The sequence below is a fragment of the Ahaetulla prasina genome, chromosome 4 (assembly GCF_028640845.1).
Source record: "Ahaetulla prasina isolate Xishuangbanna chromosome 4, ASM2864084v1, whole genome shotgun sequence".
Classification (NCBI taxonomy): Eukaryota; Metazoa; Chordata; class Lepidosauria; order Squamata; family Colubridae; genus Ahaetulla; species Ahaetulla prasina.
Genome location: NC_080542.1, coordinates 90,201,524 through 90,273,612, shown reverse-complemented (window position 1 = coordinate 90,273,612; position 72,089 = coordinate 90,201,524).

Below are 72,089 nucleotides of genomic sequence, written 5' to 3'. Positions count from 1 at the left end.
CAAAAACAGATCATGCCAGACTAATCTCATTGCATTCTTTGACAAAGTAACAAAATTAGTGGACCAGTGGAATACTGTCAATATAATTTACTTGGGTTTCAGCAAAACATTTGATAAAGTGGAGCATAACCTACTACTAGATAAAGTAGAAAAATGTGGGTTAGACAGCATCACCGCCAGATGGATTCGTAACTGGCTCACCAACTGCACTCAACATGTAGTCCTCAATGGAACTGCATCTACATGGAGGGAAATATGCAGTGAAATACTCTTCTTTATCTTCATCAATGACTTGGATGAGAGGCTAGATGGGGAACTCATCAAATTTTCAGATGACACCAAGCTGGCAAGTGTTGGAGCCAACACTCCAAAAGATAGGCTCAAGATACAGAAGGATCTTGACAGACTTGAACATTGGTCACTATCTAACAAAATTAAATTTAATAGTGAAAAAAGTAAGCTTCTACATTTAGACAAGAAAAACAAAATGCACAGGTACAGTATATGTGGTACCTTGCTCAATAGTAGTAATTGTGAGAGGGATCTTGGAGTCCTAGTGGACAACCATTTAGATATGAGCCAGCATTTTGCAGCAGCTGCCAAAAAATCCAACACAGTTCTGGGCTGCATAAACAGAGAGATAAAATCAAGATCACGTGAAGTGTTAATACTACTTTATAATGCCTTGGTAAGACCACACTTGGAATACTGCATTCAGTTCTGGTCGCCACGATGTAAAAAAGATGTTGAGACAATAGAAAAGTGCAGAGAAGAGCAACAAAGATGATTGGGGACTAGAGGCTAAAATATATGGAGAACGGTTGCAGGAACTGGGTATGTCTAGTTTAATGAAAAGAAGGACTAGGGGAGACCTAATAGCAGTGTTCCATATCTCAGCGGCTGCCACAAAGAAGAGGGAGTCAAGCTATTTTCCAAAGCACCTAAGGATAGAACAAGAAGCAATGGATGGAAATTAATCAAGGAGAGAAATAACTACATCTCTACAGAAATAGAGCACAACAATGATGAAAATCATCTTGAATGCATTTGGGTCAATATAAAAGGGTGAAAACGATATTGCCATAGGTCTATACTATAAGCCACCCAACCAAACAGAGGAAGTAGATTAAATTTTTGCTAGTCAGCTAACTAAGGTATATAGAAAGCACATCACAATAGTAATGGGGGATTTTAACTACCCTGACATCAGCAGGAAGACAAACTCTGCACCAAGTGGAAAATCCAACAGGTTCCTAACAAACCAGTAGAAAACTTTGTTTTCCAAAAAGTAGAGAAGGGAATAAGGGGATCAGCCATATTGGACTTAGTTCTCACTAACAGAGATGAAATGATAGAAGGTATTGACGCTACAGGAACCTTGGGGGCAAGTGATCACGCAAAATTGGAATTCTACATTAAGCAAATACAAGTAGTAGAACAAAGTCAAACTAGAGTCTTGGACTTTAAGAGCTAATTTCAATAAACTTAGAGAGCTTGAGAAGGATTCAATGGATGAGAATCCTCAGGGAAAACAACTCAAGAAGCTTGGGAAATTTTGAAAAGTGAGAATATAAAAGCACAGTCTAGCACAATACCAATGAAGAAAAAAAAAAAAATAGATCTGAAAAGAAACCAGCATGGAGGCATAAAGAACTATCTGACAAATTGAAAAACAAAAGGACAAATATAAAAAGTGGAAAGGGGGCAAATAACTAAGGCAGAATATCAGCAAATAGCCCGAGCCTGTAAAGATGAAGTGAGGAAAGCTAAGGCTCACAATGAACAAAGGCTAGCGACAAAAGTAAAAAATAACAAAAAAAGCTTCTTCCAACATGTTAAAAACAAGAAAAAAGTCAAGGAAACAATTGGCCCATTGCTGGGAGAAAGTGGCAAGAAGATGACAAGCAACAGGGAGAAAGCAGATCTACTTAACTCATTTTTTGCATCTGTCTTTACACAAAGGAAAAACAATCCAACCTATCAAAAACAGCACTACAAAAAACAGATTAGAAACACAAGTTAAAATAGGGAAGAAAATGGTAAGTGAACACCTGTCTACCCTAGACGAGTTCAAATCACCAGGACCGGATGGATTACACCCCAAGGTTCTGAAGGAACTGGCAGACGTGATCTCAGAACCACTGAACTATATCTTTCAAAGATCCTGGAGCACAGGGGAGCTGCCAGAGGACTGGAAAAGAGCTGATGTAGTTCCCATCTTCAAAAAAGGAAAAAAAAAACAGATCCAGGAAACTACAGACCTATCAGTCTGACCTCAATACCGGGGAAGATTCTGGAAAAGATAATCAAGCAACGAATCACCGAACACCTAGAAGCAAACAAAGTAATAACCAAAAGCCAACATGGGTTTGTCAAAAACAGATCATGCCAGACTAATCTTATTGCATTCTTTGACAAAATGACAAAATTAGTAGACCAGAGGAATGCTGTCGATATAATTTACTTGGACTTCAGTAAAGCATTTGATAAAGTAGACCATAACCTACTACTAGATAAAGTAGAAAAATGTGGGTTAGACAGCACCACCACCAGATGGATTCGTAACTGGCTGACCAACTGCACTCAACATGTAGTCCTCAATGGAACTACATCCACATGGAGGGAAGTATGCAGTGGAGTACCCCAAGGCTCTGTTTTAGGCCCAGTACTCTTCAACATCTTCATCAATGACTTGGACGAGGGGATAGATGGGGAACTCATCAAATTTGCAGATGACACCAAGCTGGCAGGAATAGCCAACACTCCAGAAGATAGGCTCAAGTTACAGAAAGATCTTGACAGACTTGAACATTGGGCGCTATCTAACAAAATGAAATTCAACAGTGAAAAAAGTAAGGTTCTACATTTAGGCCAAAAAAACAAAATGCACAGGTACAGTATATGTGGTACCTTGCTCAATAGTAGTACCTGTGAGAGGGAACTTGGAGTCCTAGTGGATAACTATTTAGATATGAGCCAGCAGTGTGCAGCAGCTGTTAAAAAAGCCAACACAGTTCTGGGCTGCATAAACAGAGGGATAGAATCAAGATCACGTGAAGTCTTAGTACCACTTTATAAGGCCTTGGCAAGACCACACTTGGAATACTGCATCCAGCTTTGGTTGCCATGATGTAAAAAATAGGTTGAGATTCTAGAAAAAGTGCAGAGAAGAGCAACAAAGATGATTAGGGGACTACAGGCTAAAGTTATATGGAGAACGGTTGCAGGAATTGAGTATGCTGAGTGTAATGAAAAGAAGGACTAGGGGAGACATGATAGCAGTGTTCCATATCTCAGCAGCTGCCACAAAGAAGAGGGAGTCAAGCTATTTTCCAAAGCACCTAAGGATAGAACAAGAAGCAATGGATGGAAATTAATCAAGGAGAGAAATAACTAAGGGGAAATTTCCTGGCAGTTAGAACAATTAATGTGGAACAACTAGCCTTCAGAAGTTGTGAATGCACCAGCACTGGAAGTTTTTAAGAAGATGTTGGATAACCATTTGTCTGAAGTGGTGTAGGGTTTTCCGCCTAAGCAGGAGGCTGGATTCAAAGACTCCAAGGTCCCTTCCAACTCTGTTATTCTATTTATTTCTTTTTATTTCTATTATATATTATTCAATATACATTAGACCATTATAATTAATACAGGTAGTCCTCAACTTACAATGATTCATTTAATGACCATTTCAGTTACAACAGCACTGAAAAAATGACCTTTTCCCACACTTACGACTGTTGCAGTATCCCCATGGTCATGTGCTCAAAATTTGGATGTTTTGCAATTAGTTCATATTTATGATGGTTGCAGTGTCCCATTGGGACATTGTCTCAGATTCATGTAATCATCTTTAGCAACTTCTGTCAATTGGGAAACCAGATTCACTTAGCAATTTCATGGATGCCTCCAAAGCGGGCCAGTTACAGTGAAGATGCGGGGGACTCCAAACCAGGAGGGTAGGACAAGAAAAAAGGAGAGTCTAGGAACTTCAGAAAGGCTGGAGGAGCAATCAAATGAGTAGCTGGCTAACAATGGGAAGAAAGGAATGCAACTGCAGCCAAGAGGCCAGCCAGAAGCAGCTGGTGGAGAAGGGACACAGCTGTAACTGATGAGCGGGGATGAAGAGAAACTGCCTCTTCTTCGGATCTTAAGCATGCAGGACCAAGAGGAAAGAGGCGCAACAGAGATCAGTGAGACTATTCACAAGGAGGCAGTTTTATTCGTCCTAATGAGGTGCACCAGCTGACGTCTATTTATTCCTGCACATGGAGTAGAGCAATGCTAAGAACAACTCTTCCATTTTGGATCGTGTGTTTGTTCAGTCACTGTATCCTTTGCCTTGGAACTTCATCCTTGACTCTGTTTCTGGACTTAGGACTTTGCCATGTGGACCTTTTTCCTGACCTGGGAAAATTGGACGTAAAGTGTATTGGGTCTTGCTCTGGTACCTGTGTGGAGCATGCTGGGGAATATTATTCAGGGCTGCTGAAGTCTCAACAAAGGCTTCAAATCCTTGACGTGTGCATATGTGAGCGGGACAGGACAACCATGTTACTAATTTAACAACTGCAATGATTCACTTAACAACTATGGCATGAAAGGACATAAAATCAGGCAAAATTCACCTAACAACTATCTTGTTTAGCAACAAAAAATTTAGGCTCAGTTGTGATCATAAGTTGAGGACTACTTATAATAGCAATACTACTTGTAATATTTCTAACATAAAATCCTAACTGTAACAATAAGATTATTCAAAGCCAAAGTATTAAGACTTTTGCTGAATGGCACATAATATACTGCAATAGAAGCAATCTTGAGATTCATGCTGCAAATTTTCCAGTATCTCTAGCTTAGGTGTAATTCTATTATGGCTTATTTGCAGCTCTGCAAGGTATAATATTGATTCAAATATATATCAGTACATGTCAGCCATTCAATTATTTCTCAGAGACTGCCTAGACAAGTCACCTACCGTTTTCTTGGCAAAGCTTTTTGCAAATGGTTTATCATTGCTGCCTTCCTTAGGCTCTGAGAAAGTAATTTTCAGCATTACATGGGGAGCTTAGAAGAACATGCAGACATGGGGTTGATTAGTGTCATGATAGCCCTCCCTTTGCCTTTTTCAACCAATTTTTAACAGGCTAATTATTCTTGCAGCCTTAAAAAAATTATAATTTTTAATTTTTAATTCTAAAATTGTAATTTTTATATATACTGTTTTATATGTTAATGTTTTATTATACACTGCTCAGAATCCCTCTTTGAGAGAGATGGGCAGTTTAGATATGTGAAATATAAATAAATAAAACTAATGCCCATGGTTTCCCAGTTTCTAGCCCAATCATTACACCAAATTGACTCTCTCAAAGAGAGAATTTATGGCCCTGCTTGTATTGATAGACTCATTTCTTTATGGAAGAATTAAATCATGTCCAATGTGGGTCATTCATGCACATCACTAATCTATATCGTTGCTGCATCAATGAAAGCCTGAAGTAAGATCAAGCACAGAACATAAGGTTTTGAAGTACAAAGAACTAATATCTTCATCTCTGATTGATTATGTGCCATCAAGTTTGTCAACAATTAGCAACCACATAGGTAAGGTTATTCTCCATAACCATCTGCCCCTAATCTGGACTTTCTTTTTTCCAATGGTGATCTCATTACAATTGTAACTGAGTCCATCCACCTTGATGCTATTCTGTTGCCTTTCACTTTTCCCAGCATTACAGCCTCTTCACATAATGTGCTTGAAGTAGAATGATTTGTCCCTGCATATGTACTTTGATTTGTTTGATGATCCATTGTTTTCTTACCTGTCCATGGTATTCTTAAGAATATTCTCCAATGCCAGTATTCAAAACATCCATAGTATTCCTATCCTGTTTCTTCAGAGTCCAAATTTTCATTTCCATAGAGTGCCACTGGGAATACTGTGGCTTGAATGATTCTGATCTTTGTAGGTACAGACATATCACAGTATTTAAATCAATTTTCCAAGAATTTAAATATATTTTCGTATCATGTCTGTACAATCAGCTTATATGTCTATGTCACGTCATCTCTCAAATATTTTTACCAAATTCTTGAATCCTCACATAGAATACTTATAGCACATTAGTGTCTTTAGACATCTTGCCCTCAATGGTGTTTGATGGGGAGATTTAATAATATCATATATCAAGATCATTTAAGCATATAATCATATAATAAAATGGAATTGATTTTATGTATACTCTTGAATTGTCTGTAATATTATTCTCTTTTAACTTCTCTTCTAACCATAAAACATTGGATTTGATCTCAATAAGCAACTATATTTCTTAGTAAATGATCAATTATTATCTGAAGTTGTGAAAAAAGTAGCCAAATCTTGTGACATATCAATTGTGATTTTGAAGTTGCTGACCCAGATGTACTTATAGCAGCGGTCTTCAACCTTAAACACTCAAAGAGCCATTTGGACCTGTTTCCCACAGAAAAAAACTACTGGGAGCCACAAAACCTGACTGGGCATGGCCAACTCCACATCACTCACTCCCACCAAGTCACATGGTCCTCTAGCCACGCCTACCCAGCAGGTCATTAGGGCAGAGAACCAGTTGTTTAAAAAACACCACATTGGGAACCACAGAACCCTTCTCTCTCTCCCTCCCTCTCTCTCTCTCCCCCTCCCACTGTATCTTCCCCCTCTCCCCCCGCTCTTGCTGTATCTCTCTCTCTATACCCCTACCTCCCTCTTTCCCCTCTCTGTATCTCTCTCTCTCTATGTCTCTGTCCCCCTCTCCCCATCTCTCTATGTCTCTCCCTCCTCTCTCTGTATCTCTGTCTCTCTCTCACCCTCTCTCTCACCTCTCTCTCACCCTCTCTCTGTATCTCTCTGTCTCTCTCCCCACTCTCTCTGTATCTTCCCTCTCTGTATCTCTCCCCTCCCTCTCTCTTCCCTCTCTCTGTATCTCTCTGTCTCTCTCCGCTCCTCTCTCACTCTTTCTATATTTCCTCTTTCCCTATCTCTGTATCTTCCTTCTGCCCTTCTTGCTGTATCTCTATATCTCGCCCCTCTCTGTGTATCTCTTCCTCTCTTCCCTCTCTGTACACCTCTTTCTCTCTGTGTATCTCTCTATGTCTGACTCTCTCTATCTCTCTGTCTCTCTCCCCCCTCTCCCCCACTCTCTGTATCTTCCCCTCTCCCCCCTCTCTGTATCTCTCTCTCTCTCATCCCCTCTTTCTCCCTCCCTCTCTGTATTTCTCTCTGTGTCTCTCCCCCTTTCTGTATCTTCCCCTCTCCCCACTCTGTATCTCTTTGTCTCTCCCCTCTCCCTTCTCTGTCTCCCCTCTGTATCTCTCCCCTCTCCTTCTCTATCTTCCCCTCTGTCTATCTTTCTATGTCTCTCTCCCTCCTCTCTCTCTCCCCTCTCTCCCCTCTTTCTGTAGATCTCTCTCCTCTCTCCTCCTCTCTCTATCTTCCCTCTCTCTTGCTGTATCTCTCTCTATTTTCCCTCTGTGTATCTCTCTCCCCTCTGTACATCTCCTTCTCTGTATCTCAGTCCCCTCTCTTCCCCTCTCTCCCTCTCTCTGTATCTCTCTGTCTCTCTCTCCCTCTCTCACTCTTTCTATATTTCCTCTTTCCCTATCTCTGTATCTTCCTTCTGCCCTTCTTGCTGTATCTCTATATCTCGCCCCTCTCTGTGTATCTCTTCCTCTCTTCCTCTCTGTACACCTCTTTCTCTCTGTGTATCTCTCTATGTCTGACTCTCTATCTCTCTCTCTCTCCCCTCTCCCCACTCTCTGTATCTTCCCTCTCCCCCTCTCTGTATCTCTCTCTCTCATCCCTCTTTCTCCCTCCTCTCTGTATTTCTCTCTGTGTCTCTCCCCTTTCTGTATCTTCCCTCTCTCCCCACTCTGTATCTCTTTGTCTCTCCCCTCTCCCTTCTCTGTCTCCCCTCTCTGTATCTCTCCCTCCTCTCTCTATCTTCCCCTCTGTCTATCTTTCTATGTCTCTCTCCCTCCTCCCTATCTCCCCTCCCCCTCTTTCTGTAGATCTCTCTCCCTCTCTCCTCCTCTCTCTCTATCTTCCCCTCTCTCTTGCTGTATCTCTCTCTATTTTCCCCTCTGTGTTTCTCTCTCCCCCTCTGTACATCTCCTTCTCTGTATCTCAGTCCCCCTCTCTTTCCCCTCTCTCCCCCCTCTCTCTGTATCTCTCTATGTCTCTCTCTCTCCATCTCATCTAACCTCTCTTCTAACCATAAAACATTGGATTTGATCTCAATAAGCAACTGTATTTCTTAATAAATGATCAATTATTATCTGGTTATGAAAAAAATAGCCAAATTTGTATTTCTGTGTATGTGTGTCTATGTCTCTTTCTCCCCCTCTCTGTATTTCTCTCCCTATGTTTCTCTCTCCATCTCTCTATGTCTCTGTCCCCTCACTCCCCCCCCACTCTCTCTGTATCTCTCTATGTCTCTCTCTCCCCCATCTCCCCCTCTCTGTATTTCTCTCTGTGTATCTCTCCCTCTGTATTTTCTGCTCGCTCTCTGTTTCTCGCTATGTCTCTCTCTCCCCTTCTCTCTCTCCCCCTCTCTCTGTATCTTTTCCCCTCCCCCTCTCTATCTTCCCCCTTCTCTATATCTATGTCTCTTTGCCTCTCCCTTTCTATTTCCCCTTCTCTTCCCCTCTTTCTGTATCTCTCTCTCTGTGTCTCTCTCTGTCTTTCTTCCCCTCTGTGTGTCTCTCCTTTCTGTATCTTCCCTCTCTCCCCACTCTGTATCTCTTTGTCTCTCCTCTCCCTTCTCTGTCTCCCCTCTCTGTATCTCTCCCCTCTCCTTCTCTATCTTCCCCTCTGTCTATCTTTCTATGTCTCTCTCCTCCCTCCCTATCTCCCCTCTCTCCCCTCTTTCTGTAGATCTCTCTCCCTCTCTCTCTCTCTATCTTCCCTCTCTCTTGCTGTATCTCTCTATTTTCCCTCTGTGTATCTCTCTCTCTGTATATCTCTCTCCTCTCTCTGTATCTCAGTCCCCTCTCTTTCCCTCTCTCCCCTCTCTGTATCTCTCTCTGTCTCTCTCTCCATCTCATCTAACCTCTCTTCTAACCATAAAACATTGGATTTGATCTCAATAAGCAACTGTATTTCTTAATAAATGATCAATTATTATCTGATTATGAAAAAATAGCCAAATTTGTATTTCTGTGTATGTGTGTCTATGTCTCTTTCTCCCCTCTGTATTTCTCTCCTATGTTTCTCTCTCCATCTCTCTATGTCTCTGTCCCCTCACTCCCCCACTCTCTCTGTATCTCTATGTCTCTCTCTCCCCGTCTCCCTCTCTCTGTATCTCTCTGTGTATCTCTCTGTATTTTCTGCTCGCTCTCTGTTTCTCGCTATGTCTCTCTCTCCCTCTCTCTCCCCTCTCTCTGTATCTTTCCCTCCCCTCTATCTTCCCTCTCTGTATCTCTATGTCTCTTTGCCTCTCCCTTTCTATTTCCCCTTCTCTTCCCCTCTTTCTGTATCTCTCTCTGTGTCTCTCTCTCTGTCTTTCTTCCTCTCTGTGTGTCTCTCCCTCTCTCTCTGTATATCTCTCTCTCCCTATCTTCCCCTCTCTCTTCTCCTCTCTTTCTGTATCTCTCTCCTCTCTTTCCCCCTCTCTGTATCTCTCTTTCCCTATCTTCCCCTCTCTGCCCCCTCTCTCTATGTATCTCTCCCCCTGCCCCCCACTCTGTCTCTCTCTCTCTCTGTGTATTGTATTTCTCCCTCTCTCTCTGTGTGTGAGGGGAAGTAAAGGAGTAGCAAAGAGCCCCAAGGAGAACTTGCTGGGCATTCTGAGAGAGTGAGAAGTTCCTTTTCTTTCTTCTTGGCAACTTTTTGGAAATCTGGGCTGGATGAGGAAATCAGGGCTTGACCAAAGTGCAGCAAAGGCGCGCCAGGAGTGGGGTGGGGTGGCTGCTCACTTCAGGAGGGCCTTCCCACTCGTGGGCATGCTCCCAGCCCCCCCACTGCTGGCCAGGGGGTGCGAGAAGAGGAGGAGGAGGAGGAGGGAAGCCTCCGCCATGTCTTGCGCTTGTTCTTCAGCCAGCCTGGATTTCTAAAAAGTTGCCAAGAAGAAAGAAAAAGAAAATGAAGAGCCTCAAGGAGAGCTCACTAGGCTTTCTGAGAAAGTGAGAAGAGACACACAGAGAGAAAGGGAGAGAGAGAGAGAGAGAGAGAGATAAAGAGAGAAGGGGAGACCGGGTGAGTGTAAATGTCTTTGTTGAGGGCCCTCTGGCTTTCTCTGAGCCTGACCCCCAGGATGGGTGTGTGAGGATTGGCAGGGCCAGCCCCCTTTTCCTGCTACCCTGAGCTTCTTAAAGCCATGGCTGGGTGCTGCAGCCATCATCCCTTCCTCCCAGATCCCATTCCCACCCCGCCAGCCCTCGTGTTAGTGAGGGTGGTGTTGGTCAGGGCCAACTCTGGCTGAGGTACACCCAGCACCAACAAAAGCCAAAAGAAGCTCCAGCAAGAGTGAGGTGCCGAAGAATCAGCCCCGGCTCTTCTCCATCCCCCACCATCGCCCTTACCTTCTCAGGCCAGACAAGGAGTGACTGGGAGGGGAGGGTGTGGGGCGGAGCCAGCCAGTGATGGGACAGGGAGCCGCCTGTGGAGGACCCAAGAAAAGGGCCCAAAGATGCTCGTGCAAAGGGCCCAACTCATGCAGCTCCAGAGCCAACACCTAACTTAGAGTTTTAAAGTTACATGCTCTGTATTTTACCTTTGTTTTTTAGCTCATGAGTACACATAAGACTAACAATAACAAAAATCTAATATAATTGACGACTTTATAGAAAACATACTTCATGTGTTAAGTTTCACCACTTAAAAATTCTCATTCTGCCTAATAGCGAGGCCAGTGTCCGTGAACGTAATTGCATTAATTGCACAGAAGTTAAGATATTGGCAGAAAATCCTGTATGAACATTGCAGCTCTTCTTTTATATGCAATCAACTGATATAAATATTGCATATTATTTACAGTAATATTCTTTGCTTCATAGCATAAAGAGTTTTTGAAAGAGGAATGAAGTAATTCAGGGTGAACATTCTTTTATTGAAATATTCCTTTTCGCACTGCTATGGTTTTCCTTATGATTAAGCTGACTGCTTTTTCTTTCATGTCAGTAAATTTGTTTTCCTGATTTTACTGCTGCGGGGTAGTAGCCTAATGAGATGCAATAAGTACAACTAGTGTGACATGCAAAAAACAGTTTTTGCACATTGACTTTAAATCTGTTTCATGTTTTGAAAAATGGCCAATATTTGCAGATGAGAATTGGGCAAGTATCTAAACATTTAGAATTCATGTAGTTAACTATTTCAGACCTTGATGAAGGGATCGGCTGATATGTAACTTGAATATGAGATTTGCCGAGGTAGCAAGCCAAAAGGCCAAAATTGAAATAATTTGTCAAATTCACCTGCCATTTCCCTCACTAATTGTGTCAGTGAAACCAGAATCTGCTTTAATTTAACAAGCATTTGGTTAGTCAAACTTTTTTTAAAAGAAAAAGACGAAGCAATTCATGCTATCACGAAGCGGATGGTCTCATGGTGCTGGCCCATCTCTAGTCTCACAGAAGTGGTGGGATTCAACTGATGTAACAACTGGTTCGCTGAGCACACACTTCACTCACATGAGTGAGCACTCAATTGCGTGCTGCACATGCGCAATCAATTTCAAAACACCATTAAAAGTTACCTTCCACTAGCCCCAATGAGTGAAACAGCTGAGGCATGGCAATCCACTCTGCCACTCCAATCAGCTGGGTTTCAAATGAACAAATGAACAAAATATAGGTAGATATAGTGTAGGGGCGGGCAGGCAGGTGGGAACAGCTGACGATTGGAGCTCTCTCAGCTGATCGTTGGAGTAACCAACTCACCTGAACTGGACCAAATAGGTGAATCCCACCCCTGTCTCACGGGCTCCATTAGGTGAGTTGCAGGTGAGCCCCCTATCAGCAAAGTATCTACTTGCTCAAATCACATAAATAGGGGCAACTTCCTCACTCATATCCCCAGCCTCACCACCATCAGTATGCTCATTAGCCAATGGTTACAGCCTGAGTCTATGAGTGCTTCTAAATCCCCCTGGGCCTCTGTCTTGGGCATTACGATCCTCAATAGGATGAAGAAGTGGCAGACAGCACCACTTACCATAAGGTCTTCCTTCCTCTCATCGTTGCTCTCATAAGGAGACGGTTTCTGGTCCTCCTGGATCGGAGTTCCCTCTCCCTCACTGCTAGGGGAGGTGTCCCCTACAACCTGATGTGCCACACTTGACTTCCCCCTCTCCTTCTTCTGTGGCTTCTTTGGTTCGGCTGGGGTGGTCACCTGCCCTCCCTTGCCTGAGGTCCTGTATCTCCATCTCAAACTTCCGGGCTTGGGACTCATCTTCAAATCTGGTCCTAAGCTCATCCAGAAAGGGACTGATGTTTCCACGCTCTGATGCATTCTCATCATGGAGGCTCGTCACCCATTCTGCCACTTCCCCCTCCAGGTGTGCTGCCATGGCATTCCTAATGCCATGTCATCTGGATAAGCTGGTGCGTACTGACCCAGGCGGGCCCACACCTGGTTTGAGAAGGTGAAATTCTCTGGATCCCTGTCGAAGTTAGGCTTTATTGGAGGGGGATCCCGCCATGGAGGCGGGGTCCCCAATGCCCTGGGAAGTCACCAGGCCCAGGGTGAAGGGACCATGGCGGAAACCCAGGCAACCCAGGGTGTAATTGGTGTTGGGGTCTCATCTGCACAGGGGCTCACCACCCATTGTGGCCTTGTAGGGCTCTGAGAGACAGGACCCATCATGGTGGCTGCCCAAAGAGGTAGACAGATGGCCCTGGCACCTGCAATGGGGCTCAGGCTGTGGCAAGCAGAAGGTAACTGGATTGGCTGGATCCCAGCTCTAGTCAGAAGTGCCATCTGATGCACCAGCTCCACTCTGCATACCTCAGTGTGGGAGAACCTCTCTTGCAACTGCTCCACATGGGTTGCGAGCGGTCGTCAAATATCTCCACTTGGTGTGTTCATCCCACTCTGCATCCTCTTCACTCTTCATCTCAGCACCAGCATGGTCAAAGTTCTCAGGGAGGTCAGGGGGAACTTGGCTTCGGCCGCCTTCAGCTGCCAAATGTCCTCCTCTACCTGGTAGAGGTCCCTGGTCATCAAAGTTTCCTCCTCCTGCAGTGGTTGTCACTCTGTTCTCTTCACTCTGGCTTTTGGCCAGGCCAATTCCAGCTGGACTCCAAGATTGGCTGGCACTGTTTCTGCATCTCCTTCTCTGGCCCCATGCTGGGTTGGGAAGCAGGCTCTCTCCTTTGCTCCATCCCTACTATCTTCCCTGAATCTTCTCCATTCTCCCGAAGGTAATGGTGTAGATGGCCAGGGCTCAGAATCCAGGAGGAATTTGCAGCTAATTAAAGCTTAAGAAGAGAGAGATGGTTTAATGTCAAAGTTCTGAGTAATGAACCCAACCAATCCAGCAACTCTGAGACTTTCAGCTTTCTCAAAGAACTGTTTTATTGAGTACATCATTTCAGCACTTTTGAAATGCAAAACCAGTTCTGGTTATTTCCTGTGCTTTCAGTATAGTTAAAGAAGAGAGAGCTCCCTCTCTCCCTGTCACAGGTCACATTGTCCATTTAGGTGTTCTGACATCTCCTTGGTAACCTCTTCCAGGCTCCGGCCAGTACCTGTTGGGATGACCTTAGTTCCCATGAGATAGTAAGTTGTTGATGTCTGGTCTGACATTACAGAGCTCCTCCCCCACTCCCCCCAAAGTATGTCAAGCTGAGAAATGGAGACAATGACTATGACAGGCCTGATTTGTTTCAAAGTTCAAAGGCTATCATTATAGCTTGCCACTTTTAAGACACTTTTAGGTCAGTCTCGGTCTTGTCTGGTAAAACTTGTACCTCTTCCATGACATCTTTTAAACACATTCCCTCTATAGAGGCAGACACTCTTAAAGTTAACTTCTGAGTCTTGGTCCAATGTTAAAAGATTTTGTTCCATTTTGTATTAAGTCAAACATAGGTGTTCTTCTCCCTTAGCTTCCTTAGTTACTAAACTAATTCCCTCTAGTGCCCCAAAAGAGCTGGAATTTGGTCAGATGAAATATCCTTGCTGAACCTGTATTGTTATTTTTTGAAAGTTTTGACATTAATGAGAATAGATGTATTTCCCATGAAGAAATTTTTCAGTGGATGTTATTGCATCAAGAAGTAAATTGGCCTGATAATGAGAATAGAATATGAAAAACTGTGAGTAATATTCTGTATGTAAACCAGTTCTGATAATTTACTTGGATTTAAGTAAGGCATTTGATAAAGTAGACCATAACCTACTACCTGATAAGATATTATAACTGGCTGACCAACCACACTCAATGTGTAGTCCTTAATGGAACTGCATCTACATGGAGGGAAGTATGTAGGGAGTACCCCAAGGCTCTGTTTTAGGCCCAGTACTCTTCAACATCTTCATCAATTATTTGGATGAGGGGATTGATAAGGAACTCACCAAATCTGCAGATGACACCAAGTTGGCAAGAATAACCAACACTCCAGAATATCAAGGGTGAAATGCTACCAGCTCGGACCGGCTCGAGTGAGTAGGTAGCGGAGATTGGGGCTGGTTCACCGAACCGGGAGCAATGGCTGGCTGGCCATGCCCCCGAACCACTCCATGTCCCGCAGTCCTGCTATGCTTGCCTGCCTTCCACGCTGCCTTCCCAGCATCCTAGTGGCCAGCTTGCAAAGGCAGGCAAGCAGAAGCCCTGTGGAAGCAGGTAAGCATGGTAGGGCTATGGGGAAGGAGCTAGCAGCTTACTCCCTTCCCCGAAGCCCTGCCATGCTTGCTGCCTTCCACATGGGCTTCCAGTTGCCTGCCTTCGCAAGCTCGCCAGCCGCTCACCCTTCACCTTCGGTCCCGAGACCCCGGAGCTGCCGCCTGCCTCAACCAGGTTGGGGAATGCACACAATTTATTTCATTCATTCATCAGTGGCAGGTTGGGTGTGTGCTTGTGCAGCCGGCGCATAGAACAGGACAGCAATGGTGGTGGCACATTCAAGAAGGAGAGCAGCTCCGGTAACTTTCAGATGCTTGCCTTTCCTGGCAGCCAGCTGCTAGAGGAAGGTAAGTACATGCCGCATGGCAAAGGGAGAGCGGGCGCCGGCTCCAGGGCAAGGCTGGTGTTGGGGAATGGTGCATTCCCTGACCTGGTTGAGGCAGGTGGCGAGCAGGCAGTGGCTCCGGGGCCTCGGGGAATTGGCTGGTCCTGGGCCCTGGGCCCTGACCGAAGGCGAAGGGGAGTGGGTGGCGAGCAGGCAGTGAGTGGGCGACAGCTCTGGGGAAAGGCCAGAGTCAGGGAATGGTGTATTCCCCAACCTGGTTGAGGCAGACAGCGGCTCCGGGGCCTCGGGAAATGGTGCATCCCTGGGCCCTGGCTCCCGACCCAAGATGAAGGGCGAACAGGTGACGAGCGGGTGGTGAGCGGACAAAGGCTCCGGGGCAAGGCCACGTTCAAGAAGGGGAGTGGCTCTGGTAACTTTTGTTTGCAAGAAGCCTGCAGCCACTGCATCTTTCAGCACAAGAAGTGCCTCCAGGTGCACTGAAAAAAAGAGAGGCTGCAACTGCAGACATCTCACAAAAAGGGAAAAGGCAGAATAGAAATTTAAAAAAAAATCCTACTGGGTTCGGTGGGCGTGGCTTGGTGGAGGGGGTTGTGACTGAGTGGGCATGGTTGTGAGTGACATTGAGTTGGCCACACCCACTCAGTCACAGGACACACCCACCCACCAAGCCACACCCACAGAACCAGTAGGGAAAATTTTTAGATTTCACTCCTGCTTAAGATACAGAAGGATCTTGACAGACTTGAACATTGGGCGCTATCTAACAAAATGAAATTCAATGGTGAACAAAATAAGATTCTACATTTAGGCAAGAAAAACAAAATGCACAGGTACAATATATACGGTACCTCACTTAATAGTAATAACTGTGAGAGGGATCTCGGGATCCTGGTGGACAATCATTTAAATATGAGCCAGCAATGGGCTGCAGATGCCAAAAAAGTCAACAGAGTTCTAGGCTGTATTAACAGGGATACAATCAAGATCACGTGAAATTTTTATACCAGTTTATAATGTTTTGGTTTGGCCACACTTGGAATACTGCATCCAGGTTCGGTTGCCAAGATGTAAAAAAGATGCCAAGAAAAGCATAAAAAGATGATTAGGGGACTGGAGGTTAAAACATATAAAGAATGGTTGCTGGAATTGGATATGTTTGGTTTAATGAAAAGAAGGACTAGGGGAGACATGATAGCAGTGTTCCAATATCTCAGGGAATGCCATAAAGAAGAGGGAGTCAAACTATTCTCCAAAGCACTTGAGGGCAGGACAAGAAGAAATGGATGGAAACTAATCAAGGAGAGAAGCAACCTAGAACTAAGAAGAAATTTCCTGACAGAACAATTAATCGGGAATAACTTGCCTCCAGAAGTTGTGAATACTCCAACACTGGAATTTTTAAAGAGATTGGATAACCATTTGTCTGAAGTGGTATAGGGCAGAGGTGTCAAACTCAAGTCCCATGAGCCAGATCCGGCCTGCAATGTGGTTAGATCGGGTTTAGGACTTTTCACTTCCTACCCTTGGCCACGCCTGCTTCTCCACTAGGCTTTCGCCTCAGGGGATTCTCCTCTAGCTTTTCTCCTCAGCTGACACACCACCGTCCATTCGCCACGGCCAGTCAGCCACGACCCCTCAGTCCCACACACTTTGGCATGACCCATTCGCCGCCACACTGCTAGTCCTGGGCTTTTTGCCTCCTGGGACAGTTAGCCGCCAGCCAATCGGCTAGTTGCCAATGCTAGCAGCCAGAAGCCGGCTTCATCCAAAGGTGTTTTTGTTTCGGGTGGGTATCCTAGCCTTAGAAAGAGAGAGGGAAGGAGGAAGGGAAGGGAGAAAGAGAGAGAGAGAGAGAGAGAAGAGAGAAAAGAAAGAGAGAGAGAGAGAGAGAGGGTGGGTGGGTGGGAAGGGAGGGAGGGAGGGAGAGAGGGAGAGAAAAAGGAGTGGAAGGAAGGACCACAAACCCTGGCACTAGACACAGCTTCAGTGGATAGTTTGAAATAGCACAACAATCAAGGGTTGGAAGGGACCTCTGAGGTCATCCAGTCCAACCCCTTGCTCCATCAGGAGACCTTATATCAACTTAATATAATTAGATAATTAGACCTTATATCAACTTAATATAATTAGTCTCTAACACAGAGGAGAAATTCCCAGAAAAAGGAAGGAGTTTACTAGGCAAGGTTGCCATGCAGAGGAAGGCAGAGATAGTCCTCGACTTACGACAACAATTGAATCCAAAATTTTGGTTGCTAAGAAGAGCATTGTTAAAGTGAGTTTTGATGCATCTTACTCAATCCATCCTCCAAAAATGGATGTTGATCACTGTGGGCCAGATTCAGAATTTTAAAGCAAAGGCCTGCTGGATTACTTGTAAGGGAAGGGTAAAGGTACCCCTCGACTTACTGTATGTCCACCATTGAGCCTTGAATCTCCATTTCTAAGGAGATAGCTGTTCAGTGAGCTTTCTCCCATTTTACAGCCTTTCTTGCCACCGTTGTTAAATGAGTAGTTGCAGCTCATAAGTGAGTTACACAATCGCTAAGTGAATCCGGCTTCCCTGTGGACTTTGTTGGTCAGGTTGCAAAAGGGGATCACGTAACTCTGGGACACTGAGACCGCCATAAGTAAGAATCAGTTGCCAAGTATCCAAATTTGGGTCATCTGGCCATGGGGATGCTGCAACAGTCATTAAATGTGAAAAACAGTCATAAGTCTCTTTTTCCAGTGCCGTTTTAACTTGGTCGCTAAGTCAGTTATACGGTTATACGCTAAGTGAATCTGGCTGCCCCAAATCTACAGTATGTTGCTAAAAGAGACAGCTGTTCAGTGAGCTTTCTCCCACTTTATGACCCGACTTGCTACTGATGTTAAGTGGATCATTGTTTAAGTCAGTCAGACAATGTTTAAACGAAGCTGGCTTCCCCAGTGACTTTGCTTGCCAGATAATTGAAAAAAGGATATCACGTCATGTGACCCCAGGACACTGCAATCATCATAAATGCGAGTCAGTTACTACGCATTCAACTGTAAATCATGTGACCATTGGGATACTGCAATGATCATGATTGTGAAAAATGGATAACAGTGGCATTGCAACTTTGAATGGTCACTTTATGATACAGTCGTAAGTTGAGGACTACCTTACTGTTTTCTAATTTGATAGCAATCCTTGACTTATGACCGTCATGGCCAGCCATCACTAATGTCATATGTCTGTACCTAAGATGGCTGGCGGGGGGGGGGGAACAGCAGCCCAACTGCGAGATCATGTGGGGTGGGGAGAGAGCAGAATCTTAGGGACAGATATACGACATCAGTGACAGCTGTCCATGACAGTTGCAAATCAAGGATGGATTGAGTAAAATGTGTTGAAACTCACTTTAACAATGCTCTTGCTTATCAACAAAATTTTGGGCTCAATTGTTGTCGTAAGTTGAGGACTATCTCTGCCTTCCTCTGCATGGCAGCCTTGCTTAGTAAACTCCTTCCCTTTTCTGGGAATTTCTTCTCTGTGTTAGAGCACATCTAATTATATTAAGATGATATTAAGGTCTCCTGCTAGAACAGGGGGTTGGACTGGATGACTGGATTGCTGTGATATTTCAAAGCATCTACTGAAGCTGCGTCTAGTGCAGTTTGTAGTCCATCCTTCCTCTCCTTCCCCCCTCCCTCCCTCCCTCCCTCCCCTCTTTCTTTCTTTTCTTTCTTGTCTCCCTTCTCTCTCTCTCCCTCTCTCTCCTCTCTCTCCCTCTCCCCCCTCTCTCTCTCCCTTCCCTTTCTTCTCCCCACTCTGTTTCTAAAGCTAGGATACCCATTGTTGTGACTCCGGCCCCCAAGCCTGTCCTCATGTAGGAGGATGACTGAGAGTGATGGGGAGGAGCTGACCAGGCCTTCTTTTCCCGGACCCTCCTCCTCCCTGGCAACGCCTCAGGCTCCAGCTGCAGAGGATCAATCTTGGATTGACCCGAGGCAGTGACGAAAAGATAAGCATGCGCAGCAAAGGAAGAGGTGTGGCAGGCTCAGAACTTGCTGAGTCACTGAGCCACACCCCACAGGGGATAAAAGCGGGTGGAGTTGCCATCTGGCCCTTGTGATGGACAAAAAGCTACCAAGTGTGAACTGCAGATCAGTTGTTTGGGAGTTAAAAGGCCTGGACTGTGCAGAAGATTTTTCTGTGAGTTCTTGGCAACAGATTTTGGACACATGGGCTTCTGTCTCTGTAAGAGTTAAGAAACTCGGAACTTGGCAGGCCTTTGCATTGTCGCTGCCAAGTCTGTCATCCACTACAGAAAGTCAGGTCTGTTGTAAATATAAAGGACTGTGGGACACGAATTTCTGCGTCTTCTCTGTGAGGTGGGGAGAAGGGGACAGAACACCCATCCAAAACAAAAACTCCTTTGGATGAAGCTGGCTTCTGGCTGCCAGCCATTGGCAACTAGCTGATTGGCTGGTGGCTAACTGTCCCAGGAGGAGAAAAGCCCGGGACTAATGGTATGGTGTCAAATAAACATTTGGCCTTTTAGAATAAGTTTTTTAATTGTTATTTTACTTTGTATTTATGTGTTTTTATTTGCCTGTGAACCGCCCTGAGTCCTTCGGGAGATAGGGTGGTATACAAATACGATTAATAAATAAATAAATAATAAATAAATAAATGGGGCACACTGAAGTGTGTGAGACTGAGGGGCCACGGCTGATTGGCCATGGTGAATGAGGTGGGAGCATGTCAGCTGAGGAGAAAAGATAGATGAGAATCCCCTGAGACAAAAGCCTGGCAAAGAAGCAGGCATGGCCAAGGGTAGGAGGTGAAAAGTCACATTTCAGGTTAGATCTGGCCCATGGAGCGACCCTGGAAACAGTGAAGGACAGGCCTGCAGCACTGATCTACAACCCAGTGGCTCCCATCCAGGCCAGAAAGCAGTCAGCCTTATATCCACAGGACTGCCCTGGAACCAACGAAGGGCTGCCCTCACCCTATCCCCTGGGCATGCGGACAGGAAGCAGCAAGTGTGCATGGAGCCTGGCATCCCTGGGGACCATCTTCTCCTACAGGCTGACTGCATTCTGAGTTCTTCCCCTAAACCCAGGATGCCAGTCCCTGCATGCTTGCCGCCTCCTATGTCTTAAATCACATCTGGTGCTAAAGCATCTTTAGTTCTGATAAGTAAGTTGAAATGAACTTTCCCTTAATAATACAAGTCTCATCATAAACATGAAGGAAAATAGTCATGTAAGATGATTATGAAGCTCTCTTTAGTTGGTTTGTAGTTGGTTTATAGTTGATGTTTTATTTTTCAAGTTTTTTCTTTATGGTTGGGTATTCTTAAAATAAAATACTAATACTAATACCTAATCATCATCATCATCTCTGTATAGCTGGATTTGTATTTTAAAATGCTTCTGGTTTCTTAGAAATGTCTATTTTGCTTCTATGGCTTTAGCATTTTCAGGTTTTAAGTCGATATTTTATTCTCTTTTTTTAATTGAAAAAGTTTTACAATTGCTCAGAAGCTTCAAGAGGCCAGTGATGGCAAATAAATTTTTGACATGGAATGTTAATGGTTTGAATTCAGCACAGAAAAGAAGAAAAATATTCTATTATTTGAAACAATTTAAAAACGATGTGATATGTTTGCAAGAGACACATATAAAATTATCAGATCAGAAATATTTGATTAATTCGAAATTAGGTAAACATTTTGTTTCTTCTGCTCCGAATAAGAAAAATGATATAGTTATATATTTGAAGAAAAATATATCAGCTAAATTAATTGAAACGGACATTCAAGGAAGATATATTGCTATTGAATTGATTTTAGAAGGAAAAAAGACACTTGTGATTGGCATATATGCACCTAATCAACAACAAGAAAAATTTTATAAACTGTTACATGAAAAATTGACTCTTTGGGACTATAAAACATTCATTATATTAGGGGATTGGAATGGTGTAATGGATATTAGAAAAGATAAAAGAACTCTTTCTAAGAAAATTCCTACGCATGCAAAACTGCCTAAATCTTTTTTTGATTTGATGGAAGATTTTGAGTTGAAAGATATATGGAGAAGGCAGAATTTTCTTTCTTTTTTTTTTTTTTAATTAAAAAAGTTTTACAACAATTAAATTTTTTCCCCTCCCCCCCTCCCTCCTAAACCCCCCTTCCCCCCCCGGACTTCCCGGAGCAAACACAAGGTATAGTTCCTTAAACAAAACAGTCATACATTAAATTTTTAAAATCTAACACAATTATAATCTTTCTCTCTCACATAACCTGACTTCTTCCATTAAAATCAAAAATAACATCCTTCATTCAAAAGCAATCCGAAATTTCTTAATCTGATATCTATTTTGAATATAATCAATCCAGTTCTTCCATTCATTTAAATATTTTTCTTGAGTACTGTCTTTCAAGAAGGCTGAGATTTTAGCCATCTCAGCCAAATTGGAAACTTTCAATATCCATTCTTCTATTGTGGGTAATTCTTTTTTCTTCCAATATTGTCCAATCAACAGTCGTGCTGCTGTTATTAAGTTCAAAATCAACTTAGTAAGAAAATTAAGTCTTTCTGGATAAGAATCTGGTGGATTATGCAGAATGTTCTGAAGAAGAAGATAAAGTTCCTACCGCAATTTTTCCTTTTGGGAATAACAACGGACTGTACAGTGATTGAGACTAAGTTGAGAAGGCAGAATTTTCATGATAGAGACTATACTTATTTTTCGGTCAGGCATCAATCTTTTTCACGTATTGATTACCAATGACTTGGTATATTAAGTCATTTTTTCACGTATTGACATTGGTATATTAATTATCAATGACTTGCTTTCTTGGGTTAAGAAAACAAAGATATTTCCAAGGTGTTTAACTGATCATAGTCCGGTATGGATGGAGTTGCAATATGAAGGAGGAAGAAGATCATGGAGAATAAATGAAAATTTGTTTAGATATGAGGATAATGTAAATCAATGTAAAAAACAAATGAAAGAATTTTTTGATTATAATTTGAATAAGGGAACTTTGATAGAAATGGTGTGGGATGCCAGCAAGGCCTTTATGAGAGGAAATTTGATATATATTAATAGTAGACAGAGGAGAAAATTACAAAAACAGCGTAGGGATTTAGAAGAGGAAATTCAGAGGAAACAACAATTACTGGTATATAATCCACATGATTTAAAAATTAATGAGGCAATAAAGATATTACAGAGTCAATTTAATATGTTAATGGGAGATCAGGTGGCAACCAATATACAATATGCTAAACATAATACTTTTTGTAATGTCAATAAATCAGGGAGGTGGTTGGCTTATATGTTAAGGAAAAGACAGAAAGTATGTACTATTGAAAGAATTGAATACAAGGGTAAAGTGATATTTCAACAGGATAAAATTAAAAAAGCTTTCTTGGAATATTATACAAATTTATATGCCAGAGATACAATATTGAATATGGATATTGATAAATATTTGAAAGAATATAAGGTTAAAGGTTTAACTAATGAACAAAGGGAAGAGTTGAATCGGCCTATAACTTCTGAGGAAATTATTTTGGTAATAAAGCAATTAAAAATAGGGAAATCCCCGGGCACAGATGGACTTACAGCAATATATTATAAAAAGTTACAGGATGAGATAGTTGGTCCACTTATGGAGTTATTTAATCAGATACTGATGGGAGGAGGAGTACCACCATCATGGAGGACTACTTTTATTTCATTGATACCAAAAGAGGATCAGGATTGTACTAAGCCTGGGAATTATAGACCGATTTCACTCTTGAATAATGATTATAAGATTTTTGCGAAAATAATGGCAAATAGGTTAATGGAAATTGTACAACAAAGGATTCATACTGACCAGTCTTGTTTTATAAAAGGGAGATAAATGAGGAATAATGTTAGGCAGATAGTGAATTTATTGGAATATTTGGAAAAGAAAAATCAGATTCCGGCAGTGTTTATACTTTTGGATGCAGAGAAAGCTTTTGATCGTTTGCATTGGGAATTTTTATTTAAATTGACAGACAAAATGCAATTTGGAAATGGTTTTATACGAATACTTGGGGCAATTTATGGAGAGCAAACAGCTCAGATAATAATTAATGGTAGTTTGACAGATAGTTTTAAAATTGCAAAAGGAACAAGGCAGGGGTGTCCTTTATCACCTTTATTGTTTATTTTGTCTTTGGAGCCTTTATTGGATAAGATAAGGGAGATAAGGGAGATAAGGGAGATAGAGGGTATTAGAATTAGAAGACATAAATATAAAGTCAGAGCATTTGCAGATGATTTGGTTGTTATGTTGACTCAGCCTATAAATTCGAGTGTATATTTGTTGGAAGTAATTAATCAATATGGAAGGGTCTCAGGGTTTAAAGTGAATCAAAATAAAACAAAAGTGTTAACCAAAAATATGATTAAGAACCAGAAAGAAAAACTAGAGGAAATAACAGGATTTGAAATTGTAAAAAAGGTTAAATATTTAGGAGTCTTTCTTACTTCATCAAATGTAAAATTGTATAAGAATAATTATGATGTGTTATGGAAAAAATTCAGAAGGAAATGAATACTTGGAAAAATTACAATTATCTTTGTTAGGAGAATAGCAGCTATAAAATGAATGTTTTGCCTAAATTCTTGTTCTTGTTTCAGATGATACCAATAATTAAGAAAGACAAAATTTGGATGAATGGCAGATTGGAATTAATAAATTTATATGGGAAGGAAAAAGCGAGAGTCAAAATGAAAATAATGCAAGATACACGGAAAGAGGAGGATTAAAATGCCTAATTTAAAACTGTATTATGAAGCAGTTGTTCTTTCGGTAATAAGTGATTGGTTTAATTTGACGGAGGAAAGGATTTTGAATATAGAAGGTTATGATTTATTATATGGTTGGCATGCATATTTATTGTATGATAAGAAAGTAGATAAAGCTTTTAAGAATCATGTGTTGAGAATTTCTCTTCTGCGTGTCTGGAAATAATATTATTATAAGTTAAATTATAAAATTCCTATATGGGCAAGTCCTCGGCACGCAGTAGAGAATATAAATATAGAACAGGAACAAGAAATGATTACTTATAAAGATCTTTTATACAATGAGAGGGGAAATTTACAACTAAAATCTTTGGATACATTAAAAGAAGAAGGGAGGAATTATACTTGGTTTCAATATGGACAGTTAAAGGCTAGATGGAAAGAAGATCAGAAAATTGATATTATTCAAAATGAAGAAAATTTGGTTAAACAAATTAGAAATCAAACCCAAGGGCATATAAAGAGATTGTATAATGTGTTGATAGAAATAGATTCTGAAAGAGATTTAATAAAGGATTGTATGATAAAATGGGCACAGAATATTCAGGAACCAATAATGTTGGAAACATGGGAAAAAATTTGGGTTAGAAATGTTAAATTTACGCAAGCGCAGAATTTAAGGGAAAATTTTTATAAGATGTTTTATAGATCCTTTTTTAGATCCTAAGAAATTATCATGTATGTATCCAGATATGCAAGCGAAATGTTGGAGATGTAATTGTGATGATGCTACATATTTTCATGTATGGTGGACTTGTAAGAAAATTAAGTCTTTCTGGATAAGAATTTGGTAGATTATGCAGAATGTTCTGAAGAAGAAGATAAAGTTCCTACCACAATTTTTCCTTTTGGGAATAACAACAGACTGTACAGTGATTGAGACTAAATTGATTTTGAACTTAATAACAGCAGCAAGACTGTTAATTGGACAATATTGGAAGAAAAAATAATTACCCACAATAGAAGAATGGATATTGAAAGTTTCCAATTTGGCTGAGATGGCTAAAAGTTTTACAAGAACATTTTTCCCCATTACATCCCACATCCCTTTCCCCACCCACCATCATCCCCTCCCCCCCCGGACTTCTCAGAGCATAATACAAGGTATAAGATCTAATAATCATAAACTAGAATACCCTAATTCCATAAGTTCCCATCCCTCCCCTAAACCCTCAACTTTCCTTCTCCATAAAAAAACAAAACAAAAAAGAAGGAACTGTTCGTTCATAAAATATTTGATGTTTCTTCATCCAATAATTGTTCTAAATGTAGTCAGTCCATCTTCCTCATTCCGGTATATTTTCTTGTGGGTTTTCAGTCTGGTACATTGAAGTTTCCAACAAGTTCAATATTTTTAACCTCCAATCTTTGATAACAAACATATAATCCATCTTCCAATATTACACTGACATTATCTCAATTTTTCACCCCACCCCCCATATTTCCATCACAATAAATTGCAAGTATTTTATGACCATTCTAACATTTTAACCTTAAGCAACTCCCTTTCTGTTTTAATTTTTAATTTAATTTCCCCCCCAACACTTTAAACCCAACATCAATTTTTATCCAAAATAACTAAATCCACCATTAATAAAATAACGTCAATAAAATATATCTCCCACATTTACTTACAAATTAAAACAAATATACCCCAACTTAATTTTAAAATACCATCTATAAAACATTTTATATAAAAAAAGAATTTAAATTATCCTTTCCTACTTTCAATTTTTATCCAAAATAGATAAATCCACCATATATAATAATAATAGCATAAATATAATACACATTTAACTTACAGACTCAAACAAATACACATTATCCTTTCTATTTCTTTTATGGTCAGAAATTTTCACTTATAGTTTACCCTTTCCCATAAAAAGAAACACTTTTCATCTGACAATGTTGCTTCTTTACTCCTTGCTCTTTTTTAGAGATTACCATCCTTTGCTCCTCCCTTGCTGTTTTCTGTATTTCTTCTCCCAAAGTTACAGTCCCAATTTCAAATTGTGCTTGCTTTACTTCCTTCTCCCTTTTTTTTTAGCCACTTCCACTTCTCCTCCCACCTTAACTTCTAAGACTGGTAAACTTCCAGCCTTCAATACTTTAATATAAAAATCTTTTGCTTTAGTAACTGCGTTAAGACAATACTTCCCTCCCATATAATTTACTGTTAATCTGGCTGGCACATTCCATCTATACCATACCTGGCAGTTTCTAAGCTCATTTACCAAAAAAGCATATTCTTTTCTATCCCTCAATATTTTGGAAGGAATTTCTTTCAACATCAAAACCTCTTGACCCAATATTTGAATTTTACTTTTATAGGAGTTTTGAAATTTCACTCCTAATCTTCCTAGATGTAAAATAAATCACTATATCCCTTGGCAGTTGTCTCTGCCTTGCCACCCATGAATTAACACGGTAAATTTTCTCTATTTGATTTTCAAGATCCACTGATGTCAGTCCAATCAACTGTAAGAAGGCTTCTGCAAATATCTTTTGCAGAATATCTAGCTAGATTCTCTTGCTTATTTTCTTTTAAGCCTCTCACCCTCAATGCAGATTCCATTATTTTATATTGTAATAAAACCCGTTCTTCATCTGCTCTCTCCACCTTGTTCCGAAGCTCCTCTATTTGACTTTTTAAATTCAAATTAATTTGATCAATCTCATGCACTTTTCCATCCAGATATTTATAAATTCAATCATAGTCATAAAAGCTGACCTCATATCTTCTTGTAAATCTTCATTCTCAGCTGTAGCAGAATTTTTAATTTCCAATAATTTTTCTTCAATTTCCTTAAGTTTTTTGTCTCAAGCAAAAATTTGAGCCTTCAAAAATTCTTTCAGCTCCTCTTGTAATTTGTGTATTTGAACTAGCAAGGCAGCTCCCTTAGAATCAGCAGGCTGTATTTGTTTAGAAGCCATCTTGCTACTTTGTAAATTGCAACAAAGTCAAATCTTTTCAAACACTTTATTTGAAGTGGGTAAATCAATTCTATAAACCTTTGGCTTTTCTCTTTAAAATTTCTTCATTTAAGTATAAAATCCATTCAAATTTAAGCAGAGTTAATAAGCCACTAACACTGTTAACAAGGACTTCCTTAAGTTTCATTTTCACGCCTCATTAACCAAATCTGCCATTTTCCTTCTTCTCAAATACCTTCCGAAGATTGAGATGAGGTCTAAAACATGCATTCACCCTGCCTCTTGCCTCCGCTCCATCTGCTTAAAGTAATTAGGATATCTTCATCTTGATAGCAGAGATGGTCGTGGGTGCTTTGTTCTGCATAAATGCAGAAGCTTCCCGGATCTGGAGCATTTGCCAGGTTTAAATAGGGAGCTCTCACCCTTCGAGCTCCAGGAATTATTCCTGGAGCTCTTGGGGAGCTCTACCCCCACCCGGCTGCTCACCTTTCCCTCTTCTCCCAAGGGAAAGGTTTTCAAGCTGCCAGACAGCTGATTTGCACTGTCTGAGCAGCTTTAACAGAATCATGGGGGCGGCAGTCCGAGAGGACCATCTCCAACGCGCGCGGAGCCACTGGAAGTCGCATGCGGAGCCCAAGTCAATATTTTATTCTTATAGTAATACTGTGTAGGTGAATTTTAGAAATTAGTTCATGTACATTTTATGTACTTTCCCTGGAAAACCATTGTTATAAACTAACAACCAGCTGCTGCAAAACTGGATTCATCCAATAAAATAGTATAACAAAATAAATATAAACTGATCACTCTCTCTGTTTAAATCAACAACTGACTGCCATTTGACTAAAAATTGACTGCCATTTTTTATCTGAATTATATAAAATTCATGACAAGATTCTTAACTTTTCTTGCTGAATTCTTGCTCCTATTGCTCAGCTTTGAAATCTCAGATAAGAGCTAAAAATATTTATTTATTTATTTTTTTTATTTATGTAAATAATTTCAACTCCAACTTCTCCCAAAAGAAAAAGATCTCATGAAATTGGAATTGATTGAGTGAACTTTTTTTAAATGATATTACAAAAGTTTTTCTTTTTTATTGTTGCTAAACCTAATGTTTCAAAAGCAGAAAAAGTTGCCCCAAAGGAGTCTTTGAGGGCTGAACGCCAAGTGGCACAGATTCCTCTGCCTTTTGTATTCCCACCCTGTGCTAAAACAAACCAAACGGGCCGGCATCTCCCCACTAAGTGGCCCCGACAAGCTTGCTTGCAGAGAAGGCGAGGCATCTCCACACAGGCAGCTCTGCAAGAAGAGAAATTGGTTTGTTTGTTTTTTGCCGAGCTGAGCCGACGCAGGATCGCATTGTGGCTCCATGTCATAATGGACTTGAGGAGGTGGACAGGATCCCATCTCCCTCATTGTGAAGCATATGAGTGAAGATAGATAGATAGATAGATAGATAGATAGATAGATAGATAGATAGATAGATAGATAATAGATAGATGAGACAAAGAGAGAAAGATAAAGAGAGAGAGGGAGGGAAACAGAGAGAGAAAGAGAGGAAAAGAGAGGAGGGATGGAAAGAGAAAAAGTAGGAGCGGGAGAGAGAAAGACAAAGAGGGGAGAAAGATAGAGGGAAAGAGAGGGGGAGGAAAAGAGAAATAATATTACAAAAATTTTTCTTTTTTATTATTGTTAAATGTAATATTTCAAAAGCAGAAAAAAATGAAGGGGTATAAAAGTGCATTTATCACATTTTTCTTAGAACAATTATTTATTTATTTATTTATTTATTTATTTATTTATTTATTTATTTTGTCACAACATTATATACAGGAACACATATTTGCTTAAAAGTCTGTGCTGACCAATTGGCCCCCATCTTCACCCATATTTTCAATAAATCACTAGAGATGTGTTATGTTCCTTCTTGCTTCAAACGCTCCACCATCATCCCATGCCGAAGAAGCCCACCATCAAGGAACTGAATGACTACAGACCAGTTGCTTTAACATCTGTAGTCATGAAAACCTTTGAAAGGCTAATGCTTTCCTACTTGAAAACCATTACAGATCTGCTGTTAGACCCCTTGCAATTTGCATACCGAGCAAATAGATCAACAGATGATGCTGTTAATATGGCTCTGCACTACATCCTACAACATCTTGAGTCTCCAAAGACCTATGCAAGGGTCCTTTTTGTAGACTTTAGTTCAGCATTCAATACCATCATTCCAGACATTCTTCTAACTAAGCTAAACCAGCTACAGGTACCGGAACAGACTTGTAAGTGGATCACAAGCTTCCTAACAAACAGGAAGCAGCAGATGAAGCTAAGCAAGATCACATCAAATACCTGTACAATTAGCACAGAGGCCCCCCAAGGCTGTGTATTCTCCCCACTTCTCTTCTCTCTGTATACCAATGACTGCATCTCCAACGATCCATCTGTTAAGCTACTGAAGTTCTCAGATGACACAACAGTCATTGGTCTCATTCGAGACAATGATGAATCCGCATATAGAGGAGAGGTCGAACGACTAGCCTTGTGGTGCAACCAAAACAATCTGGAACGGAACACACTCAAAACTGTAGAAATGGTGGTAGACTTTAGGAGAAACCCTTCCATACTTCCACCTTTCACAATACTAGACAACACAGTATCAACAGTAGAAACCTTCAAATTTCTAGGATCTATCATATCGCAAGATCTAAAATGGACAGCTAACATCAAAAACATCATTAAAAAAGGACAGCAAATAATGTTCTTTCTGCGCCAACTCAGTAAGCTCAAACTGCCCAAGGAGCTACTGATTCAGTTCTACAGAGGAATTATTGAGTCTGTCATATAACTGTCTGGTTCGGTTCTGCAACCCAACAAGAAAAACACAGACTTCAGAGGATAATTAGAACTGCAGAAAAAATAATTGCTAGCAACCTGCCTTCCATTGAGGACCTGTATACTGCACTAATCAAGAAGAGGGCCATGAAAATATTTACAGATCCCTCACATCCTGGACATAAACTGTTTCAACTCCTACCATCCTGGAGGAAACTGTCTATCTAGACCCGTTCCAGTCCGGTTTCCGGCCCGGATACAGCACGGAGACGGCTTTGGTCGCTTTGGTGGATGATCTCTGGAGGGCCAGGGATAGGGGTTGCTCCTCTGCCCTGGTCCTATTAGACCTCTCAGCGGCTTTTGATACCATCGACCATGGTATCCTGCTGCGCCGATTGGAGGGATTGGGAGTGGGAGGCACCTTTTATCGGTGGTTCTCCTCCTATCTCTCCGATCGGTCGCAGACGGTGTTGACAGGGGGGCAGAGATCGACCCCAAGGCGCCTCTCTTGTGGGGTGCCGCAGGGGTCGATTCTCTCGCCCCTTCTGTTCAACATCTATATGAAGCCGTTGGGTGAGATCATCAGTGGCTTCGGTGTGAGGTACCAGCTGTACGCTGAAGACACTCAGCTGTACTTTTCCACACCGGGCCACCCCAACGAAGCTATCGAAGTGCTGTCCCGGTGTCTGGAAGCCGTACAGGTCTGGATGGGGAGAAACAGGCTCAAGCTCAATCCCTCCAAGACAGAGTGGCTGTGGATGCCGGCATCCCGGTACAGTCAGCTGAGTCCGTGGCTGACTGTTGGGGGCGAGTCATTGGCCCCGATGGAGAGGGTGCGCAACTTGGGCGTCCTCCTGGATGAACGGCTGTCTTTTGAAGATCATTTGACGGCCGTCTCCAGGAGAGCTTTTTACCAGGTTCGCCTGGTCCGCCAGTTGCGCCCCTTTCTAGACCGGGATGCCCTATGCACGGTCACTCACGCCCTCGTGACGTCTCATCTGGATTACTGCAATGCTCTCTACATGGGGCTCCCCTTGAAGGGCATCTGGGGGCTTCAGTTAGTTCAGAATGCGGCTGCGCGGGTGATAGAGGGAGCCCCTCGTGGCTCCCATGTGACACCTCTCCTGCGCAGACTGCACTGGCTACCTGCGGCCTTCTGGGTGCGCTTCAAGGTTTTGGTAACTATCTTTAAAGTGCTCCATGGCATAGGGCCAGGCTATTTACGGGACCGCCTGCTGCTACCAACTACTTCTCACCGACCCGTGCGCTCTCACAGAGAGGGACTCCTCAGGGTGCCGTCTGCTAGACAGTGTCGTTTGGCGACACCCAGCAGAAGAGCCTTCTCTGTGGGGGCTCCCACCCTCTGGAACGAACTCCCCCCAGGACTTCGCCAACTTCCGGATCTCCGAACCTTCCGCCGCGAGCTTAAAACATATTTATTCATCTGCGCAGGACTGGACTAGATTTTAAATTTATATTGGTTTTAATGGGTTTTATTATTTATATTGCTTTTTTAATTATTTGGCTGTGTAGAATAAGTTTTTTAATTGTTATTTTATTCTGTATTTATTTGTACTTTTTTATCTGCCTGTGAACCGCCCTGAGTCCCTAGGGAGATAGGGCGGTATATAAATACGATAAATAAAATAAAATAATAAAATAAAATCAAAACAATGCTATAGAGCACTGCACACCGGAACAACTAGACACAAGAACAGTTTTTTCCCGAAGGCCATCACTCTGCTAAACAAATAATTCCCTCAACACTGTCAAACTATGTACTGAATCTGCACTACTATTAATCGTCTCATAGTTCCCATCACCAGTCTCTTTCCACTTATGACTGTATGACTATAACTTGTTGCTGGCAATCCTTATGATTTATATCAATATATTGACCATCAATTGTGTTGTAAATGTTGTACCTTGATGAATGTATCTTTTCTTTTATGTACACTGAGAGCATATGCACCAAGACAAATTCCTTGTGTGTCCAATCACACTTGGCCAATAAAATTCTATTCTATTCTATTCTATTGAAACATATATAGGACAGGCACTTATGCACGCCCCTTATAGTCCTCTTAGGAATGGGGTGAGGTCAGTGGTAGACAGTTTTTGGTTAAAGCTTTTAGGAGTTGGAGAGGAGACCACAGAGTCAGATAGTGTATTCCAAGCATTAACAACTCTGTTACTGAAGTCATATTTTCTGCAATCAAGATTGAAGCGGTTGACATTGTTTGAATCTATTGTTTGCTCTTGTATTATTGCTATTGAAGCTGAAGAAGTCTTTAAGAGGAAGGACATTGCAATAGATGATTCTGTGTGTTAAACACAGGTCTTGTCGGAGTCGGCAGAGTTCTAAGTTCTCTAATCCCAGGATTTCAAGTCTGGTGGAATAAGGTATTTTGTTGTTTACAGAGGAGCGGAGAACTCTTTTTGTAAAATATTTTTGGACTTGTTCAATTGTATTAATGTCAGAGATATGGTATGGGTTCCAGACAGATGAGCTGTATTCAAGAATGGGTCTGGCAAATGTTTTGAATGCTCTGGTTAGTAGTGTAGTGTTTTTGGAAAAGAAGATACACAGAATTAGGTTTACAACTCTTAGAGCCTTTTTTGCTATATAGTTGCAGTGGGCTTTGGCACTTAGATCATTTGATATGAAAACTCCAAAGTCTTTGACAGGGTGGGGGTCATCTGTAAGATAATGTCCATTAAGCTTGTACTTAATGTTTGGGTTCTTTTTTCCAATATGTAAGACTGAGCATTTGCTGGTTGAGATTTGGAGTTGCCAAGTTTTAGACCAATTGGATATAAAATCAAGGTCTTTTTGAAGGGTAGTACTATAGTTGGTGCTGAACTCTGCGTTGTTTATCATTATTTTAGGTAGTAAAACCTCATTATTCTGGTTAAATTGCCATGTTGACACTTTGCAATAAATAAGTGGGTTTTGGATTGCAGTTTGGGCACTTGGTCTCTAAAAGGTTCACCATCACTGGTCTAATTCTTCTGATGAGACCTATCCAGTATGTTGGGACCTCTGCTATAGCTCTCATCTTCTCAAAGCACATAAGTCCCACGACCATGTTAAGGACAAGTCCTAGTGGGGGTCAAGGTAGTGCCTCCCTGCGGGGTGTTTGATAGTATTATTATTATTATTGATGACGATGATGGTGGTGGTGGTTGGTCACACAGTCAAACAGATGTTTAGACTGGAATTGGCAGTTTTATTCCATCTACTGAGTCCTTCTCAAGTACCTGGGATAAGCAGATGTTGTTGCCTGATGGTGTTAAAGGCACCTATTATTATTAGTAATAAACACATTTGGAATGTTTAGGACAGGCATGTCCAAAGTCTGGCCCGGGGGCCAATTGCGGCCCATGTTCAAATTTTGAGCAGCCCGCAGCCTTTTCTCCCCGCTGGCTCAGCCTGTCACTCATCCCCACTGGCCGGCGTTTTTCCCTTCACTGCACAGTGGTTCCCGCAGCTGTCCCCTGCTGCATCCTGCTCCACAGCCACCCTGCTCTGCAGAGCATCTCAGCCATATTTTTCACCAGAAGATGGCAGTAGACCTGAGTCAGCACTCTCGCCGCGCGACCCTTGTGAGCTTGTGTGTCCATTTCTAAAACGGTGACTATAACTAAAATAAGAAAAGTTGACAGCGAGGGCCACCACTTCCACGACAAGTGGAAATTGAAGTATTTTTTCACTGAAATACAAAACAACTTTGTCTGTCTAATTTGCCAAGAGACTGTGGCTGTTTTCAATGAATTCAATATCAAGAGGCACTAACAGAGAAAACATGCTAACTACAACAAGCTAACTGGCGAATGTGGCGAAAAATCGAAGGAACTGGAAGCTGCTTTAATGGCACAGCAGCGCTTTTTCAAGAGTCCATGAGTCAAATGAAAATGCCATAATAGCAAGCTACGAGGTGGCAATGCTGATTGCCAAGCATTACAAACCTTTTACTGAAAGTCAATTTATTAAAGATTGCATGATGAAAATGGTGGAGAAAATTTGTCCTGAGAAGAAGCAAGAATTTGCCAATGTTTGCCTGGTTTGTAACACTGTGGTATGGAGAATTGAAGACGTTTCATCTGATATTAAGAGACAGAGGCAAAAGAAATAGAGTTTGACGTTTTTCGTTAGCCTGTGATGAAAGCACGGATGCATCTGACACCGCTCAGTTATTGATTTTTTTGAGAGGAGTGGACAATGACATGAATGTGAATAAAGAGCTACTTGACCTCCAGAGCCTTAAGGACCAAACTAGAGGAACAGATTTATTTGTTTTGGTTTGTTCCGCTGTAGATGACATGAAACTACCGTGGAATAAAGTCACTGGGATTATTATAGATGGTGCATCTGGCATGACTGGCGCGCAAAGTGGATTATCAACCCTCGTCTATAACAAAGTCAGCGAAGAAGGAGGCAAAGCTAGAAAACTCCATGGCATTATTCACCAACAAGTTCTCTGTGCCAAACATCTGAAATATGTTCATGTTATGAATATCACACATTTCCCATCACTGCAGGAAATAATGACCAGTTTTTCACAGAACAATATGAGTGTGCAAATAAAGAGATATGAAGCAGACATGTCATCTCTGGCTGAGGAGTTTCAACAGCGCTTTCGGGATTTTGCAGCTATTGAAAAGGAGATCACACTTTTTTCCTCTCCTTTCTCTGTGGACCCTGATGACACTCCAGACCACCTGCAGCTGGAACTCATTGAGCTGCAGTGTGACACTGTGTTGCAGTCGACATCAAACAGCTCCCTCTTGTCAACTTTTACTGCCAGCTGGATAAAGACAGGTTCCAAGAGATTCAAACATTTGCTAAGAAAATGCTGAGCTTGTTTGGTGCGACATACTTGTGCAAGAAGACATTCTCGGTTATGAATATTAACAAGAACCGCATGAGAATGAGATTAAATGACTTTCACCTGTGTGACATCTTGCACATCAAAACCACTATTTTTGATCCCAGACCTGGCCTATATAATGCAAGTGAGATCTCAGTATTACCCTTCACATTAGTGCAGTTAAGTTATTTGTTTAGTTTTTCATTAAAAAGTTCATTTGCATTTAATGTTAATGGTTCAAAAAATGTCAGGCTGAATGGTTGGCCCCCACACATTTTGCCCTCCTTGCAAAAAGTTTGGACACCCCTGGTTTAGGACATGTGTTTTGGTTTTAATAGAATGGCTCTCTAAGTAACCATGGTGATTCACAAAATACTCATTTACTAGAAGGCAAATTAATTCCTTTGTGATATTGTCTACTATCCCGGTCACCAATATGGGAGAAGAGGGTCTCAAAAAAAGCTACACAACATTTGTGGCAGCACAGTTTAAGCTCTGCTCCTTTTGTACATAAGCCAACATCAGACAGACATACAAATAGCATTTCGATCACTGTAACATAATCACTATATTTTGGCCTCTCCACAAGTAACCATATTCCAATGGGATATTTGTGAGGCCTAAAGACCGTCTGGAAAACAAACATGATTTAGGAAATTGGTGCTTTGCTTGCATCATGCCAGCTTTGTTGTTGTTAGTTGCGAAGTCATGTCTGACCCATCGCGACCCAATGGACAACATTCCTCCAGGACTTCATGTTCTCTACCATCCTCTGGAGTCCATTTAAACTCATGCCTACTGCTTCAGTGACTCCATCCAGCCACCTCGTTCTCTGTCGTCCCATTCTTCTTTTGCCCTCAATCTTTCCCAGCATTAGGCTCTTCTCCTTCCTTCTCATTAGGTGGCCAAAGTATTTCAGTTTCATCTTCAGGATCTGGCCTTCTAAAGAGCAGTCAGGGTTGATCTCCTCAAGGACTGACTTGTTTGTTCACTTTGCAGTCCAAGGGACTTGCAGGAGTCTTCTCCAGCACCAGAGTTCAAAGACCTTGATTCTTTGGCGCTCAGCCTTTCTTATGGTCCATACATTGCAACTGGGAAAACCATATCCTTGACTAAAAACACTTTCGTTGGCAGGGTGATGTCTCTACATTTTACTACGCTGTCTAGATTTACCATAGTTTTCCTCCCCAGGAGCAAGCGTGTTTTAATTTCTTGGCTGCAGTCCCCATCTGCGGTGATCTTGGAGCCCAGGAAAATAAAATCTGTCACTACCTCCATTTCTTCCCCATCTATCTGCCAGGAATGAGAGGGCCAGATGCCATGATTTTAGTTTTCTTAATGTTGAGTTTCAAGCCAACCTTTGAACTTTCCTCCTTCACCCGCATCAAGAGACTCTTTAGTTCTTCTTCGCTTTCTGCCATTAGAGTGGTATCATCTGCATATCTGAGGTTGTTGATATTTCTCCCGGCAATCTTAATTCCAATTTTTGATTCATCTAGCCCTGCCTTTCTCATGATGTGCTCTGCATATAAGTTAAGTAGACAGGGTGATACTATACAGTCTTGCCGGACTCCTTTCCCAATTTTGAACCAATCAGTGGTTCCGTGTCCAGTTCTCACTGTGGCTTCTTGACCCGCATACAGATTTCTCAAGAGACAAATGAAATGGTCTGGTACTCCAATCTCTTTAAGAAGTTGCCACAATTTGTTGTGATCCACACAATCAAAGGCTTTGGCATAGTCAATGAAGCAGAAGTTGATGTTTTTCTGGAACTCCCTAGCTTTCTCCATGATCCAGTGTATGTTGGCAATTTGATCTCTAGTTCCTCTGCCTCTACGAAATCCTGCCTGTACTTCTGGTAGTTCTCGCTCCACATACTGCTGGAGCCTACCTTGTAGTATTTTAAGCATAACCTTACTAGCATGTGAAATGAGTGCAATGGTGCGATAGTTTGAACATTCTTTGGCATTACGTTTCTTTGGAATTGGAATGTAAACTGACATTTTCCAATCCTGTGACCATTGTTGAGTTTTCCAAATTTGCTGGCAAATTGGGTGTAGCACTTCTACTGCATCGTCTTTTAAGATTTTGAATAGCTCAGCTGGAATACTGTCTCCTCCACTAGCTTTGTTGTTGCTCAGATTTCCTAAGGCCCATTTGACTTCACATTCTAGGATGTTTGGCTCAAGATCAGTGACCACCCCATCATGGTTATCAGGGATGTTAAGGTCGTTCTTGTATAGTTTTTCTGTGTAATTTTGCCACCTCTTCTTAATCTCTCCTGCCTGTGTTAGGTCCCTGCCATTCTGGTCCTTTATCATGCCCATCTTTGCATGAAACGTTCCCTTCATATCTCCAATTTTCTTGAAGAGATCTCTGGTCGTCCCTATTCTATTGTTTTCTTCTATTTCTTTGCACTGTTCATTTAAGAAGGCATTCTTATCTCTTCTAGCTATTCTCTGGAATTCTGCATTTAACTGGGTGTATCTTTCTCTTTCTCCCTTGCCTTTCGCTTCTCTTCTTTCCTCAGCTATTTGCAAAGCTTCCTCAGACAGCCATTTTGCTTTCTTGCCTTTCTTTTTCTTTGGGATGGTTTTAGTTGCTACCTCTTGTACAATGTTGCGAACCTCTGTCCATAATTCTTCAGGCACTCTGTCTATCAGACCCAATTCCTTAAATCTATTTGTCACCTCTATTGTATATTCACCAGGGATATGATGTAATTCATACCTGCGTGGCTTGGGGCTTTTCCCTACTTTCTTCAGTTTAAGCCTAAATTTTGCAAGAAGCAGCTCATGATCTGAGCCACAGTCAGTTCCTGGTCTTGTTTTTACTGACTGTATAGAGCTTCTCCATCTTTGACTGCAGAGCACATAGTCAATCTGATTTCTGTGTTGACCATCTGGTGATGTCCATGTGTAGAGTCGTCTCTTAGGTTGTTGGAAAAGAGTGTTTGCTATGACCATCGTATTTAGGGGACTAGCAACGAAGATGATTAGGGGACTGGAGGCTAAAACATATGAAGAACGGTTGCAGGAACTCGGTATGCCTAGTTTAATGAAAAGAAGGACTAGGGGAGACATGATAGCTGTGTTCCAATATCTCAGGGGTTGCCACAAAGAAGTGGGAGTCAAACTATTCTCCAAAGCACGTGAGGGTAGAACAAGAAGCAATGGGTGGAAACTAATCAAGGAGAGAAGCAACCTAAAACTAAGGAGAAATTTCCTGACAGTTAGAACAATTAATCAGTGAACAACTTGCCTGCAGAAGTTGTAAATGCTCCAACACTGGAAATTTTAAAGAAAATGTTGGATAGCCATTTGTCTGAAATGGTGTAGGGTTGCCTGCCTGGGCAGGGGGTTGGACTAGAAGACCTCCAACGTCCCTTCCAACTCTGTTGTTGTTGTTGTTGTTGTTTATTATTATTATTATTATTATTATTATTATTATTATTATTATTATTATTATTATTATTATTATTATTATCTTGACAGAATTCTATCAGCCTGTGCTCTACTTCAGTTTGTACTCCAAGGCCAAATTTGCCTGTTATTCCGATTATCTTTTGGCTTCCTACTTTAGCAATACAATCTCCCATGATGATAAGGACATCATTTTTTGGTGTTAATTCTATAAGGTGATGTAAGGCTCCATAGAACCAGTCAATTTCATCCTCTTCAGCACCAGTGGTTGGGGCATAGACTTGGACTACTGTGATATTGAATGGTTTGCTTTGGATTCGAACTGAGATCATTCTATCATTTTGGGGATTGTATCCCAGTATTGCTTTTCCTACTCTTTTATTGATTTTGAAGGCTACTCCATTTCTTCTGAGGGATTCTTGCCCGCAGTAGTATACCTGATGGTCATCTGACTTAAATTCGCCCATTCCTGTCCACTTTAGTTCGCTGATTCCTAAGATGTCGATGTTCAGTCTTGTCATCTCTTGTTTGACCACATCCAGCTTGCCTTGATTCATGGATCTTTACAGCATCGGACTTTCCTTTCACCACCAGATACATCTACAGCTGAGCATCCTTTCGGCTTTGGCTCAGTCACTTCATTCTTTCTGGCACTACTAGTACTAGCCCTCCGCTCTTTCCCAGTAGCATATTGGACACCTTCCGACCTGAGGGGCTCATCTTCCGGTGTCATATCTTTTTTCCTTTTTGTACTGTCCATGAGGTTTTCATGGCAAAGATACTGGAGTGGGTTGCCATTTCCTTCTCCAGTGGATCACATTTTGTCAGCTTAAAGGTAAAGGTTCCCCTCGCACATATGTGCTAGTCGTTGCTGACTCTAGGAGGTGGTGCTCATCTCCGTTTCAAAGCCGAAGAGCCAGCGCTGTCCAAAGACGTCTCTGTGGTCATGTGGCTGGCATGACTCAACGGCAAAGGCATACGGAACACTGTTACCTTCCCACCAAAGGTGGTCCCTATTTTTTCTACTTGCATTTTTACGTGCTTTCGAAACTGCTAGGTTGGCAGAAGCTGGGTCAAGTAACGGGAGCTCACCCCGTTACACGGCAGCACTAGGGATTCGAACTGCTGAGCTGCCGACCTTTCGATTGAGAAGCTCAAAGTCCTAGCCCCTGAGCCACCGCGTCCCTTTGTCAGCTTACTGCTTATTAATTTAGATCATTTAATTTGTTATGCTCCTGGGGTGGAAAGCAGGTTAGGGAAGGGATGCGGCTGCCTTGGGGGGTGGGTGGGTGAGGAACTTCTGTTTGTGTGTGTATATGTCTCTTTCTCTCTCCCTCCCTCCCTCCCTCTCTCTCTGGAAGCTGGGGAGGCCAAAAATGGGCCTCCCAGGGCCTCTGCATGTCCCATTTTTGGCCTCCTCAGCCTCCAGAAGGCAGATGGGTTTGGCGGATAGGTGGGTTGATGTGGGTGGGGCAGCCTTGTGGTCCTGTGCAGGCCAGATTAATGGCTTCAGTGGGCCAGAGTTCGAGAACCTCTGATTTAGATTAATACTTTGAAAAGTCAACTGAAACAGAACAATGAATACCCAGAAAGGAATGAAGGGACACACTGGTGCTCATACCCTTGTCTTGCTTACCTAACTTAGACAACTGTTCAAAGTAGTTAAAACAGTATTTACTAAGTACTCCGTTACTACAGCTACTTTGCATTTTGGAAAGGAATGAACACCTTAATTTTGTCTATATATTTTCCAGGCTTTTCTAGGGTGACTACATTTTATCTTGGAGAGACATGTTGCCGTACAGAGCAGGGATCCCCAATCTCGGTCTGTGGACCGCCACTGATCCATGGCATGCCAGAAACTGGGGCATGCAAACAAGCAAAGCCCTAACCACTGGATGAAGTAGCACATGAAACCACACCCTTGTCCAGTCCATGGAAAATTCTCTTTCCACAAAACCAAAGTACAATTTCAAAAAAAATTTTTTTTTCAAAAAAATAAATAAAAAAAATATTATTCCAAACTACAATTTAAAAAAAGCCAACTATGACTTTATAAACTACGACCTCTCATTTCTTGACTGGCATAATCTGTTCTCAACCTGCATCACTGCAGAAGACCACTATAAAGTTTTCCTACTTGAAGTCAATAGAGTCATTAATCTTTACATACCACAAACCTCCACCAAAATCAGAAAAAACAAATTGCCCATATCAATAAAAAAGTTTCAATCAAAAAAAAAAAATCCCTCTGGAGAAGAAACAAAAAGGGCTATGTAGCAAATTTCAAAAACCGCTACAGAAATATATGCAATCAAATAAAAACTGAATGCAGCAATTACCACACCAAGCAAGAAGAAGACCTCTTGTGCACAAATTCCAATCATGCTTTTTATAATTTTGTGAACAACAAATTTAAAGACTCGAGATCCATCTCACCACTAAAAGATTCTAACAACAAAGAATATAATGATGAAACAGTTAAAGCATACCTCTTCAACACAGTCTTTGGCACAGTCTTTGTTAACAGTAATGACTTATACCCAACATTCCCCAATCGTACCAACAATGAGTGCAACGATCTAACACACATAGATTTCACAGAAGATAATGTTGAAAAAGCTCTTCGCAAACTGAAACCATCCCTATCTGTTGGACCAGATGGACTATGTGCATACTTCTTAAAAAAGATTTCTACTAATATAGCAGAACCCCTAAGCATAATTTTTGAAAAAGCTTTCATGACCAGTTCCCTTCCCAAACTTTGGTCAGTTGCCACAGTCATCCCTATCTTCAAAAAAGGAGACCCCAGCCTAGTTGAAAATTACAGACCTATCTCTCTTTGCTGTGTGCAAAGTAATGGAATCTATCATCAACCAATCCATTACCCTCCATCTAGAAACAAACAACCTGGGACTTCCAGTGGCGCCACCTCTTCGCTGAGCTCCTAATTAAGGGGCTCCGTACTGAACATCGTAAAAGCCAGGAAAAGCCGGCTTTAATCTCTTTCCCTGGATGAAAGGGAAAAGATAAGAGCTGCGGGGGTGTGGTGGTAGACCTCCCCAGGGGCTTTGTTTTTAATTAAGCAGAGCCCTGAGGGTCGACGGTCCCATAAATATTCCTGCCATAAACTCCGACTTCAGTGCGCTCCTGCAAAAGCAGGAAAAGAAGAAAGTGTCCATCTCTGCTAATTGTCTTATCTTTATGGATCTCTTTAAGCAGACGGAATGAGTGTGAGCGAACAATTACTGGATTGCAAGTATTTTTGATTTCCTGACTTCTACCCTTTTAAAAAGAAACTTTTTTTTCTTTGTTTTAACTTAAAACATACCTATTTAACTGCGCAGGACTGAGTTAGATTTTAGTTTGTGGGTTTTAACTTGGGTTTTAATTTTTTATATTTTTAATTATTAGGCTTTTGAATAAGTTTTTTAATTGTTTTTAGAATTGTATTTATTGCTTTTAAATGCCTGTAAACCGCCCTGAGTCCTTTGGGAGATAGGGCGGTATATAAATATAAACAATAAATAAATAAATAAATAAATAAAAACTGAATGCAGCAATTACCACACCAAGCAAGAAGAAGACCTCTTGTGCACAAATTCCAATCATGCTTTTTATAATTTTGTGAACAACAAATTTAAAGACTCGAGATCCATCTCACCACTAAAAGATTCTAACAACAAAGAATATAATGATGAAACAGTTAAAGCATACCTCTTCAACACAGTCTTTGGCACAGTCTTTGTTAACAGTAATGACTTATACCCAACATTCCCCAATCGTACCAACAATGAGTGCAACGATTTAACACACATAGATTTCACAGAAGATAATGTTGAAAAAGCTCTTCGCAAACTGAAACCATCCCTATCTGTTGGACCAGATGGACTATGTGCATACTTCTTAAAAAAGATTTCTACTAATATAGCAGAACCCCTAAGCATAATTTTTGAAAAAGCTTTCATGACCAGTTCCCTTCCCAAACTTTGGTCAGTTGCCACAGTCATCCCTATCTTCAAAAAAGGAGACCCCAGCCTAGTTAAAAATTACAGACCTATCTCTCTTTGCTGTGTGCAAAGTAATGGAATCTATCATCAACCAATCCATTACCCTCCATCTAGAAACAAACAACCTGGGACTTCCAGTGGCGCCACCTCTTCGCTGAGCTCCTAATTAAGGGGCTCCGTACTGAACATCGTAAAAGCCAGGAAAAGCCGGCTTTAATCTCTTTCCCTGGATGAAAGGGAAAAGATAAGAGCTGCGGGGGTGTGGTGGTAGACCTCCCCAGGGGCTTTGTTTTTAATTAAGCAGAGCCCTGAGGGTCGACGGTCCCATAAATATTCCTGCCATAAGCTCCGACTTCAGTGCGCTCCTGCAAAAGCAGGAAAAGAAGAAAGTGTCCATCTCTGCTAATTGTCTTATCTTTATGGATCTCTTTAAGCAGATGGAATGAGTGTGAGCGAACAATTACTGGATTGCAAGTATTTTTTGATTTCCTGACTTCTACCCTTTTAAAAAGAGAAACTTTTTTTTTTCTTTGTTTTAACTGACTCTTTAAGATGGCGCCTGAAAGGGAGTGAAAGTGACGAATGGAATTCTAAACAGCCTGTGTAACTAAGAAGATAAGAAATGTTATGTGTGGATTCTAATGAAGTGAGCTCTCCTATACTTAAAGGGGAAAAGAGAAGTTTCTAGACTTATATTTTGTGAATCTTAAAAACTGAAATGGCTACTAAACCACCTAAGACTGGGGGTAGAAGGGGGAATTCCCCCCTCATGGAGAACCTCTTTTATTTCATTGATAACAAAAGAAGAACAGGATTGTTCTAAACCTGGGAACTATAGGCCAATCTCACTTTTAAATAATGATTATAAGATTTTTGTTAAAATAATAGCTAATAGATTAATGTTGATTCTGCAGCGAAGAATTCATAATGATCAATCTGGATTTATAAAAGGGAGACAGATGAGGAATAATGTTAGGCAGATTGTTAATTTACTGGAGTATTTAGAAAAGAAAATTTTTATTCCAGCAGCATTTATTTTTCTCGATGCAGAGAAAGCTTTTGATCGATTGCATTGGGATTTTTTATTTAAATTAATAGAAAAGATGCAATTTGGAGATGGTTTTTTAAGAATAATTAGGGCAATTTATGGAGAGCAAACAGCACAGATTATAATCAATGGTAGCTTAACAGAACCTTTTAAGATTGCGAAAGGAACAAGACAGGGATGTCCTTTATCACCATTATTGTTTATTTTAACTCTAGAACCATTATTGGATAAAATACGAGAAGTAAAAGAGATAGAGGAATTAGAGTTAGACAACATGAATATAAGTTAAGAGCTTTTGCAGATGATTTGGTGATTACTTTAACAAACCCTATAAATTCTAGTAAATCTTTGTTGGAAATAATTGATCAATATGGGAAGGTTTCAGGGTTTAAGGTAAATCAGAAAAGACAAAAGTGATAATAAAAAATATAGCCAGACAACAGAAAGAAAAACTAGAGGAAATAACAGGATTTGAAATTGTAAAGAAGGTTAAGTACTTAGGGGTTTATATTACATTGTCAAATGTGAAATTGTATAAGAATAACTATGAGGTTTTATGGCAAAAAGTTCAGAAGGAGTTGATTGTTTGGAAAAAATTGCAATTATCTTTGCTGGGGAGAATTGCTGCTATTAAAATGAATGTTTTACCTAGATTTTTATTCCTCTTTCAGATGATACCAATAATTAAGAAAGATAAGAATCTTGAGGAATGGCAGAAGGGAATTAACAAATTTATATGGGAAGGTAAAAAAGCTAGGGTTAAAATGAAAATAATTCAAGATTCTCGGGAAAGGGGAGGTTTAAAAATGCCTAATTTTAAATTATACTATGAAGCAGCTGCTCTCTCTACAATAAGTGATTGGTTTAATTTAACAGAGGAAAGAATTTTGAATATAGAAGGTTATGATTTGCTATATGGATGGCATGCATATTTAATTTATGACAAAAAAGTGGATAAGGCCTTTAAAAATCATGTGCTAAGAACTGCCCTTCTGCGTGTTTGGAAAAAATACTCTTATAAACTAAATTATAAGGTTCCTATATGGGCAAGTCCTAGACATACAATAGAAAATATAAATATAGAACAGAATCAGGAAATGATTACATATAAAGATCTTTTGTATACTGAAAGAGGTAATTTGCAGTTAAAATCTCTGCAAGTATTAGAGAGGAAGGGAAAAATTATACTTGGTTTCAATATGAGCAACTACGTGCTAGATGGAAGGAGATCAGAAAATTGGTATAGAGCAGAAGGAGGAAATTTGGTAAAGCAAATTAGAAATCAGTCTCAGGAGCATATAAAGAGATTGTATAATGTGTTACTTGAAATAGATTCTGAAAGGGACTTGGTAAAGGACTGTATGATAAAGTGGGCACAAAATTTTCAGGAGCCAATATTATTGGAAACTTGGGAAAAAATTTGGGTTAGAAATGTTAAATTCACGCAGGCACAGAATCTGAGGGAAATTTTTATAAAATGCTTTATAGATGGCATTTAGATCCTAAAAAATTATCGTGTATGTATCCAGATATGCAAGCAAAATGTTGGAGATGTAATTGTGATGACGCTACATATTTTCACATTTGGTGGACTTGTAAGGACATAAAGGCCTTTTGGATAAAAATTTGGTGGATTTTACAAAATGTTTTGAAAAAGAAGATAAAGTTCCTGCAATTTTTTTGTTGGGAATTATTACGGATTGTACAGTAATTGAGACTAAATTGATTTTAAATCTAATAACAGCAGCAAGATTACTAATAGGACAATATTGGAAGAAAAAAGAAATACCTACAATAGAAGAATGGATATTGAAAGTTGCCAATTTGGCTGAGATGGCGAAGATATCAGCCTTTTTGAAAGACAATACGCAAGAAAGATACTTAAAGGAATGGAAAAAATGGATTGACTATATTCAACGTAGATATCAGACTAAGAGTTATCAGACTGCTTTTTGAATGATTATGATGTATTATTCTTGATTGTTTTTGGGGGAAGTTAGGAATTGATGATTGTAGGGGTATAATTAAGTTGGGATGAAATTTTTTTAGCATATGTTTGTTTTATTTTTAACTATACCTTGTGCCCATTCCGGGAAGTCGGAGGGGGGAGGGGGGTTGTGAAGGGAGGGGAGAGGAGGGGGGGAAAGGGGGAAAAAATTTTTGTAAAACTTTTTGAATAAAAAAAAAAAAAGAAACAAACAACCTACTCTCAAATAAATAATTTGGTTTCAGAAAAAAATTATCATGTAACTTACAACTTCTTCACTGCAAAAACATATGAACTACAAATCTTGATCAAGGCAAAACAATAGATGCAATCTACATAGTCTTCTGCAAAGCTTTCGACTTTGGTAAACTGGTTGTTGGAAGAAATCATTAGGCCAGAGAACCAGTTGTTAAATTACTTGAATCCCACCACTGTCTGTGACCATATTACAAGTAATTGTGTTCTCTTTGCTGACGATGTCAAACTATTTAACACCACCAACAGTACAGCTATCCTCCCAAAAGACTTTGACTTTTTATCTGAATGGTCAAAAACTTGGCAACTCCAAATCTCAACCAGCAAATGCTCAGTCTTACATTTTGAAAAAAAGAACCTAAACACTAAGTACAAGCTTGACGGACATTACCTTACTGACGACCCCCACCCTGTTAAAGATCTTGGAGTTTTCATATCAAATGATCTAAGTGCCAAAGTCCACTGTAACTACATCGCAAAAAAGGCCTTAAAAGTTGTAAACCTAATCTTGCGCAGCTTCTTCTCCAAAAACACTACACTACTAACCAGAGCATATAAAACATTTGGTAGACCAATTCTTGAATAAGGGCCGGTTTAGCTCACACTGGTAAAGCCTGTTATTAAGGCTTATTAAGAACACAGTAGCCTGCAATTATTGCAGGTTCAAGCCCGGCCCAAGGTTGACTCAGCCTTCCATCCTTTATAAGGTAGGTAAAATGAGGACCCAGATTGTTGGGGGGGCAATAAGTTGACTTTGTAAAAATATACAAATAGAATGAGACTATTGCCTTATACACTGTAAGCCGCCCTGAGTCTTCGGAGAAGGGCGGGGTATAAATGTAAACAAAAAAAAAAAAAAAAAAGAATACAGCTTGACTGTTTGGAACCCATACCGCATTTCTGACATCAATACATCTGGTGGCTCAGCAGACTAAGTCTGTCTGTTATTAACACAGTTGCTTGCAATTACTGCAAGTTCAAGTCCCACCAGGCCCAAGGTTGACTCAGCCTTCCATCCTTTAGGTAAAATGAGGACCCAGATTGTCGGGGGCAATAAAAGTTGACTTTGTATATAATATAAAAATGGATGAAGACTATTGCTTAACACAGTGTAAGCCGCCCTGAGTCTTCGGAGAAGGGCGGGATATAAATTCAAATAAAAAAAAACGTGTCCAGAAATATTTTACAAGAAGATTACTCCACTCCTCTGAATACAACAAAATACCTTATGCCATCAGACTTGAAATCCTGGGTTTAGAAAATTTAGAACTACGCCGCCTTCGACATGACCTGAGTTTAACTCATAGAATCATTTATTATAATGTCCTTCCTGTCAAAGACTACTTCAGCTTCAGTTGGAACAATACACAAGCACACAATAGATTTAAGCTTAATGTTAACTGCTCCAATCTTGATTGCAGAAAATATGACTTCAGTAACAGAGTTGTTAATGCTTGGAATACACTACCTGACTCTGTGGTCTCTTCCCACAATCCCCCAAGCTTCAACCAAAAACTATCTACCATTGATCTCACGCCATTCCTAAGAGGTCTGTAAGGGGCGTGCATAAGAGCACAATCATGCCTACCATTCCTGTCCTATTGTTTCCTCTCGTTATATCCAATTAATATAGTTATTACATACTCATACTCATATATATGCTTATATATTGTATAATTATTTCATGCTTATGCTTATATATACTGTATGACTAAATAAGTAAACAAACAAACAAACAAACAAACAAACCAGCCCATGGTGCCCAAAAGGTTGGGAGCCTCTGCTATAGAGAGATAATATTCACTTTGAAGAATTTTAGGGACTTTGTGACAGATTGTGAGAAGGCCAAGAAAGCAATGAGCTCTCTTTAGAGATAAGCTATCATTAGATGGAAGAGGAATTACTTAATATCTTATTTAATAAATGGTAGTTCAGTTCAGGTTACAGAAAGCCAGTGAAGAAGAGATTCAGTATTTCAGAAACACTCTTCAATAAACTAATACAAGAGGACAGTTTCTGAGATTTTGTACTCCTAATTCTTGCACTTAAACTCCATATCAAAGTCTGCATCATTCTTTGCTTCCTTGATCACATCCAGCTGATCAAGACAGACAGAGAAACAGACCTTAGCATTTACAAAAAATGGAAGAATGGAGTGAGCAACAGCTGTTCTGAACTCCTGGAAGTGCTAGCAGGGATTTCTGAAGCTACACAGTGTTGCAATCCTACAGTTTCACACTGTCTTTAGAAAATGTGTGGAGTGGAAGCAACATTGTTATGAAGAATTCTTTCACTCAAACCATTCCTTAATCAAACCAGCCTTTCAAATCTTTACTCAGCTTTAATATGTTCATATAAAATGTAACCTACATTTTGTGGCCAAAGTGGAATATACTGGGTTTTTCCAAACAAAAAATATTTGAGGAATTAGTTGTCAGCCAAATTTTCTTCCTCTCAGTTTGTGCATTTTAACTTCAACTTTAGAAACTTGTGACTGGATTTACCATTGTGTTCCCATGCCCCAGCCATTTCCTGTATATTCAACTTTAGTATTAAGTAAACAAATGTTTAATCATTAACCAAATCATTTCAAATCAAATCAAAATGCTTAAGTAGCATTTTTAAAAACAAACTCATGCCCCAATATATCCGTATATAACATTTGACTATTAGCATGTGATTCCTTGCAAAATCAAATTGTTATACATTAAATTTAATTGGATTTATTGGATGTTTTCCTTGTAGATGGAATATAGAAATAAAGTCTAGATTTTAACAAGATTCCAGTGAAAGATAAATACTTTTGCTTTGTTCCTCAACTTTTTCTATCCCACTATAAAATATATTTCAAGTGAAAAAAAGATAGTAGCTTGGTCAATAAGGAAGCCCTTGTAATTGTCTATAATACCATATATGGTCAATGGCTACCACTTAGCAATTACTCATCCTCAGATATAGTATTATTACAATAAAATAATTGCTAAAAATAGAGCCTTCCTTTTCATACCAGGCTATGGAGTTTCTGTTTTCTCCATGAATGAATTTCACAATCCCAGGAAAACAGAATCCTGGACTTATTTGCTATTTTTAAAAAGTCAGCAAGACAATTCTTCCATTCATAAATGCTGAAATCTTTTACATTGTTGAAGATTGCCTGGATAGAAATTTCTAGCAATTTCATGCTTAGTGAAGAGCAGTATTTAAAGGAAAAACAATAATTTGGAGAAATTGTCAAAATTTGAAAGTTTTTCTGTATTATCTACATATGTGTATTTGTGTACTTATTAGCAAGGATTACAGGTAGATTTCATGTGTCTTTGAACAAGAAATTGTTTTAATACAAGCTACATGCTGAAAAATCCTGCAAGTAAGAATGAAATTGACATAACATTTTATCTTCAATTCTTAATCTCCCAATCTGTTCTAGAGATAGCCTAAGGCAAATGAACCAGCAAATGAACCAGCAAATGAACCAACAAACATGTGGAAAACTCTTAAAAATATCACCAGTTATGGCAAACCTCCTTCCCAGGCTGAAGGTAATCAACAACTGGCAGATGACCTGAATACGTTTTACTGCAGGTTTGAAAGGAAACTACAGCCACCTATCTCCACAACCCCCATCTCAGACACACCAACAACAGCCAAGCCTCCTACAACTGACCCCATTTCATTGGGTTCACAACCCCTAGTGATCACAGAAAAGGAAGTGCAGGACCTATTTCACAGACAAAAGCCAGGAAAAACTCCAGGCCCAGACAAGATAACTCCTTCTTGCTTAAAAGTCTGTGCTGACCAACTGACTCCCATCTTCACCCATATTTTCAATAAATCACTAGAGATGTGCTATGTTCCTTCTTGCTTCAAATGCTCTACCATCATCCCAGTGCCGAAGAAGCCCACCATCAAGGAACTGAATGACTACAGACCAGTTGCTTTAACATCTGTAGTCATGAAAACATTTGAAAGGCTAGTGCTTTCCTACTTGAAAACCATTATGGATCTGTTGTTAGACCTCTTGCAATCTGCATATCGAGCAAATAGATCAACAGATGATGCTGTTAATATGGCTCTGCACTACATCCTACAACATCTTGAATCTCCAAAGACCTATGCGAGGGTCCTCTTTGTAGACTTCAGTTCGACATTCAATACCATCATTCTGGACACTCTTCTAAATAAGCTAAACCACAGGAACCTGAACACATAAGCTTCCTAACAAGCAGGAAGCAGCAGGTGAAACTAAGCAGAATCACATCAGATACCTGTACAATTAGCACAGCCACCCCCCCCCAAGGCTGTGTGCTCTCCCCACTTCTCTTTTCTCTGTTTCAACTCCTACCCTCAAAACGACGCTATAGAGCACTGCACACCAGAACAACTAGACACAAGAACAGTTTTTCCCGAAGGCCATCACTCTGCTAAACAAATAATTCCATCAACACTGTCAAACTATTTACTGAATCTGCACTACTATTAATCTTCTCATCGTTCCCATCACCAATCTCTTTCCACTTATGACTGTATGACTATAACTTGTTGCTGGCAATCCTTATGATTTATATTGATATATTGACCATCAATTGTGTTGTAAATGTTGTACCTTGATGAACATATCTTTTCTTTTATGTACACTGAGAGCATATGCACCAAGACAAATTCCTTGTGTGTCCAATCACACTTGGCCAATAAAAAAAATATCTATTCAAATATTGTCATAGCTGTCCCCTCTTTTGATAAATGCTTTTCCCATGGTTCTGTTTTAATAACAATAGTAAACATAGTTTGGAAAAAATATTTCCAAGAGAAGGTTGTGTAGAAGTACACAATAAGCAAAATGAATGATCCTGCAGGCCATTTCTTTAATGTGGACAGTGTTCAGTCTCAGCGCTGGAGTTGACCTCCTAGGTCTGTAAGAGTTTTCACTGAAGAAGAAAACTGCCTATTACTTCACTGCATAACTCTAAATTCAGATATGTTTCTCATCAAGTATCTAATAAAACATGACCAGACAAATCTAAAGCTTTCTAAAGCTTTCTGGTAAACAGAAATTCTAATGATTTATTCTTTATGTGGGGTGGGGAGATTATCATTCCCATGTGTTTAGTTTTGAAGAAGCTCTGGACATCCCACTTAAGGTTCTGGGGGAAGACAGATGTAGCTTTGTAATGGCATGTTTGTACAAGTTGGAAAGGTTACTGCGTTTGATCTGTGTTGTTTTGCTTATAGTTTGTATTGATTTTGGCTGGCCACCTCTGCTTAGATTTAAAGCCCAGCTACTGCTTAGAAAGGAGATAAAAAACGCATGCAACCACGGAACATCATCTGCATGTGTGAAACAAGAGAAGAAATGGGTCTGGGGCAAAATGCTTTCATAAATATATATGTGTGTGTCTGTGTGTGTGTCTGTATATACACATACATACATACATACATAATTTTATTAAAAATTTACAACAATAAAAGCTAACACAAACTAAAAAAAGAAAAGAAAAAGAAAGAAAAAATAGAAGGTGCCCCCCCAAAACAGAAAACAGAAAAACTAGGAGGGGGGATTAGAATATAATAAAGAAAAAGAAAAGAAATATATAAAGAAATGACTTCTCCCTTCATCAGAAGTATAACGTTAGTAACTTAACCGGCTTTTCCTAAACACAACAAATGATCCCTTCTTCCCATATCTGATCTCTTATCTATACATAAACCTTTAAATCCTTATCATTTTAGTACTAATCAGCAAAAGCCCATTAAGGGTTACAAGAGATAAAAATATATTTATTTTAATCTTGAACAAATAATGCAACATAATATTCCTTCCTTTTACTTTTAACATTCTTGATTTACTTTAACCTCAAGACCTGTGATAGGCAGTGGTTAGAATGCAATATTGCAGGCTAACTCTGCTGACTGCCAGCAGTTCAATCCTGAAGGTTGACTCAGCCTCCGATACTTTTAAGGTCGGTAAAACGAGGACCCAGTTTGTTGTGGGCAATATGCTGACACTATAAACCACTTAGAGAGGGCTGTAAAGCACAATACTATTGCAAGTACTATTATTATTTAGTCCAGTGGTTCCCAAACTTTTTCAGTCCACTGCCCCTTTGGTGCTACAAACTCATCCTCAGTGCCCCCCACCCCCACCCCTATAAATAGCATTGTTCGAAATAGCAGTTTACAGGTTCTGTGGTCATGGCTAAGTGGTCATGGCTAAGTGGTCATGTGACTGGGTGGCATGGCTAGGTGGTCATATGGCTAGGTGGGTGTGGCCAACTCCCCCCTCTCTTTCTCTCCTTCATTTCTTTCTCCCCCCTCTTTTTCTCTCCATCTTGCTTTCTCTCCTCCTTTCTCCCCTCCTTTCTCTCCCTTATCTCTCTTTCTCCCCTTCTCTATTTCTCTCCCTCATCTCTTCCCCCTCCTTCTCTCCCTCTTCTCTTTCTCCCCCTCTCTTTCTCTCCATCTTGCTTTCCCTTTCTCTCCCTCATCTCTCTTTCTCCCCTCTCTTTCTCTCCTTCATCTCTGTTTCTCCCCTCATCTCTCTTCCTCCTCTCTTTCTCTCCTTCATCTCTTTCTCCCCTCATCTCTCTTTCTCTCCTCTCTCTCTCTCCATCTCTCCCCCCTCTCTCTTTATCTCCCTCATCTCTCTTTTTTCCCCCTCTCTTTCTCTTTCTCTCCCTCATCTCTCTTTCTCCCCCTCATCTCTCTTTCTTCCTCTCCCACCCGGGTGGTGGCAGCTGCAGCATACCTACTGAACCATCGGGTCACCCCTTGGCCTGGAGGCAGCACCTTAGGCCTGCACCCCACTGCGCATGTGCTTGCCCGACTACTCCTGCGGCTGGCTCTGGCTGCTCTAACTATGCTTCACAATAGGCAGACGGTGTCCCTCCTCCTCGTCTCACTCTCTTTCTTCCTCTCCCACCCAGGCAGTGGCGGCGATGGTAGCAATGGCAGCATACCTACCGCACCATCAGGTCACCCCTCAGCCTGGATGCAGACCTTAGATCTGTGCCCCACTGTGCGTGCACCCACCTGACTAGGCCTGCAGCTGGCTCTGGCTGCTCTTACTGAGCTTCACAATGGGGCAGATGGCATCCCTCCTCCTCCTCCTGGAGCCCATTACGACATGCAGCATTGGCTGTAGCCAGGCTACCCAATGTTCCGGGGTGGAGAAAACCTCATCCAAGGGCCTAGGCCTTCCACCGACCTAGCAGGACTGTACTGCAGCCGCCTCCCATCCATGCAGTGCCATCCTACCCTACCCCATCCAGTCACTCGGGGAGATGCATGACTTTTACCTGCCCCAGAACACTGGCTGGCCCAGCTGCAACCAATGCTCTGCATTGTAATGGGCTTCAGGAGGAGAAGGAGGTATGCCATCTGCCCCATTGTGAAGCTCAGTAAGAGCAGCCAGAGCCGGCTGCAGGCACAGTGGGGCAGGCGCAGGCGCAGTGGGGTGCAGGTCTAAGGTGCTGCGTCCAGGCTTAGGGGTGACCCGATGGTGTGGTAGGTACACTGCATGGCCAATAAATAGTGGTGGGGAATGGCAGGGCAAGGGGCAAGGTGAGCCAGCAAGGCTGCAAGGGGCCCAACTCCAGCACTCCTCTGCCACCCCTCTTGCCTCTTAGCGCCCCCTCCAAGTCATCCCATTGCCCCTCCCCAGGAAGGGTTACCACCCACTTTGGGAACCACTGATTTAGTCCCTTCAAAAAATGGCCCAAAACTTAATTTCTTTTTTTTTTTTTCATTTCAAAGCTTTAACAAGCCTCTTTTGTAAATCTAATATAGAAAAATTATCCAGGCACTATTTGTGTTTGTTATTTGTATATCTCTTTTAATTAAGTCAGTTTAGTGTTGCATCTTTTTCTGCTTCATTCTTGCAACCTGTCATTTTTAAATCCAGTTTAAGATCAGTATCATTGTCTGGTAAAACTTGTTCCTCTTCCATAATATCTTTTAAATATAGTGTTAAAATATTTTGTTGCATTATGTATTAGCAAGTCAAATTTAATGGCTCTTTTCATTTAATTGTAATTTTTAATGCTTTCTAGTTCTGTCCAGTTTTATTATGATTGTAAAGAATTCATAAGAAAGTATTTTCCCCATGGGTAGGATTCTTTATAATAAATTCCAAATTTTAATTTCAAATCAATCGATCAAGCTTTATTTGGCAATACATTTCAAATTTATCTGTAGTTTTAGCCTGTTTCTAACATACTAAAATCAAAGTTTTAATCACTCCTTACTATTTAGTCCAGAAAAAAGTATTGAGTCCTTAAACTTGTATTTAAAATATCTTTTACAAAGGATTGAAGAAAACTTATCTGGTTCTGTGAACCAAAGATTCCTTATAGGTGAAAAGGAGTTAACAAGCTATCTCCAAAAGTGATTTAAAATATAAATATGAATCCAGTGTCCTTTTAAAGACATTAACTGTGGTTTGAGCAAGATGACTATCTGTTCATCTCCCAGAGTACTAAACCTATTGGAGACTGTTGTCTTGCTATCTTGCATGAGGAGTTTGGAGAATTTGTGGGCAATCTCAGCTTTTCTCCTTGTGTGGAATTTTGCTGGCTTTTTATTCCACTGTGGCCATTGACTCTGCTTTTAAGAGTTGTTTTCATCTTGCTATTTCTTCCCTGGAAATCAAGACTTTCTTTAGGGAGATTTTAACATTTCAAAAACAGAAACATGAAAAGTGGACATCTTTAATATTAGTTGGTAAGTTTTGGCAACTGGAGTAATAGAATTAATTCACTGTTATCATAAGGGAGTTGAAGCCAGGCTTTGGAACAACTGTTCCACTCTTTAGCTGGAGAAACTTTTCAGAGCCGATACTTTCCAGAGAATGAAATTGTTGATTCTGTACTTGAGCCAGGAAGGCATTGGAGAATTTATTCACTCTTCACAAAGCCTAGAACATTCCAAGATAAAAATAACTTGATCTGGGAATTTAGATTGCAACAAACTATTATTTCCTCTTTTATGAAGATATGAATTGAAGGGGTAGCTTTGAGGGCAGCAATCTCACTAAAGGCTAACAGACCTTGTGCTTTGATACCAGTTTGAAGTATAGCTCTGAAAAAGACAGGGTGTCACACTTAACCTTTTTTTGTTGTGATACATTATAGTAGTGATGGTGAACCTTTTTCTTGTTGCATGCCAGAAGTTCCATGTGTGCGCGCAACAGAGTGCATGCGTGTCAGCACCCATAATGCAATGTTAACCCTCCCACATGCGCATGCCACATGACCATCCCGCGCATGTGCCCTGTATTGGGCATGCGTGCCTTTGCACATGCACTTCGCCCTCACAAGCCATTTCGGGTCTGGAAAGTCGTTATTCCGAGGCAGGGCTGTTTGGCCCAACTGATTCTTGCTGTGTCTGTACGCGGTGGGCTTTCTGGTGAGCTGGCGAGGCTGCACGATTACTGCAATGGCTTGTAAAGCTTGGGGTGAGCCTGTGGGCCACCAGGTCCAGAGCTGGCAGCAGTTTCTTCCTTTCACTCAGCCCTTGCCTTGGGGTGACTTTTTCCGCATTCAGCCCTGAAGGATAGTGGAGTCTTCCACTCTGCATATGCTCAGACGCAGTCTGCAGTCCTCTAGACTGCAACGATGAGCAGTCTAGGGCTTCACTGTCTTTCTGCCCGAGCAGTCTTCTGGCGCAGCCCCAGGCCTCCAAGGAAAGGGATTGAAGCCCCAGCCCGCTGCTTCTGGCACTGCAGGGAAGTGGCTGTGTGAGAACCACCACCATTGGGGATGAGGGGGTGGCAGCGGCAAGGATGAGTGATGCGGTGCTTCCCTGTCTCCCTGCCTGAGTGGGTCTGGCGCAGCCCCAGGACTATGGGGGAAGGGATTGAAGCCCTGGCCCACTGCTTCTGGCACTGCCAGGGAATCGGCTGTGCGAGAACCGCTGCTGCTGGGGGCAAGGGGGCAGTAGTTGCAAGGATGAGTGGTCAGGGGCTTCCCTGTCTCCCTGCCTGAGTGGGCTTCTAGCGCAGCTCCAGGCTTCCAGGGGAAGGGATTGAAGTCCTGGCCCACTGCTCCTGGCACTGCCACCCCCTTGTCTCCAGCAACAATGATTATCACGCTGCCGCTTCCCCAGCAGCACCAAGAGCAGGATTTCCTGCATTTTGAAAACCCGAATGAATACCTTGAATGCATTGTCCTCATTCTCTCTCCTTGCAAAATGCCTTGAAGAGGACTTCAACAAACAATATTTTTAATGATATCCAGCCTCCAAAAGAGCACAAGGTGGCCAAGAAGCTTCCCAACCTTCCCAACCCAAGACAGCGCTGGCCAAAAGAAAACTCACTTTACTTGTTGCTGTTGTTGCAACTGCACTGCCTGCCTCACCCCACCCAATTTCCCTGACATCTGCCTACACAGCAAGCAGGCCCATGGCTGCCTTTCACTTCTCTACCCCTCGGTCACCCAGCTGCCCACCTGCTTAGGGCATGCTTGGCTGTTGCAGGGTTTTTTCCCCATCGCCCCACAATGCATGGAGAATGAGGACGGTGGGAGCAACCCGCTTAGCCCTTTTCTGGAGTAGAAAGCAGGTGGCATTGTCATTATTCTGAGGCAGGGCTGTTTGGCCCAACTGATTCTTGTTGTGTCTGAATGCGATGGGCTTTCTGATGAGTTGGTGAGGCTGCATGGTTACCGCAGTGGCTTGTAAAGCTCGGGCTGAGCCTGTGGGCCGCCAGGTCTGGAGCTGGCAGCAGTTTCTTCCCATCACTCAGTCCTTGCCTTGGGGGTGACTTTTTCCGCATTCAGCCCTGAAGGATAGCTGAGTCTTCCACTCTGCATGTACTCAGAGGCAGTCTGGATCCAAGTCTTGGCGTTGGAAGAAAAGCAAATTTCCAAAAGGAGCAGATTGTGAGGGGGCGGCAGCAAGGATGTGTGGGCTGGAGCTTCTCTGTCTCCCCACTCAAGTGGGCTTCTGGCATAGCCCCAGGCCTCCAGGGGGGAGTGAGTGAGGGGAGCCCTGCCCTGCTGCTCATGCTGCCACCTCCAGCAACAGTGGTTCTTGTGCTGCACTTTTCTGGCAGCACAAGACAAAGCTAGTAGGGCAGAGAGGGAGATAGTAGGCTGCAGCGGCAGGTAATTCTCACTGGCTAGAAGGAGAAGCCACCAATAGGGAGGCGAGCTTCCCCAGAAGGATGAGCACAGCTCCTCACTCATGGAGATCCACCAGTGGGGAAGCCATCGTTGTAAGAGGTGCGCTGGCCAGGAAGCGGTCATGCTCCCTTGTGGGAGAGGGTTGCACAAACCTTTGCTAGTGTTCTGTTTCCCTCCCCCCAATACTCCCAGCAAAGAGTCAGTCAGAGGCCTCCTTTTTGTCAGGCCTGGAAACCATATTAGACTTTAGGGTTCCAGACGCTGCCACATTTTTCCCCTGAGGGGAGGAGGGGGGGTTGAGGGGTATGGTAACATTCTTCAAGCGGTCAAGGTCGGATGGTGTTAACGTCTGCAGGAAGAGTGGCAAGAAGATATTCGAATGAACTGGAAGAACGTGGGACCATGTGACCATCAAAGGGGTCAGGGGGGTGGGACTCTTGGGGTTTGTATAACTGGGAAAAGAATCCGGAACTTCAGTTTTGGAATTGCACTCATCGTGTGCCAGTCTCCTCATGCTAGTAAAGAACTCTGGAAAAGAAATGTCTCTGAGTTTCTTTTACACAGAAGAGGTATTTCTGGAACCTTGACACTTTTCTCCTTTTATTTACATAGATAATTGTCCTGGCCACGTCTACCCACAGGCCTGCCAAGTTTCTGGAGATAACGAGGAAATTATAGATAAGGCCAGAATTACTCACGAATATATTCTTCCCTCCATTGATACAGTTTGCCCGTGCAAACTCATTGCTTTGTCCAAGACAAAAAACCAGGAAGTCCCGCCTCCTATTTATAGTCTCTGCAGATGTCACTGCATGACAATTATTACTTGGCCTTATCCCAACGCTGCTTCTGCTGCGCCGGATCACGCCTGCGCAGTCTTGCATCACTCAAACTGTTCTTGGGCGTTGCCAAATCAGAAGAGGGGTCCAGAGAATCAGGCCTTGCCGGCCCCTCCTCCTCCCTTTGAGTGGGTGCCAGGGAGGGAGAGGGCTCAAGAGAAGCAGGGCTTGCCAGGTCTTCTCCCTCACTTTCTGAATCATCCGAGTCCAGGAGTCCGGGTCCAGGAACCTGGGTCACAACACTATCCCTCACCGCAGGGCCCTTCCCCCGGGGCTGACGATCGGGATGCGGTCGGGCTGGGTTCTGCTCATGGAAGGCCTGCACCAGGTCAGGGGCATGAACGTCGGAGGCATCTACCCAGGAGAAATCAGTCCCGTATCCCTTCCACGCGATCAAATATTGGAAACGACCCTTCAGCCAGCGGGAGTCTCGTACGCTGTGGACTTCGTATTCCTTCGACCCGTCCTCGGTGACAGTGACGGGTGCTGTTGGGCACCGAAGGGGACTCGGTGTGGCCTCAGGAACCAGAAGGGACCGGTGAAAGACGGGGTGGATCCGCATGGATCGTGGCAGGGTCAGTCGGTAGGCTACCGGGTTGATGACTGCCTCGACAGGGAACGGGCCGATGAATCGGTGGTCCAACTTCTTTACCGGGCGGTCGGACGGGAGGTGTTTGGTGAGAGCCACACCCGGTCTCCAACTGCCAGCGGGCGTTGCCCGTCGGGAGCGGTCGGCGGATCGTTGTAGTCCTCCTTTGCCCGATTCAGCTGCTGGCGTACCAACTGTTGGACCGCATGCAATTCCGTCAGGAAGGTCTGCGTTCGGGAACAGGAGAGTCCGGTGGTGCCAGAGGAAGAGCGCGGATGGTACCCACATTGGCAAAGAACGGGTCATCTGAGTAGAGGTGTGCTGAGAGTTGTTAAAAGCAAACTCCGCCAGGGACAGGTAGTCGGCCCAGTTGTCCTGTTGCTGGTTGATGAAGCAACGGAGATACTGTTCCAGTATACCGATGACCTTCTCTGTACCCCCGTCGGTCTCCGGATGGTGCGATGATGACAGGCACACCTGCACCTCCCACGCGCCATCAGGCTCTTCCAGAAGCGAGCTGTGAACTGAACTCATGGTCCGTAACCACCTTGTCCGGTAGACCATGGAGGCGGAAGATGTGCTGCAGAAAGAGACGGGCCGTTTTTGCGGCTGTGGGCAGTCCGCGGCATGGGATGAAGTGTGCCATCTTGGTGAGCATGTCCACCACCACCAGCACCGTGGTGAACCCAGAGGACGGCGGCAGGTCCGTCAGGAAGTCCATGGAGATCGCCCCCCAGGGTCTGTCGGGTGTCGGCAAGGGCTGGAGGAGCCCGGGAGGGGCCCCCGTGGCGGCCTTGGCTTGCCGGCACGGTACGCAGGATGTCACGTAGGCATGTACATCATGCCGCACTCGGGGCCACCAAAAGGTCCGTGTCACCAGGTGGAGGGTCTTGAAGAACCCAAAATGTCCTGCTGCAGGGTTGTCGTGGCACTGGGTCATGACGAGGGCTCGGAGTGGTCCTGTGGGCACATATAATCGCCCCCGAAACTTGAGTAAGTCCTCCTCCAAGGTCCAAGGAGACGTGGGCCCACCTCCGTTCTCCTTTGCTGCGACCAGGCGTCCTGGCGCTGCGCCTCTCGGACCTGGGCCCGGCAGGCCACTGGTTCCTATGCTGCGGCCAAGGCTTCTGCCGCAGCACTGTCCGTGGAGGAAGGGGGTCCTTGGCGCAGAGGTACTCTGGCTTGCGGGACAGGGCATCCGCCCTCCGGTTGTGACCGCTGGGAATGTAGGTCACGCGGAAGTTGAACCGGGCAAAAAACAACGACCACCGGATCTGCCGCTGGTTCAACTTCCGAGCTGTGGTGAGGTGCTCGAGATTCCGATGGTCCGGACCTCCACCTGATGTCGGGCCCCCTCCAGATGGTGTCGCCAAGCCTCGAATGCAGCCTTGATAGCCAGCAACTCTTTTTCCCAGATGGTGTAGTTGCGCTCGGAAGGATTGAGTTTCCGGGAGTAGTAAGCGCAGGGAAAAAGTGTGCCGCCATTCGTCGGAGCCTGTAGCAGCACCGCTCCCAGAGCCACATTGGACGCGTCCGTTTCCACCACAAAAGGCCGGAGCGGGTCGGGATGCCTCAGGACGGGTTCCGTGACGAAGGCTTTCTTGAGGGCGGTGAATGCTTCTTGCTGCGGGGGACCCCACCGGAATGCAACCTTCTTCCTGAGGAGCTGGGTAAGTGGAGCCGTCAGTGTGGCAAAGCCCGGGATGAAGGTCCGGTAGTAGTTGGCGAAGCCCAGCAGGCGCTGAACATCCTTCACCCGACGAGGGGCTTCCCAGCTACACAAAGCTTCTACTTTGCATGGGTCCATGGCTATGCCCTCGGGCGAGATGATATGCCCGAGGAATTCTATGGAAGTCCGGAAGAAGACGCATTTCTCCAGCTTCGCATTGAGTTGTTGCTCCCGCAAGCGTTGCAGAACCAGACCGACGTGTCGAAGGTGGCTTTCCCTGGACCGGGAGTAAATCAGGATGTCGTCAGGTAGATAACCACGAACCGATCCAACATGTCTCGGAACACGTCGTTCATGAAGTGCTGGAAAACGGCGGGAGCGTTGGTCAACCCAAATGGCATGACAGTGTATTCGTAGTGTCCGTATCGGGTGCCGAATGCCGTCTTCCATTCGTCTCCTTCTCACATCCGCACCAGGTTGTAGGCCCCCCGGAGATCGAGCTTGGTGAAGATCATGGCCTCCCGCAACCTCTCCAGCAGCTCCGGGATGAGCGGCAGGGGGTAGCGATTCCGCACCGTAATGGCGTTTAGCCGGCGGTAATCACAGCACAGGCGCAAGTCCCCTGTCTTCTTCTTCACGAAGAGGACCGGGGCCGAGAGAGGGGACTTTGAAGGCCGGATGAACCCTCGGGCCAGGTTTTTGTCCAGGAAGTCCCTGAGGGCGGCCAACTCGGGCTCCGACATGGAATACAGGCGTCCCACAGGCAGTGGTGCGTTGGGCAGAAGGTCCACGGGGCAATCGTAGGGCCGATGCGGGGGTAGTCGGTCCGCCTCCTTCTCGCTGAACACGTCGGCGAAGTCCGTCAGCTCAGGAGGCAAGGTGATGGCAGCGGTGGGGACGTTCTGGCCGGCACAGGTGTGGCGGATGTGGTCGACGCACTGCAGACTCGGGAAAGAGATGGCGTTCCGCGACCAGGCCACCTGAGGATCGTGGGTCCGAAGCCAGGCCAACCCAAGGACCAAGGGAAAATGAAGGTCCGCCGTGACATAAAACTGGATCGCCTCCTCATGGTCCCCAATAGCCAGGCGCAAAGGCTGGGTGGCGAATTTAATGGGGCCGGAATTACTCACGAATATATTCTTCCTCCATTGATACAGTTTGCCGTGCAAACTCATTGCTTTGTCCAAGACAAAAAACCAGGAAGTCCCGCCTCCTATTTATAGTCTCTGCAGATGTCACTGCATGACAATTATTACTTGGCCTTATCCCAACGCTGCTTCTGCTGCGCACGCCGGTCACGTCTGCGCAGTCTTGCATCACTCCAAACTGTTCTTGGGGCGTTGCCAAATCAGAAGAAGGCTCCAGAGAATCAGGCCTTGCCGGCCCCTCCTCCTCCCTTTGAGTGGGTGCCAGGGAGGGAGAGGGCTCAAGAGAAGCAGGGCTTGCCAGGTCTTCTCCCTCACTTTCTGAATCATCCGAGTCCAGGAGTCCGGGTCCAGGAACCTGGGTCACAACACTATCCCTCACCGCAGGGCCCTTCCCCCGGGGCTGACGATCGGGATGCGGTCGGGCTGGGTTCTGCTCATGGAAGGCCTGCACCAGGTCAGGGGCATGAACGTCCGTCAGCTCAGGAGGCAAGATGATGGCAGCGGTGGGGATGTTCTGGCCGGCACAGGTGTGGCGGATGTGGTCGATGCACTGCAGACTCGGGAAAGAGATGGCGTTCCGCGACCAGGCCACCTGAGGATCGTGGGTCCGAAGCCAGGCCAACCCAAGGACCAAGGGAAAATGAAGGTCCGCCGTGACATAAAACTGGATCGCCTCCTCATGGTCCCCAATAGCCAGGCGCAAAGGCTGGGTGGCAAATTTAATGGGGCCGGACACCAGTTCTCGTCCATCAATTGTCTCTACCGCATCGGAGGGTCCACGGAACCCCGGGGACCGCAAACTGGGTCACAAAGGCCTGGTCCATAAAGTTTGTTGTGGCCCCTGAGTCCACCAGCGCATGCGCCTGGAGCCCGTCCGACTGGTTCCCCAACCATATCCGTGTGTCCAGAATCAGATGCCGAGGGGGCCCAGAGTCTACTTCCGCAACGTCCAGTGGGGGCTTAGTACATGCCCGACCTAGGGTTTCCCCGAGGTCGGGCCTGCTCCGTTTCCCGATTGGTCACGCTGTGATTCGGGGACCGGCGTCGTGCCCGCCGCTTTCTGGGGCAAGAAGCGGCAGTGGCGGGCCCCCCACAGTCCAGGCACAATCCCCCTTGGCGCCTCCGGTTCCGCTCCTGGGCTGTCAGGCGAGGTCTGGCCACTCCCAACTCCATGGGCTCTTCTGCAGTGGTTACAAAACGTGGGGCGACCCGGGGTGCTGGTGGTGCAGGAAGTGAGGGTGCAGATGTCGACGGCAGGTCCCGGGGGGTGCGACGGGACGGTCGCCGTTGCAGACGGGCATCGAGGCGGAGACAAAGGGGCACCAAGTTGTTGAGGGTCCGCGGTGCCTCCACCCGGGCCAGCTCATCTTGCAATTCCTCTGAGAGTCCCTCCTGGAACGCGTCCACCAGCACTGCATCATTCCAGTCAGAGTCCTGGCACAAAAGACGAAATTCGGCGATGTACTCCTGCAGGGGGCGTTTCCCTTGATGGAGTTCCTCAAGGCGCCTGGTTGCCGTCAGCATTCGAACGGGGTCCTCGTACATGGTGCGCAGGTGCTGCCAAAAACGCTGTTGGTCCGCCAGCAGGGGGCTGTCCTGGAGCAAGAGGGGCGTGGCCCATCGAGCAGCCGAGCCGGAAAGAAGGTTAATCACGAAGGCCACCTTAGCCCGGTCGTCTGGGAAATCCTCTGGCCTCATAGCCATGTAGAGCTGGCACTGTCCCAAGAAGGTCGGGAACATCTCAGGCTGCCCAGAAAACTTATCCGGCACGGTTATCGGGCACTTGCGACGAGGAGGAGGAGTGGGAGGACCGGGGGGGGGGGCTGCAGGCACATTCCTGGCAGCAAGTTGGCCTGCCAAGTGAGCCACTTGCTGCTGGAGCTGTTGATTAGCCGCTTGTAGCTGCTCTAACTGCTGCTGTACCTGCTGCTGGTCCATCTTTGGTGGAAGATGTTTTAGTCAGGTCTTGGACAAAATGTTCTGTTTCCCTCCCCCCAATACTCCCAGCAAAGAGTCAGTCAGAGGCCTCCTTTTCTCCTTTTATTTACATAGATAATTGTCCTGGCCACGTCTACCCACGGGCCTGCCAAGTTTCTGGAGATAACGAGGAAATTATAGATAAGGCCACAATTACTCACGAATATTAAATAAATATTAAATAAGTTAATTAAATAAATATATTCTTCCCTCCATTGATACAGTTTGCCCGCGCAAATTCATTGCTTTGTCCAAGACAAAAAACCAGGAAGTCCCGCCTCCTATTTATAGTCTCTGCAGATGTCACTGCATGACAATTATTACTTGGCCTTATCCCAATGCTGCTTCTGCTGCGCGCGCCAGTCATGTCTGCGCAGTCTTGCATCACTCCAAAACTGTTCTTGGGGCATTGCCAAATCAGAAGAAGGCTCCAGAGAATCAGGCCTTGCCGGCCCCTCCTCCTCCCTTTGAGTGGGTGCCAGGGAGGGAGAGGGCTCAAGAGAAGCAGGGCTTGCCAGGTCTTCTCCCTCACTTTCTGAATCATCCGAGTCCAGGAGTCCGGGTCCAGGAACCTGGGTCACAACAGCTAGAGAATGGCCTGCCCGGCATACACTGGATTCTGCCTGGAGACCTGGCAGGCCATTCAGGTTTACTCCCTGGTAGCGCCAGAAGCAGAGAGCTGGGGCTTCAATCACTTCCCTCGGAGGCCTGGGGCTGCGCCAGAAGCCTACTCAGGCAGGGACACAGGGAAATCTCAGATTGCTCATCCTTGCCACCGCTCCCTCGCCCTCTCTGGTGGCGATTCTCACACAACTGCTTCCCTGGCAGTGGCAGGAGCAGCTGGTGGGGGAGAGAGAGTGGTGGCAGGCTGCAGCAGCAGGCTATTCTTGCCAACTAAGAGGCAGCGGCGGTTCTTCCTCCTGCCGGCTTCACACTCCAGGCAGCAGCCAGCCAGCCATAACTTGCCTCCTCCTGCGGCGTCCCACATAGATCCCAGGAAGCGCAACTTCAGGGCCTTTCCTCACAGTGGCGGTTACGAGGCAGGCAGGCAGCCGGGCACAGGGGCATGACTGGCGGCAGCACTCCTGGCTGGCAAAGGGTAGATGTCCCAGGGCTGCATGTGAGCAACGACGGCATGGCTGGTGTGCATGCACACTAATAACGTTAAGACCAGCTGATCACTGTACACGCATGTGCACCAGTAACGAGCAGCCTAGCTGGCTGGTGTGCATATGTGCCCTGGAAACCCGAAGAGGAATGGTTGACATCATGCATGCTGGGCAACATGGCTTTGTGTGCCACTTCTGCCATGTGTGCCATAGGTTCGCCATCATGGCATTATAGTCTTGTAAAAAGACTAAAGAAGCAAAAAAAAACCCAAACAAACCCCAACCATTTAAAAAACCCTTCATTTTGGGCTGTGAGAGGAAATAGTGTGTAAAGTGTACAATCTCAGTAGGCTGTTTTTTTCTAATGTTAAAACTTCTCAAATACAGCTTGCATGCCTAGAAGGAATCCAGTCAGAACTCTTCCTTAATATCTTAGTGCTTTATGGCAATTGGGGCAAGGAGTTGGGATTGCTTACCTAATTGTTGCTGTCTAGTGATTATCTGAATTCATACAACTAAAATCTGGCAGCCTTACTTTAGGAGATAGATGTAAAGCCAAAAAAGAAGATTAATACAAAGAGTTAAAACTAAACTTAGAAGTCTTTCTTCTAAGGTTAGTCAAATGGACCTTTTAAAATTTGTAGGCTATTCTCTTTTTTAATTACAAGTTCATTTTTTCTTATTTAAAAATCAGAGTTGATTATGAAATCTATTTTTTCTGTATAATTTTCTTTAATATATCGATTTTTACAAGCACTTCTTCCTAATAGCCGTTTTTATGCTCACTCCTTTGTATTCTTGGATGGTAACAATATCTGGAAAATGGGTCTTGATTAGGCAAGTGTGAGTCTGGCATTTCTTCCAGTACTTTTGGATCGAAGCCATAAAAGGCTTGGAGGTCAAAATCAGCATGTTAAGTTTGAAAAAAGACTAGAAGCCACAACAATTGGGAAAGTAATTATATGATTTCATAGGACTGTGAGAATGTTATTTATTTTTAAAAATAAAAACCTATTATATTCATAACTATGAATGGACAAAACAGAAAAATTGTATTAAAAATGTGGAAGTAAAACATGTAAATCCAGCAAATTTGTCAATACTTATAGCATGGTTACAATGTATTTTCTAATTATTTAGCAAACAAATCAATTGTATAAAACACTACCACTATCAGACAAGCACATCCAGACTATACAAAGAAATTCAATAAAATATTCCAGATCAGAAATTATCAGGAATTTGAGTCTAAGAAGGTTTGCAAGTTTTAATTATTTTGTTTCTGTATAGCTACTTAAATAATAAAGCTAGATTGGGTGTCAGCAACCCGTGGCCTGAGAGCCACATGAGACTCTTTGATCCCTCTCCTGCAGCTCCCTGCTGACCCGGTTGCTCAATCTGCTCTCCACCCTAAGAAGGCGCGAGCCTCTCCGCAGAGCCACGTGACTGAAGTGCCCCTAGCATTTTCTCCACACTGCCCACAACCAGCTGATTTTTGTGATTCTGTCTCTTTCACAGGCAGCTCAGCACCAGTTGCGGTCCCCTTCATGTCAGTTCAGGAAGGAGGGGAATGGAGAGGAGCAGGAGCCGCCATCGCCTGGATGCAGGGAGGGAAGAGCTCCAGCTCTCCTGTGCTGCACAGCTGGCTATTTACCTCACTGCACAATGGCGGAAGCGGGAGGAGTCCTGCCACCATCATTTTCCCAGCCCAGGAGGATATTTTCCTTGTGTGCACATGTGTGAGCATGAGAAAGGGATGAGAGAGAGAAAAGGGGAGGAAAAAAAGAAAGAGAGAGAAATGAGAAAATGATGGAGGGAGAGAATGAGAGAGAGGAAAAAGAAAGAGAAACAATTGAGAGAGAGAGAATGGGAGGGAGGGAGGGAGAAAGAGAGAAATGAAAGAGAATCGGAGGGAGAGAATGAGAGAAAGGGAAACAAATGAGAGAGAAGGGGGAGAGAAAAGAAGAGAAGAAAAGAATTGTCTCACATCTATCACGAAAGCAATGACAAGCTAGATCTCTTGCCAAGAAAACTGCAGTTTGTCAGAAGGCACAAATTGGAAGCAAGTATGTTTTTTTTAAAGGAAATAATAGAGATGGCAAAAAATGCATCTGAAAATAAGATTATTTATAATTTTGGATAATGTATTATATTGTCAAACTCAAAAGAAATCAAAATATATGTAATTGCTGTTAGTACAATCTTGCTAGCTTCTATCAACTTAGAGTTCGCTATGAAAAGATTACAGAGAAGCAATTTCCCACAATTAATAACTTTATTTTGGATTTGCTATCGTATTCAATGAGAAAGAAAGCAAAAGAAAGAGGGAAAAGGAAGGAAGGGAGGAAGGAAGGGAGGAAAGAGGGAGGGAGGGAGAGGAAAAAGAGAGAAAAACAGAAATCAGAGGATTGGGTGGGGGAGACCCATTTCTCACAGAAAACATCGAGAGCCATGAAACCTGGGTAGGCGTGGCTGTGGGGTCATGTGACTGGGTGGGAGTGATGTTAAATTGGCCACGCCCACCCAGGTTTTGTGGCTTCCCGTGTTTTCAGTGGAAAACGGATCCAAATGGCTGAGTGTTTAAGGTTGCAGACCCCTGAACTAGATTAAATATTCCAATAGTTTAAAAATGATCTCTTGAAAGAATGAGATATGAGGAAAATATAAATTGTTAAATAATGAGATGAAAAATATTTTCCATGCCTTATTTAGAATTCAGTCTATATTTAACATTTGGTGGGAGGAATCATTTTCCCTATTCAGTTATTCATTTCTGAGTAGAACTGAGTGTACAAAAGATCTTGCATTCTGCCTTCATCTCCAATTTTAGTTTCATTTCTTATAACATGTGGAACTTTTTATCTACTTTAAATCCAATAGTTTAATTTTTTGTTTTAGAATTAAAATATAAATAACAAACCAGTGATAACTATACCCTTTTGTCACCAGATCTCTTGATTTTATTTTACAATCTACTTGACAGAATTTAGTATCTCATAATAATTCAACCATTTGTGTTTGCCTATTATTTCTCATCTCTTAAATACTCCTGAGAGCGGCAAAGGTGTTTTCATACACAACCTAGGTTTGTATTTATTCAAAATTCTTAATATGGAGCCTCTAACATCATGAATTATTTAGCATTTTCAACTTGGTTGTCTCACACTTTGTATCACACTTTGAAATTAGCATACCATCTACATGTTTATTTTTTCCTAAAATGAATAGTTGCATATGATTATATGCAGTTATTAATGACGATATTGGAATTATGGAGACCCAATAAATTATTTGTTTATTTGTTTTGCAGAAATAGCAATAGCACTTAGACTTATATACCGCTTCACAGTGTTCTACAGCCCTCTCTAAGGGGTTTACAGAGTCGGCATATTGCCCCCAACAATTTGGGTCCTCATTTTACCCACCTCAGAAAGATAGATGGTTATGCATCTCATTTGATGTTTCGAAGTTCACAATAATCAATAAAACTTATAAAAACCAAATGATCCTTAACCTTGTGCCAAACCGGTCTTCAAGCTCAACACCCATCACCATCTAATGCTTGGAAGAAAGGATTTTTATGGCAATTAGTCAAGATCCACAAGTAGCAAAATGGATTTAACTAACAGTTTTGCAGAAGTCAATTATTTCCTGGATAAAGTATAGGAACTGAAATATTTTTTCAGGTTTCCCATTTGATTTGTTTTAAAAATATTGTTTGTTTTTATCCATCTTTAAACTATACATACATATAAAATGTTCAAATAAATACCTCACAAATCAACTCAATTTGAGGTAAATTGGTAACCTTTAAATTGATCTTAGTGTTTTAAACAAAGTTTGGACAGAATTCATTTTACTGTTCCAAAGCAACTTATTGAACAATTTTGTATCTAAAAGGCTGAACTACTATATGGAACAAAATAAAATATGTGAGGTTGTGAAAAGAAAGCTGTCTTCCAACAATGATGGCTTTAATGCAGAAAATTGTTAAATCTGTTCTCTCTCTCCCTGCCTCCTTCCCTCCCCTTCAGTCAGAAAGCTATGTGCTGTTGGTAGCAAAAAGCTTTCATAGACTAAGCATGTTGTATGCTCTAAGTACTGTATTCTCTGAAGATACTTGTTTCAAGTTCATGCTGATTGCAGAAAAAGGCAATGAAGATAAGAGGCTGAACTTAGTACCCTGGAGGTATGTTAAGCCAAGAGAACCTATCCCATATAGGTTGCTATTGTTTTTGTGTATTGCAAGGATAAAGCTTATTGCTAATCCTGTGCTGACTAAAGCTAGTACTGGTTCAAGAATTCTTGAGTGTCCGATTGCATTTATCACTTGAAATCTTTTAACTGCTAATATTCAGCGGCAGATCTCAGACAATTCATAGAAGAAATTTAGGCAGTGTTTTCCATCAGGTTTTTAACTGACACCTATCCTATTACATTCTGCCTGATTGCTCAAAATATGAAGGTTCAAATCAGTGGAGCATTCAGGTTAGCCAAAGGGATATGTATTTTGCTCATAGGAAAACTCCTGACTCAGTGACAATAGTAAACTCACGGAGAGCTCCTGTACTATAATATCAGATGTTCTACAGTTTGGCATCTTACATATGAATTAAAATTGAGAAGTAGTAAAGTGTAATAGTTATGTTGCTGGACTAGGAATAGGAGACCCATGTTCTAGTTTATCTTCATGCATGGAAGTTCCTTGTATTATTTAGGTCTCTATTAGAGCTACATACTTTATAAGTTTATTATTTTGAGAGAAAATAGAGTTCTACCACACTTAGATATGATTGAATGCCAAGGAAAAATACTAAATTCCTATTTCAGCCAGAATCCTTTTTTACTAAATTAGGAAGCAAAGGATAATGCCCTAAATTGAGTTGTTCACCCATTTCCCAAATAAAACATTAGCATTATTAGATAATATGGTATGCTTCGGGTATTTAAAAGATCCTTTTCATTCTGGTACATCATGCCAATCAGTATTTCTGATTTACTTTATTTCAGATCTACTCTTGGTGTACCAATGTTATTTATTTTTTGACAGGAAAACAGAAGGGCTTGGAACCCTGCATTTTTTGTTTTAAAGAAGTATAGGTTGCACACATTCTTTGATTTGGTCTTCCCACAACCACTTGGACCCAAGCTGCTGGTTGGTATCCGTCTAAAAAGCAAAAACAAAATAGGATTCTCAGATTTAAAAGGACCTATTATACTGATTGAAATAACATGTCCTTTCCAGATGATTATGTTAGATTCCAGAAAAATTATTCCTCTGGTGAGAGCTTAATATATATAATTTTACAATATGAATTTTTAAAAGAACAATATAATCCTAATAGGTCAAAATACCTGTTAAACCAACATTTGGATTTACATTAGGATCATAATACCATTTCACTGTAGCTCCCTAAGATATTTGGAAAGCCTCAGTAGTTTCTAAACTGGTTAACTCAGTGATGGATTGATATCATAATTTCCATATCAAAGAATATAAAGAGATAATTCTTTTTTACAGTCTGACTGTATTAAAAGCTAGGGTTTCTATTTTCATAAAATATTTGGGTCAGAGGTACCTTAGCCTGGAAACTTGCCTGATTTGAGGTGGAAATAACAGGGTCAGCTTTTGAACATAGAGCAAAAAATAGACAAATAAAACTGCATTGCAAATACCGTAATTATCTTGGGTACCCATGGATAAGCCAAGAGGGGCAAATAGCAACATGTATATGACTATGGTGTTGCATTGTGGTCTTAAGGTCAGATGTTGGTACAAGTATGCAATTGGGAGATTCACATGATAATCACATTGATATGTCTACTATCATTTAGCTCATTGTGGTTTCGGGTGGACATTGCTGAGCATGGGGAAGTTCACCTTTAAAGTTATATGATGGTATTTTTAAAACATTATCTCTGAAACAAATGATGAGAGCAACTTAAAAACTTGAATTTGCAATTGTCAAATTCAGTTGATTCTTAACATTAAATGAAAGATGACAATTGCAAAAGCTTTTCCTGCATAGGTTGCCTTGCAGAACCATTCTAAATCTATCAAAATTATTCTCTGTTCAGTCTCTAGTTCTATATTTATCATCAGAAAAAATTAAGTCTTTAGCTACTAGCAAGTTATGCCTTCTAGTCTTTAGTTACCACCTACCAACAATAAGTAGGATGCTTGCCTTAGAATAGAAAAAAATATTTAGTTTGGAGTACTAAAAGGTAAAAATGCCAAAATATATTATTTTGTTGTCCTATGTAAATAATAAAAAAGAAAAAATTTAAATTTTCCACATTTCCCAGTCCTTTATTCCACAAGGATGATAATAAATGCAGTTGTTTGTATTGGTTTATATACTTCATCACCCATCTTTCAGTCTTCCAGATGTTTTTATAAAGCTGGCTTTTCCCCCCAGCACTGGGAGTGGATGAAACTGGAGCTCTGTGATTGTGATTAGTTAGGTATACTGGTCCCTCAGTAGTGAACTGCTCCAAAACTCATCAAATTTGGTATTTGATGCATTTTGATGTGAAAATATTGTCCTGATACTTGTTGATTGTTTGGTAGTCAACACACTGCAATAGGAAAAGGGGGTCAGCCATGGAAAATGGACAGGAAGTCAGCATCCTGGAACGGTCACGGCAAAAGGAAGAATGAGATCGTTGCAGAGGGAAGATAGCAATTTGATCATGCTGAGAAAGTCATTGACATAAGAAAAGGGACAGACAAGAAGTCTTTCCCAGTCGGAAAAAAGGGTCATGTGGTAAATCACATGGTTTGTTTGGCAGACCTGTGGTTTGAGAGAACCATAAGTATCAGGGTACTGCTGTATTTGGGTGTATTCTTTGAGGCTCCTAGGAGTTGTTTTTTGGGATGCTGTTTTTTATTGTTTTATGTTTTTATTGCTGTTTGTGTAAGCTACTCAGAGTTATGACACATAAGATCATCTGCAAGTAACAAACAAAGAAACAAGTCTTTCTTCTTGGAAAATTGTCATAATGAGGAAAAACAGAAGGAGAATATCCATTGCTATCAGTTATGAGGCAAATGGTCATTTTGAAAAGAGGACTACATCATTTGAACATTGGAAAGAGAAGATAGTTTTCTTCTTCCAGAACCACCTATGCCAAAAGTTAAGTACTTTATTCTAAGAGACAGACAAAACAACTATTTAAACTTTATGGTCAAAATGGTCTTTGGGTTTCTTAGAGAAGAAGATTTTGCTGTTGCTAAAATTTTATGTTGGTCCTAATTATTTTTTGAGAGTTCAGAATATCAGTTGGGACAATAAAATAATGAATGTGAGGACTTTTCTAAATGAGCAGTTTTTCTTTCTCTCTGCCTTCTAAATCCATTTTAAAACATGGAACTGGATTATTTTGACTGATAACAGGGCAGTATATTGGGTTATTGTTGTTACTGACTGAATTCAAACCAAAAAAATCATGTATTGTTGCTTACATATCTTCACCTGCTTCTGTAAGTTGTAATCCTTGCAGACCCATTGGAATTAGTTTCTTGTAAAAGTTTCAGCAAAGCCAGTAGTAAAAAAAAAATCTGTTCCTGACTCAAATGTCTTTTCTCTAGGTAGGAAAATACAACAATTTGGAGACTGCAAGTATTTATCTGTTTGAATTTGAAACTCGCAGAGAATCACCTGTCAATCAGTGTCTGCTTTTTATAGCTAGAGGTTATGCCTGGAGAACTGCCAGTCAATCAGTACTTATTTGCCATCCAAGATAGTGTTTTATCTCTGATTAGCTCACCCATCCACTCCTCCATTTCATTTTTTAAAAAAAAGAATGAACTATTGACTTTTCCAAGGATTCCTCTTTATTGTCTTTCAAACTTCAAATGCTGATCTGATATACATTTCTATACTATTGTGACAGGATCCTAGGAGCTAAAAGATGAACAAATCAGAAGTCTTTTCCAATAAACCACTAATTATCTTTTAGACTTATGGCCATGACACATACTTCTCAGGAATCATGAGCTACAACAGCGGTCACCAACCGGTGGTCCACAGACCACCGGTGGTTTACGAGAAAATTTTGGTGGTCCATAGAAAATTTTTTGTATTTTTGCCGGTGCACTCTGATGGAGGAACTGCTCCGGGATGATCAATGGGCCAGTTCTGTGAGTGTGACTACTACAGCTCTGAATATGGGACCAGCTGTGGCGGGGCTGGAAATCTCTGCCCTGGGGTAGCACGTGCAATGTGCAACTTTGCAGGTGGTGCAATATGCAAAAAGGAATGCAGCTCTCTCCATCTGGAATGAA